General features: G+C 39.6%; 2 protein-coding genes and 6 non-coding genes across 8 annotated transcripts in view; 2 read left to right on the top strand and 6 right to left on the bottom strand.

Moving 5' to 3' along the window:
• The window catches only part of LOC103096992 (E3 ubiquitin-protein ligase TRIM58-like), a 7166-nt gene extending 1937 nt beyond the window's left edge, over positions 1-5229 (bottom strand). Inside the window, exons 1-3 of the mRNA XM_007499117.2 lie at positions 5182-5229; positions 1943-2242; positions 1-97 (exon numbers count right to left, since the gene is read on the bottom strand). The exon at positions 1-97 is cut by the window's left edge and continues 1937 nt beyond it. Coding sequence (XP_007499179.1) covers positions 1-97; positions 1943-2242; positions 5182-5212 — 428 coding nt within the window. The 5' untranslated portion in view covers positions 5213-5229. The remainder of the gene's footprint in view (positions 98-1942; positions 2243-5181) is intronic.
• Positions 5230-18442: 13213 nt separating this feature from the next.
• Positions 18443-19299, bottom strand: LOC130455533 (E3 ubiquitin-protein ligase TRIM39-like). The gene has a single exon (XM_056805800.1). The coding sequence runs from the start codon at positions 19246-19248 to the stop codon at positions 18691-18693; it is 558 nt and encodes a 185-aa protein (XP_056661778.1). The 5' UTR covers positions 19249-19299; the 3' UTR covers positions 18443-18690.
• Positions 19300-28078: 8779 nt separating this feature from the next.
• TRNAA-AGC (transfer RNA alanine (anticodon AGC)) lies at positions 28079-28151 on the top strand. Its single transcript has one exon. It is a non-coding gene; the product is annotated as a tRNA-Ala (tRNA).
• A 6242-nt stretch (positions 28152-34393) lies between these two features.
• On the top strand, positions 34394-34466 carry TRNAF-GAA (transfer RNA phenylalanine (anticodon GAA)). Its single transcript has one exon. It is a non-coding gene; the product is annotated as a tRNA-Phe (tRNA).
• A 2754-nt stretch (positions 34467-37220) lies between these two features.
• TRNAF-GAA (transfer RNA phenylalanine (anticodon GAA)) lies at positions 37221-37293 on the bottom strand. Its single transcript has one exon. It is a non-coding gene; the product is annotated as a tRNA-Phe (tRNA).
• Positions 37294-48165: 10872 nt separating this feature from the next.
• TRNAA-AGC (transfer RNA alanine (anticodon AGC)) lies at positions 48166-48238 on the bottom strand. The gene has a single exon. It is a non-coding gene; the product is annotated as a tRNA-Ala (tRNA).
• A 4942-nt stretch (positions 48239-53180) lies between these two features.
• TRNAN-GUU (transfer RNA asparagine (anticodon GUU)) lies at positions 53181-53254 on the bottom strand. The gene has a single exon. It is a non-coding gene; the product is annotated as a tRNA-Asn (tRNA).
• A 1594-nt stretch (positions 53255-54848) lies between these two features.
• Positions 54849-54921, bottom strand: TRNAR-CCG (transfer RNA arginine (anticodon CCG)). The gene has a single exon. It is a non-coding gene; the product is annotated as a tRNA-Arg (tRNA).
• Between the last annotated feature and the right edge of the window lie 17168 nt (positions 54922-72089).

Here is a 72089-nt window from a genome sequence, read left to right as displayed (position 1 = left end):
TGCAACTTCTTCCATGACTCACTTCCTTTCATTGTTTTCATATCTTCGGACAAGATGATTCCAGGATGGGCAGTTTCAGGATCCAGACAGATTTCCTCTAAAGAAACAGGAACATCAACAGTTCTAAGGCTTTAGCATATAAAGGTCCCCAACTTGAGCACCAGGGAACAATAAGAGAATGGCTAAGATCTTGATGGATACTGAAAAGGTTATTGAGTAGAAGAAACCCAAATCCTCAGTTGCCTTTTGGGACTCAAGGGTTCCTTATTCATGCACAGCCCTATTTAGGAGGGTCACTGTAATCCCAAAGTATACTCGAAGGTTCAGAGGTCTATCAAGTAAGATGGAGGTAGGTCCATATTCCACCACAAGAATTTAATTAGATTCCATGGAGTTTTATTCTAATATTTTAGGACATTCAAGCTTATCTCCATAAAGGTTCTTTCTGTTGGCTAATTGCCAAGATTAGAAATTATAATAATGTCTGAGATGCAAATTTCATGTGTTTTACCACTGTTAGTGTTGTCCAAATCTAAACAACCAGTACCATCACCTTTGTCTGGATTCTAGATACTAGAGAACTGGAAGGTGGGATAGGATGGGATTGGAGTCCTGGACAAAACTAAGAGAGACAGACACCATTCTTGCCCTGAAGAGAGGATCAAGAAATAAAGCTATTTCTCTAAGTTTCAGGTTACTCAGTTCATGTCACTTAAGAGATTGGAAGGATTCAAGTCACCTCCCTCATCTGTCATTTTAGGCCAGATGCTTTTATTCTCGGTACTCTATTGGTACTCAAGATTCAAATCCAAGACAACATACTGTAAATCAGGACTATATCTTCACCCTTACCTTCACCCTTCCTTAAAACAACCTCTATATGTATCTTTCTTTCCCCAAAGAGTCTGGGTTTCCAGTATAAAGAAAAATACATTCTCTCATATGAAAAAAAGATTCTATTCCTTCCCATCTCTTTCAGCAGATTTCCCCTTCTCTGCAATCTGGCTTCTGATCTCAACCAACTGAAGTTGTTCTCTCAAAGTTACCAATGACTTCTTGTCAGATCCAAAGACTTTTCTCCTGCTCTCATCCTTTCTGACCTTTCTGCCTTCTTTGACCCTGACTGCCCTCTTCTCCTGGATAATCTCTTTTAAGTTTTTGTGAAATGGTATAGTCTCCAGGTTTTCCTTTTATGTGTCTGTTCACTCCTCAGCCTCCTTTACTGGATCTTCATTCAGGTCATGCCCACTAAACATAGATGGCCTTCCATGCCATCATACTCAGACATACTTCAGCTATTTTCACTGGCTATTTCACATGCCTGAAATTTTTTCCATCCTCATCTCATCTCTGCTTCCTGGCTTCCTTTGAGTTTCACTTACAAAATTCCCTTCTCTAGTGCCTTCATTTGGTTGCTTATCTCCAATTTATCTTCTATGTATCTTGTTTGTTCAAATGTCTTCATATGTTGTCTCCCATATTAACCTGTGAGCAACTTGAAAATGACTTTTTGTCTTTCTTTATAATTCCTGTGTTTACATGTGATACCCAGTGGAATCACTCGTCAGCTATGGGGGTGGGGGGGGGGGAAGGAAAAGAAAATGATCTTTGTCTCCAGTGAATAATGTTTGGAAATGCTCAAACAAAAAAAAGGAAAAAAATAATTCCTGTGTTTAACACAGTGCCTGACCCTAAACGATGTTTTATTTGGGTAGGAAAGCTCAAAACTTCATCAAGGGAATATGTCTTGTTTATGGGCAATCTCCAAAAAAAGGCAAAATAATATTCTGGGAGGATTCCCAAGGAAATATCTAAAAAATAACATTCCATTCTCTGGAATAGCCTGAAAAGTCAGCAAAGGGGAGTATTAAATGGCTTGTATTTCTAGATAATCAGATATAAACTCCTTCTCTAAGTAATCAGTGTCACATAGGTCACTTACCTTGAAATTTTCTCTTGATCACATGTCTCAACTGTAAGTTCCTCCCCATGTGAAGTCTGAGCAATCTGAAGGACTGAGCCACTGCCTCCAGTGGTTGATTAGGCCGGAAAGTCTTCCTGCACTTCTTAAGGCACTTAGGGCATGAAAATTTGGACTTTGAAGTCTTCATAATCAATTCGTAGAGACATCCTGTGCAGAAAGTGTGACCACATTCTATTGATGTGGTACAGGTGAAGAAATCTAGGCAGATGGGGCACTTCAGCCCTTCGTAAAGATTTGAAATGAGGTATGAAGCCATGACTTTTTAAAAAATAAGAGAAGTATTGGTCACTTCATAGTATTAACTTTAATACAACACCAGTCTCTAGGAAAATTCATTTCATGGGTAAAAATAAAACTAGATATCTACCTACAGGGTCGTTGTGAGGATAAACAAATTATTTTGTAAACCTTGAATATTATATAAATGCAAAATATTTTTTATCATTCCCTTTGTTCATATCCCAAGGTGATATATGAAAGCCCTAAATACCTGGTTTATTAGTGTGTCTGAAAAGAAGACTAAATTAGGAATAACTGAAAGTGACTTGTTATTTCTAGATAAGCTCAAAAACTTCTCAGAAATTCTAAGACCATTGAAACTTTCAAATAGTTAATATAATCTGCAGGATTTCATTGAAACCTTTCCAAAGAGGTCTTTTGGGCCGATGATCAACAAGAGGTATGATTAAACTTTTCTCCAGGCCTCAACAATTCCCAAACCTTCAAATAAGAGTTATATGCAAGAGGTAAAGCAATTGAAAATATCTGCACAGGTGGAAACATCAAGAACTTGAACAGGTTATCATAATGAATTAACAACAAATAAAGTTAATCCCAAATCCCCAATGCTATTCCCCAAGAGTCTTCAAGCCCTGACAGTGGAAAAACTGGGTAAAAAAAAAGAATTATGCTCTGGGATGAATTCAAAAAATTTTTTGTGGGGCTGCTGTTATATACTCCCACCCCTACTCTTATTTCACCAGCACTTGCCATCAGCCCACCATTAGGTGGTAAGCAATAGAACTTAATTCTGCCTCATACTTAGTTGAAAGGGGGTAGATACAAGAAACCTAAAGCCTGAGGGGGCAGACTTAAGATGGCGGAATAGAGGAAGCATTCAAGCCAAAGTTTTCCAACATCCCTCTCTAACCAACTTTAAAAGAATGCAAATGAAATTCTGAAGCAGAGAAGCCAACAAAAGTTGAGGCAAGACGGTTTTCAACAAAGAATCACTCCTCTTCCTTGAATTCTGAAGAAGAAGAACCAGATTTAAGGGATTCTTTGTGCAATGTCTAGCAAGAACAGCCATACCTCAGAGGTCCAGACAACTACAATAAGGCAAAAATCACAATAAATGCCCCATGATTTTTATGATTTTCCTGTGTATATAAAAGTTATGTCTATACTATGCTACAATCTATTAAGGTTACAATAGTATTATGTCTTTAAAATGTACATCTATTCATTAAAAATACTTTATTGCTAAAAAAATGGAAGTCATCTTTTTATTGGTGGAGAGTCTCACCTCAATGTAGATGACTGCTGAAGGTGGGGTGGCTGTGGTAATTTCTTAAAATAAAACAAGGCAATAATGAAGTTTGCTGACGTATTTAACACTTAAAAGCCATTGTAAAGTTATTAATTGACAATTTCAACATTGTTGTGTCTCAGAATAAATAGGGAGTTCTATGGGGGCAGCTTAGAATCAGGAAAACATCTTCCTGAGTTCAAATTTGACCTCAGATGCTTATTAGCTGTGTGACAGACGCTGGGTAAGTCACTTAGCACAGTTTGCCTCAGTTCCTCTCTGTAAGATGAGCTAAAGAAGGAAATGGAAAACCATTCTAGTATCTTGGCCAAAATAACCCCAAATGGAGAATAATGATTAAATTCTCCATCTTATATGGGTGTGGCTTGTGCCCCCCCACAAACAATTACAATAGTAACATCAAAAGATCACTGTTCACAGATCACCATGAGAAATATGATCATGAAAATGTTTGAAATATTGCAAGAATTGCCAAAATGTGACACAGAGACATCTGTGCACTTGCTACTAAAAAAAGGGCTGAGGGGGCAACTAGGTGGCTCAGTGGATTGAGAGCCAGGCCAAGAGATGGGAGGATGCCTAGCCATTATAGTTCATTGGTTCTAAGACTGAAGGTAAGGGTTATAAAAAAAAAAGAGAGAGAAATGCCTGCTATAGACTAACTTGACCCAAGATCACCATGAACCTTCAATTTAAATTAAAAATAAAAAAGCAATCAGTGAAGCCCAGGAAAGATAAACTCCATAAAATGAGGTTTATTGTATGGTATAGTGGAGAGAGTGCTGGACTTGGGAGTCAGGAAAAGTCATTTATCTACTCTAAGCCTCAGTTTCCTTGCCTATGAAATGAAGTCTTTGGACTTGATGTCCTCCAAGTTCCTTTCTAACTATAAATCTAGGATCCTAAGAGTTAGCCTGTTGACTGTTGAGAGAAATAAATTCCAGCAGGAAAAGTCTGAAGCTTCAACAGAAATTCTTTTGTTCTTTTTTTAAAGCCTTACGGCAGAAAAGTGGTCAGTCAGGGCTAGGCAAGGGGGGTTAAGTGACTTGCCCAGGGTCACACAGCTGGGAAGTGTCTGAGGCCACATTTGAACCTAGGACCTCTCCTCTTGTTTCTAGGCCGGGCTCTCAATCCACTGAGTCACCCAGCTGCTCCCTTTTGTTCTTAATTAAAAGGAATCCCTTTCTCTTACTGAAGAGTCTCTCAAATTCTTTCATATCCTGCCTAACGTCACAGAGCATTTCCTTGGATCCTCAGGTCCCCACTTGACAAGTGATGTGATCATAACAGCATTTCCATTAACTCTCACAAAATACATTCTTCAGAAAAACAAACAAACAACCTATTAAGTAGACAGTACAAGTATTTTAACCTAGCAGCTGCGTGGTGCACGGATGGAGTTTTGGGTCTGGAGTCAGCAAGACTCGAGTTCAAATAAAGTCTCAAGACACTAACTGAATGACCTAAATGACAAGTCACCTAACCCTGTTCATCTCAGTTCCCTCATCTGTAAAATGAGAAGGAAATGGCGAAGCACTCCAGTATCTTTGCCAGGAAAAGCCCAGAGGGGATCAAGAAGAGTCTGCCTCAACAGAGGCGCCATGACTTGTTCCACTAAAAAGCCAGCATTCCCCGAAATAACACTCACCTCTCGGTGCCTCCCAGGCAGGCTCCTGCATACATTCAGTTGCCTTGAACGCTGGTGGTGCCTTCTTATTTAAGTCCTAGCGTAGCTCCACCCCCACTTACCTAAGTGCTAACACTCACGGAATCTCGGAGCTACGGAGGCGTTTCCAGACTGACAAAGGCAAATCTGAAGTCGCACCAGGCAGTTTGCTTTGAGCCTGAGATAATGAAACGCGTTTCATACCAGAATGATGCTTAGCACTGGGTATGCTGAAGGGGGAAAAAAGGCAAGTTCCTGCCCTCTCGGATGCTTCCATTTGTCAGCATGGCATCTAAGAGGACCCCAAGTTTAATTAGACCCCAATTTGACCTTGGCCCCGGGGGTGAGGTCTCCCAGACCGAAGTCCCAACTTCACAGTTTCACACTAACAATAGACCTTAAAGTACTTTAGGTGGAGCTAGAGGACTTAATCAGGTGTGAGGTACCCTTCTGTTGTCGGGGTAGTTTCTCCCTTTGGGTCAAGGTCCTTTCTTTCTAAGGTGGCCCAGCCCTTGGCTGGATCTTTCCCCTTTGTGTGTTGTAAAGCATCCACCTCTCCCTGATAATCCCATCTAGAAGTCCTCAATTTCTTTGTAGCCATTGTAAAGTCAATCCACATACTGTCCAGTCCTCAGGTCTCTAAGAGGTATACAAGTTCCCCAATTTTCAGGGTTCCTCCAATCTATCAATCTAGCCCGTTGGTGCTCCCAGGGGTCAGTAGCCAGAGTCTGGGGGCTCCATGTGGGTTTGGGGAGCATGACTCTGTGGAGACCTGAGGAAATTGTACCGCATCCCTCTCCTGAATAAAGACGTGGTTTTTCTATTGAATAATTCTGTGTTTTTGCCAATTTAACACATTCTTCCAGTAGTTGTAGACATCTAGTGGAAGAGAATTCCCAGTCCTTAAAGATCCGTCCTGGCTACAGCTCCCCTAAGCCATTTCCTCTACAAGAGTGTGGGTCTCAAATTTAAGGTTCCTGAAGTCTGGGACTAGTTCACTTCTTTTGTTTTCCCTTACTTAACATTCTTCTTGTTCAATCCCATTTGGGATTTTGCTGGCAAAGAGACTTGTATGGTTTGACATTCCCCTCTCCAGCTCATTTGACAAATAATGAAACAGAAACAAGGTTAAGTGACTTGTCCAGTCACACAGCTAAGTATCAGAGGAAGGATTTGAACTTAGGTCTTCCTGACTCTGGGTCCAGTTGCACTATCCACTGTACCACCAATATACATTCAGTAAGCATTTTAAAATTATTTTCAATCATTCAATAATAAGGTCTCACATGGAGCAGATAAAGGAAAAGAGGATAGCACTGGGTCTGGAGTCAGGAAGATGAATCTTTCTGAGTTCAAGTCTGGTTTCAGACACTTATTGGCTATATGACCCTGGCCAAGTCATTTAACTCTGTCCCAGTTTCCTCATTTGGCAAACCTTTCCAGTATCTTCTGCCAAGAAGAGAGCAAATGAGTTGGACAGGACTGAACAAAGGGGCTCACACCTAAGTTGTGATTTGAAGGAAGCTAGTGTTAAATGTAGTTATCACAAGGTGTTACCTCGACCTCATGGTTGTAAGCAGGTCTAATGATGTCCCTGGAAACTTAGCACTCCAGATTGATTTGATCAGCCATTAATCACTTTGATCTCATCAAATGTTAGTCACTCCTCCCAGCTGCCAATTAATCACTTTGTTACGATTTAATCAATTAAGTCAATTAATCATATCTAGAGCCCTTGAACTCATCAAACATTAGTCACTCCTGTCACTCTTCCTAGTTGTTGCTTATTTTGTTTGACCCTTAACTATCTTACCTTTTGGCTTAGAATCAATACTGTGTTTTGGCATTAAGTGACAACTTAGAAGTGACTTAACTAAGAACTGTATGAGGCCAGATTTGAACCAAGGACCTCTTATCTCTAGAGCTGGTTCTCCATCTACAGAGCCACCTCCATGACCCTAGTTGAAGTTTATTTAAACCCATTCTTCAAGTTAGCTTTGGTGCTCGCCTACTCCCTTCAGGATTGGAGCATCAGGCAAACCCTTATCAACTGGGAATAGCTAGGAAAGTCTAAAGTTTAAGTCTATATTCTTTTTTCCCCTTTTTAAAAATTTAGAATATTTTTCCATGGTTACATGATTCATGATCCCCACCCCCTTTCCTCCTCTCTCCTGAAGCCAACAAGCAGTTCCACTGGGTTATACATGTATCATTGTTCAAAACCTATTTCCATGTTATTCATATCTACAATAGAGTGATCTTTTAACATCAAAACCCCAATCATATCCCCATCGACTCATGTGATCAAGCAGTTTTTCTTCTGTGTTTCTACTCCCACAGTTCTTTCTCTGGATGTGGATAGTGTTCTTTCTCATAAATCCCTCTGAGTTGTTCAGGATCACTGCATTGCCACTAATGGAGAAGTCCATTATGTTAGATTGTGTCATAATGTATCAGTCTCTGTGTATAAGGTTCTCCTGGTTCTGTTCCTTTTACTCTGCATCAGTTTCTGGAGGTCCTTCCAGTTCACATGGAATTTCTCCAGTTTATTGTTTCTTTGAGCACAATTCCATCACCAACAGATACCATAATTTGGTCAGCCAATCCTCTCATTTTCCAATTTTTTTCCACCACAAAGAGCACAGCTATAAATATTTTTGTACAAGTATTTTTTCTTTTTGTCTCTTTGAGTAGGATGGAAGAGTTATAAATGTGTAATTATCCTCAAGTCCAAAGTCTAAGATCTTTTAAAGTAATTTTAGGAAGAGTTAATCACCAACATTCTTGACCAGGAAAGCAAATCTGGAATAGATGCTGTAAGGATGCTTGAAGAAATCCAACTCTATATCAGGAGATTCAGAATGAACTTTTGGATATAACAAACTGAACTGCGGAGAAATTGAGACTTCCATTTATTCTGATTGTATACACTTGTCCCAAAGGGGGAGTGCCCCCTAAGTGGCTCTTTGTCAGTGTACCTATCAATCATTTTCATCATATCAATCATTTTTCTTTCTCTCCTCTTTCTTTTATTCCCAAAATTGTAGCAACTCTCTCTATGAAATGTATATCTTTTATACCCCCTAGTGAGAAAATCCTAAATGTATAAACTCCATATGTGGAATGATTCATTGCAGAGACCAACATGTTAATCTCCTAGAGAAGCAAGAGTGGGGAGACTTGACTTGCTAGTCTCCCGAAGAATCAGAGGGAGGTATGGTGTGAAGTAAAATATCTAAGGGACCTCCATTTTACCTTTGATCCTAAATACCTTAGTGTTGGGACATAGGAGTCACAGAGTCACACATCATATTTGGTGTCTCCTGGAGCTTCCTGAGTGTCAACATGCCAGGACAAAGCCACCAGAGGGAGAAGGTAATGAGATTTAAATAGCAAGCCAGGAAAGGAGAGCAATCTTTTTACTTCCACTCAACTTCTGTACCCCATCTCTGGGTTTCTGAACTTTCATTTGGCTATCTCTGGCAAGTGATAGGCTTGACCATCCAGCTAAATTGAGAATCATATCTTCCCATAAAGTTAGAAAGGCTGGGATTTCTCTGTCTCCGTCTCTGTCTTTGTCTGTCTCTCTCTCTCCCCCTTATCTATTCCTCTCTTTACTAATAAGCTTATAAATCTGGTAATAAGTCTCTAGACTAATTTTTATTTATAACAGAAGGCAGACTCTAGGGGGCCAGACACTGTGAATGGTGCTATGCATGGAACAGGGCAAAGGTGCCTTCTCTTGGTGCTAGAGGTCTCAAGTTAAGCCCCCAACTAGAGGTGACAGTGACAGTCCCTCTGCTTGTCAGTTCTCTTTCTTTCATTTTGAGAGGTTTTGGGGGTGGGGCAAGGTGGGAGGCCAGAGAGTGCCAAGTCAAGGAGCAGAGAGAGAGCACAGTACTGTAAAGTTAACATAGATTTCTTTTTTGAATGGGGATTTCTTTCATTTCATTCACATCTTAAATTTGCTGATGTGAATTTATGTGAGAACTGTCTCTATTCAATTGGGAATCTACCCGGGGGGTTGCATGATGCCTTGACATAAAATTTAGCAACAAAACTCTTGTTAATGTGTGTTTCTGTATTTATACATATAATTTTCAGAAAAAGTAAATCCCTACTTTCAGTCATTATGGCTGTGTAAACCTTAAAATTTCTTAGACTTATGAATGTTGGAAATTTCCCCATTGGGAAATTTCATACTTGAAAAAATCTCCTACTGATAGTAAGAACTCTATTGGAATATGAAACTCCTTGGCATGGGAGGATCCTTCTCCTCCCTACTTAAGACTACTTTAGGACAGAAACCTTTTGCTAAACAATGGAAAGGGCTTTGATCTATGCTTAAGCATAGAACAGGAAGTTCTTTGAGTCATGATTGATTTTAGAATTGATACAATAGAGATACTTGGAATGACAGAACCAGGTCTTGGAAACTACAATCTCTACCATACTCAGAGTAACAGGATTTAGGAAGGGCTGCAGCAAAGATCAAGATTTAATTATTTGAGAATATGACCTTCAACAGACATGTGCAAAAGGGGCAGACCTCTGGGCGGTCCTGGGTTAAGCTAGAGCCACCATTGGCACAGGGGAGACACCTACAGTGATTGGTAGATGTGAGAACTGAGGAGAGGGAACTTAGATTGTTGGCTTAAAGATATCGAGGTCTGAGGACTGAGAGGAGTTTGATGCTCTGGAGGGGGGGGGGTTTGCTCTGAAGGTCTGAGAGGAGAGAGGTCCTGGAGGGAGAACTCCTGGAGAGGTCTTGAAGGAGGCTGTGGAAGGAGAACTCAGGAGGAGTCAGGAGGAGAATTCTCTGAAAACATTTCTTGAAAGGAGGCTCTCTTGAAGGTGGAGCCTGAGGTTGGCATGAGAAACCTTACCTAGAGAGATCTTGGGTGAGTGATAAAACCAACTGACTGATTTATCTCTTAGGACTGAGGTCTAGGCCTTATTGGTTCATTCTTATTCCTTTCTTACTTTCTCTCTTTTTCTATTGATTAATCAGTGTATTATAAATTAAATTTCTCTATAAAACCCAGTTGGCTTGGGCATATTCATAAATTGGGAATATATTCCCTGGCGACCATCTTATATTTATATAGAACCAAGACACAGTAGAAAACATTTCAGCGGTCATAATTGTTATATATTTCCCTTGCTCCCAAACATTTTAATTATCACATTTTATGGCTCCCACTCTCTTATCTACAACTATTTAACGCTCAAAACTATTTTAAATCTAACAGCTGCCATATTCCTTTTGTTCATCTTATTTGCATAATTCATAGGATTAAAATTTTTGTTGAGATTTCATTCTTACATTTAGATTATTCCTACTTTTTGAAAGGTCTTTGTAACTAGGGTAATATAATTAAAGTAAAATGAATACTGTGTTATCACCTGATACTACATGCAACACTTCTCAATACCTCCCTGTCACCATTTTTTTAAAACCCTTACCTTAGAATAGTACTGGGCAGGCCAGGAGTTTGGAGGACTCTGGTTAAAAATCTGGCCTCAGACAACCCCTAGCTGCATGACTCTGGACAAATCACTTACCTCCAGCTCCTATCCCTACTTCGGGATTGGAAGACCACCATTTCCTGAGGATTTTCCTGTCATATCCAATGCCCACAGCTACTGTTTACTGATCCTGTCTCTCTGGGAATTCAAGACCTGTGTGGAGTAATGGAACATTCAGCTGCCTGAGAGGGTTGTCAACGTGGAATCTAGAAGTCCCCAACCTTATAGCCTAGATAGATTAAATGAACCCCAGTTTACTTAGCTCAAAGGTGAAAGCCTCAGGTTTGACTGTTCTTGTGAGAATCTGTCCTGAGGGGAATCTCAGGCTTAACAATTCCACACTTCAGATGAGGACCAAACCAAGTGACTTCTAGTGTCCAGAAAACTCTCCCAGCACATCACACTCTCCTTCCAAGGATAGAACTCGGGACCTTCAGCTTCCAAGACTGACACGCTATCTACTGCCCCAAAGAGTCACTGGGCTTCCGCTTGGGCTTAGTCCCAATCCTTGTTCCTTCTTCCAGTGTTGTAACTGGGAATTCATGATTTGATTAGTTTTTTTGTAGCCTCTTCCATTGCTTTCTTTCTCCTCAGCTAGCGTTGTTGGAATTTACTGGCCAAATAAACTAGCTCAGAGGTGGGCCTTAGATTCCAGGCCACCTTCCTCTCTTTAGGTGATTAAAGTATCTGGGCTATCTGGGGAAAGCCCAGAGGTCAACCTGAAGATAATTAGGAATCTATTCTAAAAATCAAATACAGACTCTCCAACATTCTGAGTGGAATCTTGAATTTTTCCCTAATTTACAGACGTTGGAAAAGCCTTTGGAATTGCTTCTAGCAAAGATTCTCCAATTTTCTTTGCCTCCTGGAGGGGAACTTCAGGTCCTTCCTTTCTGGCCATTAACTGATTAATATTCTAAAGGGTTTTTCCAACTAGCAGTTTAAACCAGTGATTGGCATCTCCTGCGCCTACCAATATTGGGGCCAGCTGGTAAAGGTCTGATAGGCCAGGTCGATACGTAGAAAGAGTCAACTCAAACTCCTTGGCAAATACTATGGGGTTCTCCCTAGCTTTCAGAAATTCCTTAGCCATAGCTCTGAGCTCAGTTTTCGTCCATGAAGTAAAGGACGCCTGCATTGCTTTGGTTCCTTCTTTTCCCTTGATTTTAAAGGGGAACTGAGGCATAGGGCTTCAGGGGTTTGGGTATGCTGTTTAAAAGGTTGCTGGGTTGCTAGAGCTTTTTAGAAGCTCCTTAAGGTCCTTCCCTTCCTTCTATAATTTTGTTATCTGCTCTTCAGTAGTCTCCTTACCATGTTCCACTTGGTTCTACTCCTCCCTTACCTTTCTTTTACTCTTACTCTTCTCCTGGTTCACAAATTGTTCTGACCTGGATTTTCTTGGGGCACCTTTCCTCGAGCCATTGGTTGAAGGCTTTTCTTCCATCTTTTTCAATTTCTCAACCTTAAAACAGACTGTAGAAATAATATCTTTTTGTCATTAAATGAGCCCCACCTTGGCCAATTTACCTTGGGATTGGACTTTGTCATCGCTTGCCATTTATCTAAATACTTTGCATGCATCAGATCCAAACCATGTGGCCGTATTGCTAGGTGGTTCCTTGGGCTGCCTGCTGCCCTCACCTCCTTTTGGGATCACAGACATGTTGTTCCTCATTTCCAGCAGCACCAGGGTAGCTCTGGACTCTGCAATTCTCTGTGCAATCTACAGACCATAGATCAAATCCACTTTATGCCCCCTTAATTAAAGAGTGGGTCACACTCCCAAATACACGAGACCTAGTCCTTTCACCAAGAGCCACTTACCTGGCCCCTCTGCTAACCGGACTCCTGACTCAACCCCAAATGGGCTGTATGGGTACCTCATATCTTGGAGTCCTCATTAGCAGGGCGGCTCAGGCAGCTGGGACTTCAGATCTTGGTGGAACCTCCAAAATGTTGACTTAGAAAAAACACAGAACCATTAGTCAGAAAAACCACTCTTTACTCAAGGAAACAGGGTTCACTGTGATAGTAGGCCTCTAGACAGAGCTTCGTGCCACAGGCCTATGCAGAGTCTGAGGATTAAACTCTGGTTGCTCTGGACACTGACCCCTGGGAAAGCCAACCAAGCTAGATTGGACAATTCCAATGCAGCCTCTGTATCAAGCTAGATCGGACAATTCCAAGGAGTCATTAAAATTGGGGAGCTTAAATAACTTTCTAGGTGAAACATGGGGGCTGAGGATGAGAGGGACAGTTGATTGACTTTACAATGGTAAGAAAGGAAAATGAGGAGTTCCAGACAGGAATAACAGTGAGGGGCTGATGCTTCGCAATGGACACAAAAGGGAAGAACCCAGCCAAGGGCAGGGCCATCTTGGTAAAGGACTTTGGCCTAAAGGGGAGAAACCATTGGGACAAAAGAGATACTTTAATCCCATAAGATGGGGGATTAGCTATTCCTACCCAAACTAATTTAAGGTCTATCTAGTCTAAGAGGCCATGAAGTAGGACTTTCCTTCAGGGAAGAACCCCTGTGACAAGGTCAAACCTGGGGCTTTCACCCTTAAGCTAAGTAAATGGGGGTTCATTTACTCTTTCTAGGCTACAAGTTTGGGGGCTTCTAGATTCCACTTTGACAGGGTTTTACCCTAAAGGGCAGGCTGGGTCAGTCTTGAAGCCAGAACTTTCTTCACCTGTGCCAGCTATACCTAAAGACATCTGCCACTTCTTTAGTTTAGCTTAGGTTAGCTAGCATAGGAGAATCAAGAAGACAGAGAGGCCAGTCCTGGCTGTTAGCCCCTGGAAGCCCATCTGTGCTTTTAGTCTAGGGGACCCTTGTTTGACCCTCTTCCCTAGCCTCCCCCTTGTTGTCCCACCCTGAAATAAATATCCATGCTCTTCTATAACCAGCAGTCAGATCAATAAAAGCAAGAAGGCAGGTTGGTGGCTGGAGGTTTTATATCGGGGAGGCAGAGCTTAAACTACTGGAGCAACTGTCCCTGCGGCTCTCACTCTCAGGCAGCTTTTCTGGGCAGAAAGGGATGTCGTGGGAGAGGCCAGGGCCAGCCAGCTATCCCCTTCTCCCCAGGGGTTAACTTCTATCTTGCCACAGAGCCTGGGACAGCTCACCCACCAAAGTGCTCTGGCCCGAGGCAGAGAGTAGTGGGGGGGGGGGTGCCCCAACAGGTCAGGTGACTCAAAGTACCAGATCACCGTCTGTATCATCACCCCAGGGTCATGACTTTACCCCTACTCAGCTTTTGATTCGACAGTCTGGGTCAGGCACATCATCACAGGTGCCACAGGGATCAGAGGCTTCTGGCCCATTCCAGATGTCAGAAACTGCTCTGGCACTTTGTGTCCTACCTTAATGTGCCTGTGCCAACTATGAGTTTTATATATATATATATATATATATTTTTTTTTTTTAACCCTTACCTTCTATCTTGGAGTCAATACTGTGTATTGGCTCCAAGGCAGAAGAGTGGGAAGGGCTAAGCAATGGGGGTTAAGTGACTTGCCCAGGGTCACACAGCTGGAAAGTGTCTGAGGCCAAATTTCAACCTAGGACCTCCCATCTCTAGGCCTGACTCTCATCTATTAAGCTACCCAGTTGTCCCCTTATAAGTTCTATTTTTATGTTAATTTTACACACAAGAAAGAAATGATATATTTTTTAAAAATATATTTTATTTGATCATTTCCAAGCATTATTCGTTAAAGACATAGATCATTTTCTTTTCCTCCCCCCCACCCCCCATAGCCGACGCGTAAGTCCACTGGGCATTAGATGTTTTCTTGATTTGAACCCATTGCTTTGTTGATAGTATTTGCATTAGAGTGTTCATTTAGAGTCTATCCTCTGTCATGTCCCCTCAACCTCTGTATTCAGGCAGTTGCTTTTCCTCGGTGTTTCCACTCCCATAGTTTATCCTTTGCTTATGAATGGTGTTTTTTTCTCCTGGATCCCTGCAAGTTGTTCAGGGACATTACACCGCCACTAATGGAGAAGTCCATTACGTTCGATTACACCACAGTGTATCAGTCTCTGTGTACAATGTTCTCCTGGTTCTGCTCCTCTCGCTCTGCATCACTTCCTGGAGGTTGTTCCAGTCTCCATGGAACTCCTCCACTTTGTTATTCCTTTTAGCACAATAGTATTCCATCACCAACATATACCACAGTTTGTTCAGCCATTCCCCAATTGATGGGCATCCCCTCGTTTTCCAGTTTTTGGCCACCACAAAGAGCGCAGCTATGAATATTTTTGTACAAGTCTTTGTGTCCATTATCTCTTTGGGGTACAAACCCAGCAGTGCTATGGCTGGGTCAAAGGGTAGATATTCTTTTGTCGCCCTTTGGGCATAGTTCCAAATTGCCCTCCAGAATGGTTGGATCAGTTCACAGCTCCACCAGCAATGAATTAATGTCCCTACTTTGCCACATCCCCTCCAGCATTCATTACTTTCCTTTGCTGTCATGTTAGCCAATCTGCTAGGTGTGAGGTGATACCTCAGAGTTGTTTTGATTTGCATCTCTCTGATTATAAGAGATTTAGAACACTTCTTCATGTGCTTGTTAATAGTTTTGATTTCTTTATCTGAAAACTGCCTATCCATTTCCCTTGCCCATTTATCAATTGGAGAATGGCTTGATTTTTTGTACAATTGATTTAGCTCATTATAAATATGAGTAATTAAACCTTTGTCAGAGGTTTCTATGAAGATTTTTTCCCAATTTGTTGTTTCCCTTCTGATTTTAGTTATATTGGTTTTGTTTGTACAAAAGCTTTTTAGTTTGATGTAGTCAAAATTATTTATTTTACATTTTGTGATTCTTTCTATGTCTTGCTTGGTTTTAAAGTCTTTCCCCTCCCAAAGCTCTGACATGTATACTATTCTGTTTACCCAATTTACTTATGGTTTCCTTCTTTATGTTTAAGTCACTCACCCATTTTGAATTTATCTTGGTGTAGGGTGTGAGGTGTTGATCTATTCCTAGTCTCTCCCACACTGTCTTCCAATTTTCCCAGCAGTTTTTATCGAATAGTGGATTTTTGTCCCAAAAGCTGGGATCTTTGGGTTTATCGTATACTGTCTTGCTGAGGTCGCTTTCCCCCAGTCTATTCCATTGATCTTCCTTTCTGTTTCTTAGCCAGTACCAAATTGTTTTGATGACTGCTGCTTTGTAATATAGTTTTAGGTCTGGGACTGCAAGGCCCCCATCATATGTGTTTTTTTTTCATTATTTCCCTGGATATCCTTGATCTTTTGTTCTTCCAAATGAACTTTGTTATGGTTTTTTCTAAATCAGTGAAGAAGTATTTTGGTAGTTCAATGGGTATGGCACTAAATAGATAAGTAAGTTTGGGTAGGATGGTCATTTTTATTATATTGGCTCGTCCTATCCATGAGCAGTTAATGTTTTTCCATTTGTTCAAGTCTAGTTTTAGTTGTGTGGCGAGTGTTTTGTAGTTGTGTTCATATAGTTCCTGTGTTTGTCTTGGGAGGTAGATTCCTAGGTATTTTATTTTGTCTAAGGTGATTTTGAATGGGATTTCTCTTTCTAGTTCTTGCTGCTGAGCTGTGTTGGAGATATATAGAAAAGCTGATGATTTATGTGGGTTTATTTTGTATCCTGCAACTTTGCTAAAGTTGTTGATTATTTCAATTAGCTTTTTGGTTGAATCTCTAGGATTCTTTAAGTAGACCATCATGTCATCCGCAAAGAGTGATAACTTGGTCTCCTCCTTGCCTATTTTGATGCCTTCAATTCCTTTATCTTCTCTAATTGCTACTGCTAGTGTTTCTAGTACAATGTCAAATAGTAGAGGTGATAACGGGCATCCTTGTTTCACTCCTGATCTTATTGGGAATGCATCTAGTTTATCCCCATTGCAGATGATATTAGCTGTTGGTTTTAGATATATACTGTTTATTATTTTTAGGAATGACCCTTCTATTCCTATGCTTTCTAGTGTTTTTAATAGGAATGGGTGTTGTATTTTATCAAAGGCTTTTTCTGCATCTATTGAGATAATCATGTGGTTCTTGCTAGTTTGCTTGTTGATGTGGTCAATTATGTGGATGGTTTTCCTAATGTTGAACCAGCCCTGCATCCCTGGTATGAATCCTACTTGATCATGGTGAATGATCCTTCTGATCACTTGCTGGAGTCTTTTTGCTAGTATCCTATTTAAGATTTTTGCGTCTATATTCATTAGGGAGATTGGCCTATAGTTTTCTTTCTCTGTTTTTGACCTGCCTGGTTTTGGAATCAGTACCATGTTTGTGTCATAAAAGGAGTTTGGTAGAACTCCCTCTTTGCTTATTATGTCAAATAGTTTGTATAGTATTGGGATTAACTGTTCTCTGAATGTTTGATAGAATTCACAGGTGAATCCATCAGGCCCTGGGGATTTTTTCTTAGGAAGTTCTTTGATGGCTTGTTGGATTTCAATTTCTGATATGGGATTATTTAGGAATTCTATTTCCTCTTCTGTTAGTCTAGGCAGTTTGTATTTTTGTATATATTCATCCATTTCTCCTAAATTGGTGTATTTATTGCCATATAATTGGGCAAAGTAATTTTTAATGATTGCCTTAATTTCCTCTTCATCTGAGGTGCTGTCCCCCTTTTCATCTTTAATGCTGTGAATTTGCTTTTCTTCCTTCCTTTTTTTAATTAGATTGACCAGTACCTTGTCTATTTTGTTAAGAAAGAAATGATATTGAATATTAGTTCCAAGGCAGAAGACCACAAAGGACTGGGTATTTTGGGTTACATGACTTGCTCAGGGTCCTAGAACTAGGAAGTATTTGAGGCCAGATTTGAGCCCAAGATCTCTCATGTTTAGATCTGGTTTTCTATCTGCTCCCCCATTACTATTTTTAAAAAATTAACAGATCAATTTTCTTACTCTTGTCCTCCACTGAATTATAGGAAAAATTTTGTAACAAATGTGCGTAATAAAATTCTAATTCCCACAATGTTTGTATCTTCTAAAATGTATGTCTCATTTTGTACCCCAAGTTTGTCACACCCCTATATTGGATAGTGTGTTTCACCATCAGACCTTTGGAATCAGAAAGTCATTATATTGATAATAGTGCATTCAACTTTCAAAGTTACTTAAGGTTTTTTTTTCCTTACAGTGTTCCTATTATATAAGTCATTTACCTGGTTCTGTTAATTTCATTTTAATGAGTTACAGTATTCAAAATTGTTCATTTTTAGAATATTGATAAACAAAACACTTTTTTTTGTTCTGTTTAATTCACTCTGCATGAATTCAAGCAAGTCTTTCCATTAAAAAAATTTTTATTGAGGTTTTCTGTTTCTTACATCATTAGTATCCTATATGTGCCCCCCCCCCTTACCTCCATCGAGAGCCATCCCATAAGACAAATAGTAGATTGTTTTGTTTTTAAAGAAGAATTTTAAAAATAACTGAAGAAAAATTGAGAAAGCCTAAAAAGAGAGTAACAACTGTGGACCTCCCACTTCCATTAAGGAAGGCATGGATTGGGATGTCTTCTCATATCTCTTCATTCAGGGAAATTTGAACTTTATAATTTTGTTAATTTATTTATTTAGAATATTTTCAATGGTTACATGATTCATGTGCTTTCCCTCCTCTCTTCCCTCCCTCCTCCCTGAGCTGACAAGCCATTCCATTGGGCTATACATGTTGAGCTTTATAATTTTGTTACATTTATTTTTGGTTCTTTGATAGGTCATTGTTTTTTCCACACATCTTTTACAAATCAACTTTTATTCTTGCATTTTCTAAACTCACATAGTTTATTGAACACATTTCATCAGTCTTCAGTGGACCATCAATATATCTTACGCAGATCTCCCCCTAATAATATGCAGTATATTGCTTGACTATTTCAAAATAAGACAAATTTATCCTTACTCCCAAAGTAGGGTAATACCTAATAAAGCAAAAAGATCTTACATGGGAGTCACAGACTGGGGTTCCCCAGTGGAGGAAATCTCCAAGCAAGAGTCATGATCACGCTCTGGGGTCTCTTCAGCTTCATCTGATATTGGGTCAATAGTCAGAAGATTTTCATCCTTGGAATACAGGCCAATGGAAAATATAGGCCAGAGAGGCTCTAAAAAGGAACCGGTGAATGTATAGATTTGGCATCTGTTGTCTACATCATAAAACACTATTTCTTCTGCCTCATAATCCAAAAAGATCCCCACTTTGTTGAGCTTCTCTTTTAAGGGAATGATGATCCTAGGCTCAGTGCAGACTATATAATTATTTTGTCTTCGACTCAAAAGCCAGAATCCAGTGGAAGGACATGGTGAAACCTGTCCAGTTTTACTTATAGAGGTCTTGCAAAGACCAACATCCCACGCAGAACTTTTCCCTACTGTCACCTCCCAATAATGTCTTCCAGATGTAAAGCTCTGAGTTGCTAGAACAGTGCCACATTGAGTGGGCCTCTCCATAGCACAATGCAACTTCTTCCATGACTCACTTCCTTTCATTGTTTTCATATCTTCGGACAAGATGATTCCAGGATGGGCAGTTTCAGGATCCAGACTGATTTCCTCTAAAGAAACAGGAACATCAATAGTTCTAAGGCCTTAGTATAAAGGTCCCCAACTTGAGCACCCAGGGGTTAATAAGAAGAGAATGGCTAAGACTGCCTAGCCCTTACTTAGTATTAACTCCATTTTTTAAAAAGTAACATATATAGTATTATCTTCATCCTTGGGGAATTAAAAGTTGATACCCCATTTTATTTTGTTTTCAATTTATTATGCATTAATGATCAATCCATTGTATATTAGTTGGTCCTCTCAACTATGACTTTGAGCTCCCTGAAGCCTGTAATTTCAGTTGCCTATTGTTAAATTTGAAAATTGGTATTCCATAACTAATTATTGATTGAAGATATCTAATCAGAATCAATATTTGAGAATCAAATTTGGAATTTTATAGGTCTTATTATTTTATTTTTATGCATACTTTATGCATACTTTAACTTCCCTGTTCTTGAGCTAATGCCCAACTACAAAAATTCTAATCTGTGAGCTGACCATGAAGGGATATGAATTAATCTGGTAATAGGCAATAGTTTGTCTACCAAAGGACTTTCCAAAGGATCAGGGGATGTTGGGTCTCCCTGGTGAGGTACTGATATAAGCTCCAGCCAATCAAGAGTGAAATACATCTGGATACTCACTATGTAAAATGCCATAAAAGAAATGCTCTATCAGATGTATCCTTGACTACACTAAGGGGTCTTGGATCCAATTTATTGTTATTTTCAGACCATACTAATAAACTGATCAGGCTTTGTGTTTCCATTTCTCTTTGTCATGATCCTCTTACCTATAAAATCTCCACATGTATGTTCCCCTCCCTACTAAGAGACTCTGATCTTTTAGTATAAACAAAACATCATTCTCTCATGAGAAAAAAAGATCCCATTCCATCCTGTCTTCTCCAGCAGATTTCTTTCTCTATAATTCCCACTCTCACACTAATCTTCAATTTCTATCTACTGATTGATTCCTTGATTCCTATAAACATGTCCATGACTACACCATCCTCAAAAATTCCCAACTTTTATCTTCTTTCCCTGCCAGATTGCATTCTGTATTTCTTCCTTTTTATAGCTAAAATACTTTAGAAATTTGTTTGTTGGCTCTGTTAAAATTTCTAGATATTTCCCTCCCTCTCTGCAGCATAGAAGGCATTGGCCAATAAAAAAATATGTATATATGTTATATTTTTCATGTTTCTTTTTATCAGTTGTTTCTCCAGAGGAGAACATTCAAATATTAATTCTGTAGCTATGTAGAATGTTCTATTGGTTCTACTCATTTCATTTTTCATTATTTCATGTTGTTCTTTCCAAGTTTTTTTTTTTAAATTAACCTCTTTACCATTTCTTATAGTTCAGTAGTATTCCATCACAATTATAATATCACAACTGGTTCAGTCAGCTAAACTCCTTCTGAAGCCTGGGTACAATCAATAGCTTCACTGCCTTTCCTTTCATTCTCTTAATTCTCTAACATTCTCTTCATTCTCTTAACTCTCTAAATCAGTATGACTTCTGATTTCATTGTTCAACTGGAACTGTTCCAAAAATACCAATGATTGATTGATTCCTTCCTTCTCTTCCCTTCTATCTCTCCCTCCTTCCCTCCCTCTTTCTTTCCTTCCTTTTACCTTGGAATTGATACTAAGGAAGGAAAAAGATTAGAAAGGCCAAGGCAAGTGGGATTAAGTGACTTGCCCAGAAACAGAGAAGTGTCTGAGGCCAGATTTCAACCCAGAAACTCTACCTCCAGGCCTAGATCCCTATCCATTGAGCCATGTCACTGCCTCCCTCCCCCCACCCAAAGGATTTCTTAATTGTCAAATCTAAATATTTTCCCTCTATTCTCATCTTTCCTGACCTGTTTGCCTCCTTTGACATTGTTGATTGCCTTGTTCTCCTGGATAATCTCTAGATTTTTGTGACATTGTGCACTCTCCTTTTCTCTAAACTGTCTAACCACTATACCTACTTGTCCTGGAGTCTCTTCCTTCCTAATACTTTGTTTGTTTGTTTGCCTTCAGATTGTCTCCTCCATGAGACTATGAGTTCCTTAAGAGTAAGGACTAGGTTTTCACCTTTCTTTATATCCTCAGTAATTCACACTATTCCAGAACCATTACAAATGGTTGTCTACTTAACTTGATCTGGACAGAATAACTCAAAATATCTCCTGCCTAAAGGGAGTCTCAATAAAGGAGCAAGAAAAAATGGTGGCAGGAGTCCTGAAGCAGTACCTAAAAAATACCTCTTCTTTATCTGGAATAGCTTGGGAAATCCTGGAGTCGGGGAAATATTGATGGGTTATATTTACAGATAATGAGACATAAAAACAACTTAATTCTCCAAGTAATCTGTTTCACACAGTTCACTACACTTACCATGGAATTTTGTCTTGATTGCTTTTCTCTGATTCATGCTGTCCAAGTGAGGCATGAGCAATTTGAAGGAGTATGCCACAATAGTCAGTTGTTTATTGGACCAGAGATCCTTCATATAAGAAATTCCCCTGCAAACTGGACATTTAAAACTGTCCTCTTTGTTGTCTTGAATGTGCTGAAGGATACATTTTTCACAGAAATTGTGACCACATTCTAAAGATGTGGCTAATGTGAAAAAATCTAGGCAGATGGGGCACATCAGTTCTTCTGAAATACTTGAAGACAAGTATTGAGATGAGGCCATGATTCTTAGAAAGAGAAGAAAAAGAGGATTGTTTATTTCATAATATTAAATTAATACAGTATCACAGTCTATAAGGGGCTGTCTGACCCAGAAAGGAAGCCATGAGCAAATCTCATGGAGAGACACTGCTGTTCTCAGCCAGGAGTCACCTGCAAAGAAAGCTGGGCTGTTATGGCTAGTTGCAAGCTTATCTGGGACATATGCAAGGCTCCCAAGTTTCTAGAGATGTTTTTGTTCGGTCCCTGGAGAAACCCTCCACAAAACAAAAAATCTTTGTCATCTCACAGGCAGATGTCTCAGCAGTATACATATATCTTGATATATGGATCTAATTGCCCAATAGAACTTTCTCATTATAAAAGTTTGCCCTTTGTCATGATAAATGGAGTTTATGCATAATCACTGTCCTGCCCTACTTTTGTACCTCTCTCTCCCTCCCCCCAGAACCCCAACATATGCCCCCCAGAGCTGGCCTATGGCCAGGGCATCAATGAAAATCTCTTGAGCAAAACAAACCCATTCCAGGGATATAGATGAGAAAGATAAACCTAAGACTTTTCTCAGAGCAGCTGAAAATTCAAGGAAAGAAATGACCCCTGATTTGTATCACAGGCAGGAGTAAAACCAGGCAAACTGATTGATTTAATAGAGTGTTGGATGGGGAGTTGAGAAGACCTAATTCAGAAAAATGTTCCAAATCACTATTATTTTGAGAAATGCAGATTAAAATAACTCTGAGGTACCACCTTACACCTATGAGACTGGCTAATATGACAAAAGAAAATCATAAATGTTTCAGGGAGTGTGGGGAAATTGGGACTCTAATACCCTGTTGGTGGAACAGTGAACTGATACAACCATTCTGGAAAGCAATTTGGAACCATGTCAAAAGGATCATAAAAGTGGCTATACCCTTTGACTAAGAGTTTTTTTGTTTTGACCAGTCATTATTAGATGACAAAGAATTAGAAAATATAAGGCATTAAATGAAGGGTTTAACTAAATATGTGAGGATTCTAAAATAATCTTGTGGTTTCTGATTTAAAATATTATAGCTTAAGTCAAAATGACTTTTAATAGCTCTTATTTACAAAAGGGGTGGAAAGAGTGAAAGTAGAGAAATACCAAAAAAGGGTAGAGAAGACATCTACCCTATCACACTAAATATTGCCCTGGTGCTGGGCTCAGCCCAGCAGGGCTTGTTAACCCTCAACCCTCAACCCTCAACCCTCAACCCTCAACCCTCAACCCTCAACCCTCAACCCTCAACCCTCAACCCTCAACCCTCAACCCTCAACCCTCAACCCTCAACCCTCAACCCTCAACCCTCAACCGAGGTCGTTGAGTTCTACCCACCTAGCCTCCTCCAAGAAGGGAAGGCCGCTCCACAACTAATCTCTCTCCAGACACCAGGAAAGGAAAATCAGCTACTCACTTACCCAAGAGGCAGTCCAAGTCCCAAGTTACCTCTAAGAGGCAGGTAGATCAGTACTTATAGTCTTTTTTTGACCCTTCCCTTCTTCACAGGGGCCAATCACAGCTTCCACATTGCCTAGCACTTTGGGGTAGGGGGGTGGTGGGGAGTGGGGGGGACAGTGTCTTATCATAGGCCTCTGAAGGTGTCAACTCTTTTCATAGGATTCACAAGTTTCTGATTGATTGGGTTAAAAGGGTGGAGCTCCCCAAGTAAGTGACTTGTGAATTCCCTTACTTGATGGCTTACAAAGTGTTAAGTGGGGGTGTTTTCAGTTTTGGTTGATCAATTTAAAAATTGCTGATGCTAGACAAAGAAAGTCTGATTCACACTTCACAAAACTGAAGGGATGTCCATCACTTGGGGAACAAGTTATGGTATATGATTGTAATAAAATACTATTGTGCTATAAGAAATGACAAACATCACACACACACACACACACACACACACACACAAACCCTGAAAAGATTTCTATGAAGTGATACAAAGTGAAATGAGCAAAAATCAACTGTGAATGATTAACTATTAACATGAGGAATATGCAAATATATATTGCTTGAAAGCACTTGTACAACTTATGTCATATTATTTACTTTCTTGGGAAAATAACTTCTAATAATTGCTTTAATTTCCTTTTCATTTGGTGGAGATTTCACCTTTTTCATTTTAATAGTGCTAATCTGGTTTTCTTCTTTTTAAAGAAATCAAATTAAATGATGGTTTATCTATTTTATTGTGTTTTTTTTTAACAAAACCACCTCCTGGTTTCATTTATTAGTTCAATGATTTTCTTACTTACAATTATATTAATCTCTCCTTTGATTTTCAGGATTTCTAATTTAGTATTTAATTAGGGAGAGCTGGATCTTCTTAAATTGGAAGTGTGTTTCTCAACAAAGGTCTATGAGCGTAAGAGGGAAAGTTTCTTAGAGAAATGATTGACACCTAAAACATTCACAGGATTGGCCCTGAAAAGTACCATGGGAACTTGAGAAAAGTTTGACCATTAAACTATAGACCATTAGAGCAGGAAGGACATTGGAGATTATGGAACCCAATCCCATTCCTCTTCCTGGATTCTGAACTCAAGAGAAGCCAAGTTTAAGAGAACCAATTCTCCATGCATTGTCTGATAAGTATGGGGCAGTGGAGAGAGTGCTGAAGGTCATGAGAAAGTCATTTATTCTCTCCAAGTCTCAGTTCCTTATCTATGAAATGAGGGGGTAGAACTTGATGACCTCTAAGGTTCCTTCCTGCTGTAAATCTAGGATTCCATGAGCTAGCTTGTTGACTGACTAACTTGGGAGAAATGGATTCTAAGAGACTCCACCTAGGAAAGACTGGGCCTTGAGCAGAAGTGCTTTTGTTCATAAATAAAAGGAATCTTTTCTCATTACCAAGGATGCCCTCAAAATCCTTTCATATCCCCATATGAAATGTCACAGAACATCTCCTTGGATCCCCAAGTCCGTACCTAAAAAAAGAGGCATGACAATAACATTTCCCTATAGTACATTAAGGTTCACAAATACTGTCTTCAGAAAAACCCTGTTTGGTAGATAGTACAAGCATTTTGACCCACTAAAAAGCCAACATTCCTAAAAGTAACACTCACCTTTGGAGTTAGGCCTTTCCCTGCGTTTGAACCTCCAGCTCCAGCCCAGCTTCCAAGAAGAAAGATTCTGTCCTTGTACTTACTTATAAAGACCTTGTGTAGCTCCCACCCTACTCACTTAGCCCCTTTAGCTAATGTTAACACCCTCTCAGAAGAATGGATTGTCCCTTTTCATCCAGATTGATTACATCTCCAAGCTCTGGGAGGTGTCTCTTGATTGACGCTGACACGCTTAAAGTCCCACAAGGCAGTTTTCTTTGAGACGATGAGCAGTGCTTAGCATTCAGTGAGCACTTAATAAATGCTTTTCAAATATTTAGTGAGATCTCAGGGAAGGAATTCATACCTGCATTGTGATTTGAAGGAAGCCAGACTTATAATAAATGGGCATTCATTAAGGGCAATTTAAAGAATGGACAAATAAGGTCAAGAGAAGATTCAGGAGATAAAGAATCAATTGTAGAACTCAAGTTTCTCTTTTGAGGGCCAAGATCTTCTAGGAGACATCAACTAGCCTCTCCCTTTTGTGTTCTACAAGAATCACACATCAAGGGGACCACCAAATGACTTGAAAGCCAGGCCCGGAGGTGGGAGGTCCAGGGTTCAAATTTGACCTCAGATACTTAGAATTGATTCTAAGAAGAAAGTGAGGATTTTTTAAAAAAGGAATTACATGCCAAATTCCATATTCTGCAGGATTTTCAGGTTCCCATCTTCTACTCACTCCCTTTCTTTGAAATTATTTCAATTTATACTTTATCTATCTTGTATATACTTAGTCACATTTGACCCTAGGATCTCCTCTCTCCAGGCCTGGCTCTCTATCTACTAAGCCACCTAGCTGTCCCATAATAATGTCTTAATAATGGCCTGTTGACTGACTGCCAATTGGAAGCAGATGACATAGTATCCAGAAAATCAAGGACACATCCTGCCATTCTGATAAGTAATTTGGAACTATTTCCCAAAGTTACTAAATTTCTTTGATCCAATTATAACTCAATGAGGCCCATACCCCAAAGAGATCAAAGATTGAAGAAAAGAATCCATGTATACAAAAATATTGATTGAAATTCTTTTCATAGTAGCAAAAATAAAAGTAAAAACAAGCCTGGAGATTGTGAGAAATAATGTGATCCCTACTCTATGTAAGTAGACCCCTGCCCATCTTAAAATCATTCATTTTATCCCTATGTTAATTTCCATTCAGTATTATTCAGTTTAATGGGATTCCATAGAAGTAGTGATTAATTCTCTTATATTAACAGACATTGAAATACATTTGTCGAGTTAAGGATAATCAAATAACCCTGATTTCACAATATACTTATAGGTAATTATCTTAAGGTAGACAGCTAAATAAGTTTTCTTCATGATTATGAAGTTTCCTAGGATCTGCCCCTTGATTGACCACAATTAAAGGGTTCCCACCTTGGTCTTGACCATCCAAATGGCACAGGATATCATAAGGGCAGATAGAAACTTCTTGGCTCTTTTTTGGAGTCCTCAGTCCCTAGCCCCTTTCACCTGATTGATCAGGAAGAACATGACTTTCTCAGTTCTTCAACAAGGGTCTTTTGCTACGTGTTCCCACCCTGGGGACCCTTTGGTCACTCCTGCTATTGTCTAATTTTATCCTATCAATGAAAATGTGTATCTTGAGTTGTGCCAGTCGAGAATGTTGTACCTTGGAATAAGGATGTGTCTTAGACTGTGAGGAAGGTTTGGGATCCTATTTGTTGAAGGGCACTGTTGGTTTAGAAGTCTACCTCAGTTGTTTTATTACAGATTGGATAAATTTCTGGTGTTACAAAACTAAGGAACCTGTTGTGGGATGGCTAAGCACACTGTGGTATCTGAATGTAATGAAATATTATTTTAGCATTAAAAAATGACAAAGTGGGTGATTTCAGAGGAAATTGGGAAGATGTCTATGAAGCAGAATGAAGTGAATATAACTAGAAGAACAATTTACACAATAGCAACTTTGTAGAGAAAAACAAATTTGGAAGATCTTGAACTATGAATAATACAGTGATAAATCAGGTTCCCAAGAGGACCAATCATACCACCACCACCCCTCTCAGGCAAGAGAGGTTATTGACTTGAAATCCTGAATGAGACATACAATTGTGGATATAAACAATATAGCTGTTTGCTTTGCTATTTTAGGCATATTTACTGTGAGAGGCATAAAAAATAGCTCTGGTGGGTGAAAAAAAAAAGAAAAAAATTTTCCCCCCAAATTTTAAAAGAGAATAAAACATGTAGCTCCTTAGAAGCCACTAGTGTGGAGATTTCAAGCATAATCTCAATTTTTCTTTTAAAAATGGCCACCCAGGACATACTTCATGCATCTGTTAACTTTATTTCAAGTCAGTTAAGTTCAATAAATAAATACAGTAAACATTAACCACATACAAAGTACTGCAAACACAAAACCCAAAAATACATTCTCCTGACTCTGAGTAGTTTCATACCAGGAGCAAAGTGGATGGGTACTTACAGTAATTCACTTACTGTGAGACCTATTCACCTAGTGATCCCATGTGCCACATGGAGCTCTTTGCCCTGAAGTAGGCTGTTTCTAAAAAGGCTTCTGAGTAACAGAGTTCAATTTCATATTGCAGAATGGCCTGCTCAAAGCGATCCAGATTCAGAGAAGTGCCTATTTTTGGTGAGAACCTCCCAAGAAACTGATTCCTGTTGGAGACTGTTCTCTTGTGCAGGTCGATGGGATCCTTCCCATAAATCCTATTAAGAACCGGAACCCTTCGCTGGGTGCCCACTTCCTATTTTACCAGTGACCTCTGGTCATACCTTCCCTCTGCCTCTCTAGCCCGCTTCTTCCCTTTCCCTAGTACTACTATTCAGTAATTCTTAGTTATTCTCTCTTGTTGCATTCTCTATTAAAACTTAAATTTCACCAAGAGACCTCCAGTGCTAGCCACCTACAAATTTCGTAACAGGAACAAGACACCTATCTCTCTCGTCGTCGGGGGATTAGCTCAAATGGTAGAGCGCTCGCTTAGCATGCGAGAGGTAGCGGGATCGATGCCCGCATCCTCCAGGAGGTTTTTGTCCCTCGATACAGTCTTATAGTTTCAGATAAATTCTCGTCTAAATGTGTCTAAAAAGAAATAATACAGGGCATCATATTCACCTTCTGTACCTCAAGTTGAAAGAGAGGCCAAGAGTTCCTCGTTCCGTTTAATGGGCAGTGGCTGTCGAAGGTACACATCATTCATTCTAGGATTCGAGTCCGGAATCTAGGAGCCCCGGTTTTGCTACTTCAGTCGAGCTAGACAAAGCCCAAGGGGACGCTAAGACTGTGTACCTAATTCTCGGGTTGGAAACTTTTTCTACAGGTCTAGAGATCTTGGAGCCGCACTTTCACTTCTAATTCCAGTCAAAGAAACTAATCTTTCAACATTCTGCCGTTCTTTGGGTCTCAAGATACTGTGAGAGTGCCATGAGCAGCTGGCTACTTGCGCCCAGGCTGAAGGGAAGGGAGCTAGACTTAAAACAAAACAAATTATCTCTGTCTCTGTCTGTCTCTGTCTCTGTCTGTCTCTGTCTGTCTCTGTCTCTCTCTCTCTCAATAGCGGGAACAATCTACCCAAATCCGGGTGTGCCTTCAAGGGATGAAGCAGTTACTCCTGTGCCAACAGAAGGAGATTTCACCTGTGGGATTCACCCCAAAGCGTCTTATCTCTGGCCCAATAAAGGAAAACCTCAAGTTGTCAGACCGACCCCGCTCGGACTTTTCAGTTTGGAGAAGAATGAAGTTGAAATACACAAGAGATTTTTTTTTTTTTTTCACTACGTACTCCCAAGAGTATCCAAGGCACAGACTGGCACTGCTTGTAAATACATAGAGATGGCACTGGGGACCAGGAACGTCCTCGGATTTCTCTATGGATCTCGAAAGTAATTTCTGGCTCTAAATCTCTTATCTTATGATCCGTGTCATTCCTCTACACCCTCCTCTTTAAAGTGGGAACAACTTTCTCTTACCTCGATCAGGGAAACTTCTAAATAAACTAAAAGTTTTGCTTTGAGGGCTTCTCAAGAAGTTTGTTTGTATTTAGACTCGTTATTGGGTTGTTTGAACCCACTCGCCGATACTTTAGCACTAGAGCACTTTACATAATGGTCCTTGTCTTTGGTCTACCCACAAAGAGTTCCTAATCCCTTTTCCTTTAGACGTTTTTCTTAGGATCTACAAATCAATGTTTGTTCAACCCCATACTCAGGCGTCCTCAACAAAGGAGACTCTTCCCAGATACCTCGAACAGGAAGTCCTATCTGAAGAAAACTGTGAATGAGGAGGGAAAATCTTCTCACCGAAACCTTTGTTCTTTGTCAGCTATGCCACTCCTTTCCCTAAGACTTTCTCCATTGCTCGGAGGAGGACTGGGAGGTAGTCTGAAATAGGTTCTGGTCTCCCAAGTCTAGGTTGGTTCAATTAATTGTTTGTCCTCTTAGTAGAAGACTTAACACACCCAGGACAAATTCTGCCTCTCTTCTTTCATCTCCTCCTTGTATTACAAGATCTTCTAATAGGAATAGCTTATCAAAACTCTCTTCTCCCTAGTCTTTGAATACACTTTAAAAAATTGTCTAAAGGATCAGTCCTCTTGGTTATATGTATATATCCCCAGGTTATCTGTGAGAATTATTGAGAGATACGATTGGAATGGGGTGAGGAGGCTGGAAAGTTTGTTTTAAATTGTTCTGGGAATTCAGGATGACAGAATACCCATCAGAGAGCAGATAGAGAGAATGAGACACATGGGTTAAAATCCTAAATTGACTTCTTTATTATGTTATACCCACTACAATCCCATTTTCTTATTGCTCCAATAACTCCCAGATAACAGGACCTACTTAGGAAAAAGGGTGCAAACATATTTTGCAGAACTAGATTTGAATCTCTGCAGAAACCCTTCACTGAAATCCTGCTCAGAAAAAAATGTAAGCTCTTGAAGGCAGGGCTATCTTTGGCCTTCCTTTGTCCATGCATCCCTTAGCACAGTACCCACATGTCATAAACTCTTAATTTAATGTCTGTTGACTCAGGGAGAAAAAGAAAGAAATATTGACTGATAGTTACTGCGGCTGTGACCTTGAATAAGTCATTTTAATTCTCTGGATCTTGGTTTCCTCATTAAAAAAAAAAAAGGAATCTCCTACCTTTAAATATATATAACTAATTGATAGGATATATATAATATACATATATATATATATATAATTCTGTTCATTATACGTTAACTATAAGACATACTATGTTGCATGATAAATACTTGAAGGGTGGGGCAAAACAAAGTATATGTAAGGTCTCAGTATATAAAAAAAATTGAGGCTGGCATCCTGGAGGAGGTGGCAGTTTTGTGTTATAAGGGCCAAATAGGAATCCAACTAGAAAGGAGTAAAAAAAAAGATATAAGCGTAGAAAAATTCATGTGAACAGCCAACAACTCCACATCTCCTACTCCACTCTGTAAACTTCAAAATTTCTTAGACTTATAAATGTTGGAAATTTCACCATTGGGAAATTTCATACTTGAAAAATTCCCTATTGATAGTGGGTCTTGGCTATTGGAATGTGAACCCCTTTGGCATGAGAGTTTCCCCCTCCTCCCTTCTTAAGATTACTTTAGGACAGAAACCTTTTGCTGAACAATGGAAAGGACTTTGACCTATGCTTAAGCATAGAACAGGAATTTCTTTGAGTCATGATTGATTTTAGAATTGATACAATGGAGATACTTGGAATCAATCTCCACCCTACTCAGTCCTAACAGGATTGAGGAAGGGCTGCAGCATAGATCAAAATTTAATTATTCCAATCTCTACCCTACTCAGGTTAACAGGATTTAGAAAGGGCTGTAGCAAAGGATCAAAGATTTAATTATTTGAAAATATGACCTTCAACAGACATGTGCAAAGCCAGAGACCTCTGGGCGGTCCTGGGTTAAGCTAGAGCCTCCATTGGCACAGGGAAATTGATGGACAGTGATTGGTAGATGTGAGAACTGAGGGGAGGCAACTTGGAGGGTTTTCTTAAAGAGAGAGGGGTCTGAAGACTCAGGGGGGTGGTTTTAGGAGTTGGTCGGAGTGGTTGCAGTGTGCTCTGAGAAGCTTGCTCTGAAGGAAGCTGAAGGTGGAGGCTCTGAGACTGTTTCTCCATTTTGGTCACGTGAGTAATAGGGACTGATCTCCTTTCTTTGCCCCAGCTATCTAAGGGCTTGGGCCTTTTGGCCCAGCCTAAACAGAAGGGGTATTTAAGCCCTATTCCCTTCTCTCCCCTTTCTCTCTACCTCTATCTCTCTATCTCTAATTCCTTTCTTCCTCCTGTTTGTAATTAAAACTCCATAAAAGGTTGACGGCTGATTTGAGTTTTCATTTAGGAATTACATAGCTGAATTCCTTGGTGACCTTAAATTAATATATATCAGTCTTTTAAAAGTTATTTCCTTGTTACAACTCTTCTTCCTTTCTGCTTCATTTCCCTTGCTGTTCCCTCTTGGCCATCTTCCCTTTTGCTTTATCCTTTACTGAATTACCCTACACCCCAGCACCATTCTTTATGAAAATCTGGGAAGTCCACTTAAAAAGTGCCCATTTTCTGTTTATTTTTTTAATGTTTTGATGTTACTTTTTTTAAAAAAAGCATTATTTCTTGTCAGTGACTCCCTATATAGTCACAGAACATTCATCAACAATAAAATTCATAGAATCAAGCAAGCAAAATAATCCATTGGCCATGTCTAAAACTGTATGCTTCATTATATTCCTCCTCTCTGCTGAGGGATACAGAAGGTAAGCTTCACCTTCAAGCATCCAAAGTCACTTTTGCTCACTGCATTGGTCAAAGTTCTAAATTCTTTCAATTTTTAAAAATTATTACCATAGTGACATATCACTTATTCCCTTGAATCTATTTACTTTAAGTAAATTCAAACAATTTTTCCTATTGTTTCCCTGAGATCTTCATAATCATGCGTTGTGTCTCATTAATACTCCATTATATTAGGGCAGCTGAGTAGCACAGTGAATAATATGGGAGGTCTGGAGCCGGGAAGTCTTGTATCCAAATCTGCCCTCACATATATCCTAGCAGTGTGACCCTGGGCAAGTCACAACTTGTTCCCTAATCCATAGGTACAAACTTTTCTTTCAGTTATTTGCTCTCAGACATACTCCTATAAGTTTCTTCTTTTTAAAAATAAATTTTATGGATATATTTGTTTTTACATCACTTACTTTTCTCCATTGGTTCTTCCCTTCTTCCCTTCCAGAGAGCCATTTTTTTAAATAACAAAGAACTTTCTTAAAAGAAGAGGAGAAAATTTTTTTTAGCAAAACAAACCCATACACGGAAAAAATCTGATGACAAATACAGTGCTCCACACTTATGGACCCACATTTCTGCAAAGGGTGATGGGAAATGATATCTTCTTTTGGACCTACTTTGATTATTATAATTTCCTAACATTCAGTTTCAATTGTTTTGTGATTGTTCTTTCCGGTTATATTAAAAACAACAACAACAACAACAAAACAAAACAAAATAAAACAAAAAAAAAACCCTTTACCTCCTATCTTAAACTCAGTTTCAAGGCAGAAAAGCTGTAAGTGGGCCTTAATTGATTTGCCCAGGGTCACATAGCTCCCTTTCTCCAGGCCTGGCTCCCAAACTACTAATACAGCCACCTGCAGGCAACTTCTCCATCTCCCCCATTCATACTGTTGTCATTATGTATATATTTTTCCTGTCTCTGCTTATTTCATTTTGCACTACCTTATTCATCATAGTCTTCCTTTTTTATAACATAGTAACATTCTAAAATCAATGGACATCCACTTTGTTAAATATGTTTAAAGGTAGGAGATTCCGTCATTTTTCTTAAATGAGGAAACCAAGACCCAGAGAATTAAAATGACTTGTCCAAGGTCATCCAAAAAGTGTTGCTACAAATATGTTGGTTTACATGGAACATTTCTTCAATGACCTCCTCCCTCCTTTGCAGAAGTGGTGAATTGAGTGTATAGAACATTGTATGTCAGTCTTGATTGATATAAGTTAGTTTTGCTGAAATTCCTCCTCCTTCATCTCCACCACTTTCTTTTTTATTCCTCTTTAAAAAGGAACAGGGGAAAGAATAGATCGAAAATTATGGAAATGTTCAAATAAAATATATCAATAAAACTTTTGTAAATGCTTCTAATAAATATTGTGGGAAACATTTTATTTTTTCTTTGACTTTTTGAATGGTATGCTTCAATATTGAATCAATTTGCAGTCACTAAAAATGTAGGGTGTTTTCCACTTCAGTTGCTCATTCTAGCCACATCTATCTTATTTTATAACAGTGCAGGTGATTTAAAAACAAAACAAAACCCTAGTTAAGAGTAAGAGTTCCTAGCTATAGAAGCTTCTCTTATTAGTTTTAGCCATGGTTCAGCTGATGGAGAAATTCAGGATTCCCAACACTGCCTTTCAACATCCTTTCCAGGACCCTATCATTGCAATTTTACAAATAAGACATCAGTAGTTTCTTTCAAGTCATTGAAAAACTGTTTACCAAGGCCACACTACTAAGGAATTCACCGCCAAGTGATGTGGACCAAGAAATCCGAACTGTCGATTCAGTATTTGAGCCAGTCGCGATTACTTTCCTCCAGCCATTGCTGTACCTGGATCAGAAGAATACCTGAAAGATTTGGTCCGAGAGGAAGATCTATTTTATGATTCCATCGCCACTACAACCACTCAAAGAGGAGAAAAAGCAGCTTTCCCCCTCTGATGCAGATATGGAACCAGTTATCTGATGGTTGGTTTTGCGGAATCTCTTCTCCCCACTCTTCTGTTTTGTTTTGTTTTGTTTTGTTTTTTCTTCTTTCCCCTAATTGCAAAGGAAGGCAGCGAGCCTTCAGGATATGGTTGGGTCATAGGTATATAGAAATGAAAGGAGCAAAAACCAAGCTGAACAATTAAAAAATATATATCCTAACTGACAGATGGCTTCGTTTCCTGTTCACCATTAGGCGCCTGATTAAAGAAGTGGAGAATCTCCTTAGAAGACCAGTATTGTTTGGGACTCCACAATAGGAGGAAATTTTTCTTTCATTCAAAGGAGAGCAGCCCGAGATGAATTACTGTATTCAGAATTCCGAGCCCTACATCTCCCACTGGGGAGAGAGACGTTAGCTCACATTTTCACCGAACAATTCTTTAAACTTGAAGCAACAATAAATTTGAAGTGCTGGGAGGACAAATAATTAAAAAGGCGTACACAGGTCGCCGAAATAGCTCAGTTGGGAGAGCGTTAGACTGAAGATCTAAAGGTCCCTGGTTCGATCCCGGGTTTCGGCAACTTGGGTGGCAGTAATTTTCTAAGCTTCCCCCATTAGGTTAATACCGTTGTTTTACACAAGTATTTAAGTTCTTTTCTCGAAGTATTTCGGGAAGGCTGTAGAACTGCGACTCCATTTGCCATCAAGGACTGAAGTTGAAGGAGCAAAGGTCCCTTTTGGAAAGGTGTGTGGAGGAACACAAACTTAAACCAAACTGCCATCCCACACCTCAGTCCCTTCAAACAGGGACTCTTTGAGCCTGGTCTTTGATGCATTTTATCCCGAGAACTCTCGTTTAAGGTGCTTTCCCTGGCGCCTAACCTTCCCTCCACCAGTCAGCACGATTTTACTGCTTTCTCTAAGAATCCTGGGAAGTTGCTGGAAGATTGGAAATTGACTTTAGCCTCCCTCTAGGCCATCGAATCAATCATTAATCAACATTTATTAAGCGGCTGTGCTAAGTGGGGGCAATATAGACAAAGAGGCAAAAGACAGTTCCTTCCCTCAAGGAATTTACAGTCTAATGGGGAGACAACACGAAAACAAATATAAACAAAGTAAGCTATATACAGAATACATAGGGAATAATTCACAAGAGGGGTTGGAAAGGCTTTCTGGGGAAGGTTAGGCTTTAATTAATACTTAAAGGAGGCCGGGGAGGCCTAATAGCCAGAGTTTGGTAGGCAGAGAAAATATTGCCTGAGCAGAGAGTGCCTTATTCCTAGAAGAGTCTGGAGGTTAGGGTCGCTGGCTTGAAGTTCCTATTAAGGAGGTGTAAGAAGACTGGAAAGGTAGGAAGAGACTAGGTAATGAAAGGCTTTGAATGCTGAAGTATTTTGTATTTGGTTCTGAAGAACATAGGAAACCATTGGAATTTATAGAATAGAGACAGTGATGTGATGGGACTTGCATTTAGGGAAATCACTTTGGAGGATGAATTGGACTTGGATAGAGATTTGAGACAGGCAGACATAAGGAAGGCACTAATTAATTAAGGCATGAGGTGATGAGGGTCTGCACTATAGTGGCAGCAATGTCAGAGGAGAGAAGAGGGTGCATGAGAAGTATGGCCTGCCGAGGTGAGATCAGCAGACCTTGGCAACAGATTGGACAAAAGGCGGTGAGCAGTTAAGAGATAGTGAGATGTCTGGGTTGACTCACAGGTTTTAATCAAGAGTATGAACAGAGACTATATTTGTCTTTGTGTGTATTTACATGTGTGTATATATGCCAAATGTATACACATATATACGTATATTTGAGAGACATTATGCAGGTTAAAAAACAAAGATTTAGCAATTAATTGAATATGTGGCATGATTGAGAAGTTAAGAATGACATCAAAGTTGTAAACCTGTGTGCTAGAAAGATGGTTGTAATACTTGGAAACTTTCCAGCCAAAGAAAGTAGGAGATACTGGAAGTGCTCTGGATAATTTCCCTCTGTTTCTCTTGAGCCCTAAGGGTAGAGATAGCAGCTTTCCTTCTTTTTTCTGACATCTAGTCAAGCTGGCCCACAGTCCAGAAATCTTCTTCATGCTCAACCTCATCCATCCATGGTTCCTTTTGAGTACTTGAAGCTATTATGGCCTATGATTCCCCCATTCGTAACCTAGAGCCACCGATACTTCTTTCTCACCACCAAAACATCCAAGAGTAGACTTCTTTATTTATTTCTCTTTCCCTTCTCCTATATCCCACTCCAGCTTGTCATTAGGAATCCAGAGGACTCCAGAGAGTCTAGGCCCCAGAAAACTAGTGGTCCCAAGGGCAGAGTCTATATTTCTAGCCTCCAGCTGGAAGTCCCTCCTCATATTTCAGTTTCTTTCTCTAGATAAGAAATCTGAGACCCTTAAATTAGACTAATGAGTAATAAAGAAATGAATGAAAGTCAACCTGAGGTTCCACCTCAGACTCATTAGATTTATTGGCAAATATGACAAAAACAGAAAATGTCAGAGACTAGATTTGAACTCTATACCCACCACTCTGTCCACTCTGCCATCTAGCTGCCCTTTACATGTAAATGTAATGGAATATTATCAGGGATATGCTGATAAATATTTAAGGACTGACTGGCTTTCTGAAAACAAACAAACAAACAAACAAACTTGAGCATGACACCTCAATATAAAGAGTCACAATACCAAAGGACTCATAATGAAAAATGCTGGTCACCTCCAGAGAGAGAAAATTGATGGGCTCTGAGTGCAGACTGAAGCATATTTATCTTACTTTTTAAAAATTTACAATGAAGCTAACGTTTTTCACGATTTCATAATGGGCAATATTTTCCTTGCCTTCTCAGTGTGTGTAGGGGAGGTGGTAGAGGGAGGAAGGGAATTGAGAAATGAGAACTGACAATTAAAAAAAAAAAAGGAATTCTGATGAACCAAAATTCTAGAACCACTGTGATGAAAGTGAAGGGATGAACTTAAATTTCAGAATGAGGTATTTTAAAATGTGGATAATGTAGGGGCTTGTTTTGCTTCACCAAGTATATTTAATATAAGGTTTTATCTTTAATTTAGTTGCTTGTTTGTTTTCTCTTTTGGGGTGGGATAGAAGGGGGAAGAAATAATTTTAGTTGAAAAAATGCAAACTGACCGGGTGTCAATTTCCATCTCATTACTTCCTGGTTAGTTGAGAAAACAAAAGACACCTATTTCTAGAGACTGGAAGTAGGGAAACAAGGAGGAGGTTGGTATGGAATGAGACTGTGAGCGAGCCTTATAACACTAGTGGAGAATCTAATCGTCTAAAACATCATCCATTGCCGAAACCCGGGATCGAACCAGGGACCTTTAGATCTTCAGTCTAACGCTCTCCCAACTGAGCTATTTCGGCTCTGACGAGGGTGAGCACATGTATAGAGAAAGGATTTTCTTCTTAAGCATTTCTAAAGTACAGTGGTGTTCTGTATGTAAAGAATTCAAAAAGGAAATTCGGCTGAGTACAGAGAAATCTGTAGCGAAGGCTCAAGTCAAGCTCAATGTTCCTGGGAACTGTCTTTGGTACTGTTCTGTTCAACATTTTGAAGGAAGCTTGAATGATTCTATCTGGATTGCACAAGGTTTTCAAAACTTCAAATGAGGGGAATATGTGAGGAATAATGAACAAACCTACTGTTGCCAAAGGTCTGGAACCTTGGTATGCATGTAAAAATATGAACTTTATGTAAAAGTTTTACATACAATTAAAAAAAAAAACTTGATCTTAAGTTCGGAACCTGAATTCAAATGTGAACTCAGAAACTTACTACCTGAGACTCCAAGCAAGTCACTTAATTACTTTCAACCTCAGTTTCTTCATTTGTAAAATGAGGATAATAACATCTATATCCCATGATTGTTGGGAAGATAAAATGAGATAATATTTGTAAAGGGCTGTGCAAATCTCAAACCACAGCATAATTCTGGCTATTGAGAAGGAAACAAGCATTTATTAAGCTATTACTATATGCCACTTTACAATTTTTTTTACTTTACATATGTTATCTGTCTGATTCTCACAACAACACTGGAAGATTGGTGCTACTACTTATTCCCATTTAACAACAGAGGAAATTGAGACAGACAGACAGACGTTGTGACTTTCCCAGAATCACATAGCTGGTAAGTATCTGAACACTGGATTTGAAGTCCAATCTTCCTTACTCTAAGTTCATTACTCTATCCATTGGGGTTTTTAAGGACTATTTTTAATTACTCTTATATCATTATTTGATGAATAAAAAAACAAAAAAATACACAAATTAAAGTAACAGGAGAGAGAGGATTAGAAATGAAGGAGAATGGTGGTAGAAAAGAAATGAGCTTCTGCTTAGTTGGCATTATATTAATAAAGAAATCATGCTTCTACCAACCCACCTACCTTTAGGAGGAAGGCAACAGTCAGTTTTATTTTCTTGATATCCATTTTTTTTTAACTTTTCATTACACCAGAGGTTTCTTTGAGTTGGCATCTGGTTGTGACTTGGTCATTTCCTACCTTGTAGCTCTAACATGGTTCCCATGTGATCTTAGAACACTTGACCATGTTCTCAAGATTACTGTGTAGCATTTGGGGTAATTATAATTATACAAATATTTTTGAACCCCCCATCCAGTACATACTCTTTATGAAGACAAGAACCATAAACCAAATAGCAAAGCTTTTACTTATGATAGAAATGGATCATGGAATAGTAAATAAAAGGGGAAAGTCTCCTTATAAAAAGGTTTACAGATTCTTAAATCATAGATGGGAGACAAAAGCTACCTTATTTCTCTGCTTCTAAAACTACTGTTTGTTTTTTCTCAGTTCAACTGCTGCTGCTATCTGTTGCTTCTTCTTTGAGCACCAGCTATTTTCAGCAAGGACTTCACTTATTGTGCCTTCTTTTTCTTCAAAGAAATTGTTCTTTTATGAGACTGCCCTGGGCAAAACATGGCCTAGGTTAATTAATATACTTTCAGCTCTTTGATTAATCAGTCTTACAACAGTATATCCAGTTGCTGTGGTCATGGTCCAGCCTCACTCAGGACTCCAGTGTTCCTGACTGGTGGTGAATCATCAATCAAAATAAATAACAAATGGAAGACAGCTTAATCATTATGGCCATGGGACTGCTTTGCATCTTGACAACTGCTCTGCCATTCCCAGGCTTGATTTTTATTTTTATACCCATTTTCTTGGCATGCAGATTGCATTACCTAACACACATGTTCAAAGAGAGATAATTAGAAAAGTGATACATTAACTTTTAACAAATCACTTGATTAACATTCTATATTTTGTATTGTGATTACAGACAGCATACAAGATAAATGATTTTGTCACTGGTAGCTTAATAGGGAGTTTCTGAGTTACTGATTTGTGTAATTAAGTCACTGAGGCATAAGGACTTATGGCTTAGTGTACCTGTACTGTACCTGTACTGTACCTGTACATATTGTATGGGCCTCTATGATTGATTTGTGTGCTGGCTTCATGAGAAAGTTTTGGGCTTTGCCTGTAGCTGCGGTTTTTCTAGGAATTATGTACCTAAATAAAAGTTAACCCATGATAGTCTTATAGATATTATTGGGTTTAAGGGTCTGATTCTTTGGTGATGTTTTGGGGAATAAGGGTACATGTGTTTTGCTCTTGCATTATTTCTTTTGAGACTAGGGGGGATAATAATCATGTCAATTCATAGGTAATGGGCATTGATGAAAGAGGTCATGTAAAGGGGGACTGGGTGGGCAGTCACATCTCGCCAAGGACCACTCTGTGGTCTCCCCAGCTACCACGTGTGACTCTGTCAAGGCGTCGTGGTCTGATGGCCCCCAGAATCCAGTCAGTAAGAATTTGAGGTCAGATTTGGACTCAGATATTCCTGACTCCAGACCCAGTGCTTGATACACTATGTCACCTAGATGCCCAGCTAGCACCTGGTGTAGTAAAATTTAATTCAGAGTCATTAAAGATTCAATAAGTCTCAAAGAAGCCCTTAGGAGGTTCCTGGCAAAGGTGACAATATTTGCCCAGTTAGTCTGCAACTCTATACAAGTTGCTGTCCCCTCTTGTGTAAGATATATATGCTATAGTTGAAAGAACGCTGAAAGTGCTATCTGATGGTCTGTGCTCCATCATCTCTTACTATTGTTACATGATTGGTCCATATTCTTTTCTAATGTACTTTTACTGTTTTTTGTGATGCTTATTATATGAAAATTATTAGTAGTAAAATACTGTAGCCTATTTACACTCATCATAAACAAACTTCTCCATTGCCACTTGGGGAAAATAACATTTTGAAAATTTGGTTGATAAATTGGAGGTTGACCACATTCACACCAGGATTCCACAAATCCTTGCCTTGACCACCAGAAAGAATAAGGGGCTTATTTTTATTTATTGTATTTTTTTTTCCTCTTTTCTTTTCTGTCAGTCCTATAACTTCGAATATGTGGTGTGTCTATGAAATTCTACCTGTCCCATTCTCATGACCCTGTCAAGTACACCTTTAAGGAATACAAAGAAATTCTTATAAATGTTGTCTAGAGATGAGAAAGTAGATGTCTAGGTTGTGTGAGCTTGGTCACCAATTGTTTTCACATTTTTAATAAAACTACTAAAGCTACTAATAGCCTCATAATTTAATTTTAATTATTATAATTTGGTGCCCTCTTAACTATTACAATTTGGTTGACCATGAAGTTGGAGAAGGACTTTTGTTTTCTTCACTTTCTTCACTTTTTACTCTACCTAAACTATCCTTAAGTCAATTGGTTAGTAGCTAAGTCTGAGTTTGTAGAGAAATTTGAAATAGACAAAAGGGCAGGTTAGCCTCATGGCCACAGTAATTGGTCTGATACTGTAAAGCCATTTGGAAGCCCCTTTGCTTCTATGGATATGGATAAGCTGCACTGCTGTTGCCTCCTGATCACTGCTAATTCCCTGAGAGTTCTGTGTGGGCAGGTGAGAAATATTGCCTTTTCCCTTAAACTGAAAACAGCTGAGTAGAGCCTGGACCCATCATCTCACTGCTGCCAGTTAATCCAGGTTTTTAGCAATAATCAGTCTGCCCTCATAGGGCTCTACCTTGTGAGAAGGTGTTGATCAAAAACTACTACCTCAAATACTAGAATGCTGTGTTGGTTAGAAGGTGTTAAGTATTGAGGGAGATTAACAAGTTTAGCTTTTAGCTTTCATTTTTATTAGAGGGAATTAAGTATTGGGGGAAGTTAAGTTTAGCTTTTAGATTTCTTTTTATTAGAAGGTGTTAAGTATTGGGAAAAGTTAACAAGTTTAGCTTTTAGCTTTCTTATTTATTAGAAGGTGTTAAGTATTAGGGGAAGTTAACAAATTTAGCTTTTAGCTTTCTTTTTATTAGAAGGTGTTAAGTATTGGGGGAAGTTAACAAGTTTAGCTTTTAGCTTTCTTTTTTTTTTCACCCAAAAGAGCCAGGATCCTCTTAAGGAACTATGATTGGTTCCTGAGATGTGACATGGAAAAGCTAATGAGTGGAGAAAACTGTTTATAAAGATGTGGATTGCTGGAGACTCTTACTGAAGAGACTTTCTTGGACTTCTGGCTGGAGAATGGAACCCTGTCAGTAGTGAGCTGGATTCCATAAGAACAGCAATTAGGGTATTTAGCTAGTGTGAATTTCAAAACTACTCCACCCTATTCAGACCATTCTTTAGAAGATGGGATTGAGCTATTTCCTGATCAATAACAATAGAAATACTTGGAATAACAGAATCAGGTCTTGGAAACTACAATCTCCACCCTACTCAGGGTAACAAGATTAGGAAGGGCTGCAGCAAAACTCAAGATTTAATTATTTAAGAATATGGTCTTCAACAGACATGTGCAAAAAGGACAGACCTCTGGGCAGTCCTAGGTCAAGCTACAGCCACCATTGGCACATGTGAGATGCAGGAAGTGAGGTAGAGAACAGCCTCTGGAATTCTCGTGACTTCCTGTGAGGAGGGCTAGAGGCTGTGGGAGGCTGGTGCTTGGAGTTGGAGGCCCATGGACTGTTTTTCTCCAGATTGGTCACATGAGTGATAAGGACTGATCTCTTTCCTTGCCTTGGCTATCCAGGGCCTTAAAGCCTGCTTTGGCTCAGCCTGAGCAGAGTGGGTATTTAAACCTCTTTCCTTCTCTCTCTCCCTCTAATACTTTCTTCCTCCTGTTTGTAATTAAAACATCATAAAAAAAGTTGGCAGCTGACTTGAGTGTTTCATTTAGGAATTACATAGCTGAATTCCTTGGTGAACTTAAATTAATATATATACCAGCCTTTAAAAGTGATTTCACTATCACACTAGGCAACTCTCTACCTCTTTCCTACATTTCCCTCTCATTACTATCTCTACTTTAATGTCATAAAGCTACTAAAGCTACTCATGATTTAATTTAAGTATTACAATTTGGTGACCAGAAAGGTTTGACCAGTACTCTCATTTTCTTCAGTTTCTTCACTTTTTATTCCCTCTAAACTATCCTTAAATAAGTTTGTTAGTAGCTAATTAGATTGGCTAAAAAAAAGCCAAGACACCTACCAGACCCAGTAATCAGGACTACCTTGTGGCCCAGAATTCCAGACTGGTGAGAAGGGGTTGAGTAGTGGGGGAAGTTAACAAGCTTAGCTTTTAACTTTCTTTTTTTCACTCCCAGATAGAGCCAGGTTTGGGGAATTAAGTTTTGATTTCCTGACCCCAAAACCAGGTGTAACCCAAATCTCCTTTTAAAGGAGAGTATCTTGCTCCTTGGAATATGTTCTTTCTTTCTTTCTTTCTTTCTTTCTTTCTTTCTTTCTTTCTTTCTTTCTTTCTTTCTTTCTTTCTTTCTTTCTTTCTTTCTTTCTTTCTTTCTTTCTTTCTTTCTTTCTTTCTTTCTTTCTTTCGGAAGCCCTTTCTGAGCCCCCAGGTGACTCCAGCATTAACTTAAGTGGGAGGTGGGGCATTGGGGAGAGCAGTAGAAAGATCTCAAAGTTGCTCCCTTAATCCTGAGAAGCATTTTAGGGCCTAATACGGGAAAAATTCCCATTAGGGCACCCTGCCCACAGCCTGTGCTTTGCAAAACTCATACTGCTTAGCTACCCATGAAGGTACTGGAGAGCATAGCCCACTTTGTGAAAGCTGCACTTCCCCCCCATCTCAATGGCTCCCCCAAGAGTATTACTGCATTCAAATAGCTCACAGTTTCAGAATAGCTTCATTTAGTACCTTCCCTGGGTATACTTACCCTGCTAGGATACCTTGAAGTTCTTCCATTCCTCCCCAAGAAAAAAACAACAGAAAGATAGCTTGATTAATCTCAAGGTTTAGAAGGAAAATCCACCTCTCTACCCACAATTACCATCTAAGCATACCCAGTCTCACCCTAACCCTGCCCACCCTTGCTCTTGCCCTGGCTCAACTTCTCCCCTTGCCTCCCCTGCCATAGTCCCCGCTTCCCCTACTGGACTCATTTCTCCCCCTGCCCCTACCACTCTTCCTCTTTCCCCTACCCACTCCACTACAACACCAAGTCGCCAGCCAAGAGTATCCATTATTCCTGAAAATATTTTGTATCCAAAAACTGGGATCACAGTTCCAAAGAATAATGATAATCTTATATGTGAAAGCCAGCTAGGATGTTGCAACCCTTCCCAAGTCAAGTCAAATTGTCAACCCCTCCCTCCAATGCCTTTCTATCCACTTCAGCTACTCCCTTCAGTTACTAGTGTTAAGCTGGCAGGACCATTCAATCATTGTATTGATTCCTCAGTTATTGGGATTCAAAGATTTCAGAATACTCTAAAAGCACCATATAGGCTAGAATTTTAAAATGAACCAGGGAGATCAGATTTAAAGCACATTATTATAGATGGGAGCAATGTTGCAATTGCTCATGGTCTCAAGTTATTTTCTTGTTGGGGCATTGCAATAGCCATTGAATACTTTTGGAAACTTGGCAACAGAAACATTACATTATTCGTTCCGCAATGGAGAAGAAGACATGATCTTGACATCACAGAACAGCACTTCTTGACCCAGCACTAGGACCTTGGAATATTATCTTTAACCCTAGGTCTGATTGGTCTTTGGAGAAAGAATTACCTGTCATGATGACAGATTTCTGTTGCACCTAGCTGACAAAACTGGTGGCATAATTGTAACCAATGATAACTTCAGAGAATTTGTGACTGAATCAGTATCTTGGAGAGAAATTATTTTAAAAAGGTTGCTTCAGTATACATTTGTTGGGGACATATGTATGGTTCCTGATGATTCTCTGGGAAGAAGTGGACCTAGATCAGAGTTTCTTCCATAAAGAAGTCTTCCTTGGGGATTTTCTACCTCCACAGGAGCTCTGCCAAGTGGAGGACTATGTAAAACTGCCTTCAGGGTCCCCAACACCAAGGTACCAGCACCAGCTAACAACCCATACCCCTGTATAATTATCCTAAAATCCAAAGTTTAAAATCATTTGGAGAAGTTTTAGTAAAAGAAACTCACCAATACCCCAAATCAGGAAAGCAGATCATTAGGAGAAGATGCCATAAGGATGCCTGAGGAAACCATGCACTGCATTGAAAGATCCAGAGTGAACTTTAGGATATAATGACCTGAACTAAAGGGGGTTGAACATATCGTCTATTCTGAATGTAAACTCTTATGCCAAAGGGAAATGCCCCCTAATTGGCATTTTGTCAATGTGCCTATCAATCATTTTTGTTTTCTTTCTCTTTTCTTTCCCTCTTATCCCCAAATTATTGTAATTCTCCTTAGGTAAAGTGCAATATTCTATACACCTCTAGTAAGAAAATCTTTAGAGGTATAAGCTGATTATTTGAAATAATTCACTGGGGAGACTAGGCATGTTAATCTCCCCAAACCCTCAATTGGGGAGATTTCAACATGCTCATCTCCCAGTAGAATCACAGGGGGGTTGTTGTGAGAAGGGAATTCCCTTTTCCATTATGTAGCTTTGTTTGATGTTATCAACCAGGGACCTGAAGATCCATTACCATTGAGATGTGCAAGTACAGACAAACCCTCAGAGAAAGGAAGTTGAAACCAATGAGACAGGAAACTGATCCCACAGGCACTGCCCTCCCTGGGTGGTGCCAGGCAAATTAAGGAACTATGGTTGGTTCCTGAGATATGACATGAGAGAGCTAGTGGGTGGAGAAAACTGCTTATAAGGTGAAACCAACTTCTCTGGCTTCTTTCCCTCTTTCCTTTCCCTCTCTCCCTCTCTCCTGGCTGGAGTTTGGAACCTGAAGCTGCCCAAGTTAGTGGTAAGCTTCAATCTATCAGAACAACAAATAGGGTATTAAGCTCTCTACTTCTTTCCTACATTTCCCTCTTTACTATCACTACTTTGATTAAATTAAATTGTTAAAACTACTAACAACCTCGTGATTTAATTTTAACTATTGCAGAATCAATACTGTGGTTCTAGGAAGAGGTTTGAGATCTGAAGTCTTTTGTTCAGTTGTGTCCAAACCCCTCATGACTCCATTTGGAGTTTGCCTGGTAAAGATACTGGAGTAGTTTACCATTTCCTTCTCCAGTTTTTTTTTTACATATGACAAACAGGTAAAAGTTTACAGAGGTAAAACTTGCTCAGAGACACAAAGCTAGTAGGCTTCAGAGGGCAGATTTGAACTGAGGAATGTTAGTCTTCTTGACTTCAGATGGCACACTATCAGCTATACCACTTAGCAGAATTATTTAGTAAGATGCCAAAAAATAAGCTATAGGAAGGGGTAGGGGAAGCTAGTATGTGTGATGTGGGAAAGGGAAGGAAAGGGGAACTGCAGCAAGAAGAAAAAGCATATGGTCTGGGTCTTGACTTAACTTACTTTTTTTTTTTTTGCTCTACTGGAAATTTCCTTTTACTTTTTTCCAGTTGAATGTCTGCCAATCTCTTATAGCTCAACTCAAAACCATGTCCTCCAAGAAGCTTTATTTTAGTCATGCCTTTCCTCTTCAGTTCTCACATAACAGTGTTTTGCATCACCATCCCCTTCATTCATCCAGTAAGTGCATATTGTAATTAACAAAATGTGGGTCCTACTCCCAAGAAGCATCTAGTTGTATTAAGGAAGGTGTACTGCATGTATGTAATCTGTATCAAATTGCTTGCCTTCTCAAGGAGGTCAGAAGGAAGGAGAGAATTTGAAACTCATAAAAAATTTAAGTGAATGTTAAAAATTGTTTTTACCTGTAATTTGGACAAAATACATATTTTTCCAAAAAAAGAAAGAAAAGAAGAATGGCAGCAACAAAGAAAGGGTCATATGGTGAATATAACACCATCAATAAGGAAAAGAAAGAGTCAGCTTAGGACTGAAACTTGTGTCTCTGGTCTATATAGTCTTGGTGATCTACCAGTTTAACTATCAAAATACTTGGAAGGATCAGAGGATCCTTCCTTCAACTACCCCTTATTTCAATAAGCCAGGCTACAACAGAACTATCCTCCCACCCTCAGTATATCTAAAGTCAACGTCACTCCCAATCCATTCTCACTCGGCATTTTGTCAATAGCAAAGGGAGAGGGAGGGAGTGATGACAGCACCATAGCGCCTGTGTCACACACACACACACACAAGACAATTGAGTAGTGACAGCTGTGGTAGTTCAAGAAAGGCTTCCTCAAGAAGATAAATTTTGTCTGGGAAGAAATCAGCGATTCCGAGAAGCAGAGGTGAAGGAGGAGACATTATTGGCATGAATGAATGACAAGAGCAAAGTATCCACAAAGTGCTGGTTCCACTGTCACCTAGATTGCTTTTTCTCTTAGTTTCTTTTCTTTTAAATTAAAAAAAAAAAGATGCCTTTTGGGATCTTTTGTTTTAACATCCCAGTTATTTGCTACCTACCCCCAGAATGGATCCTTACTCCTGACAAAGAAAAACAAGCAAAAATATCCTAAACAGAAACTTTGTCTGATAATGTATACAGTGTTCTGGTCTAAAGTCCCCTTCTTCTCTGCCAAGAAGGATTCGATTGCGTTATCTCTTTGCCAGGATCTTAATTTCTTCTCCTTTGGCTCGTTTTTCCTTGGAGACACGTCGGGCTGTGTATTGAGCTGGATCTTAGCAAAAGCATTTTCTTGTGTTGGAATTCATTTTGCAGACAATTTTGTTTTGCTTTGCTTTGTTTTTCCCAGGAAAGACTCTTGGTGGGATTAGCAAGCCTGGTCCCATCCGGTTAGGCTTCGATCTAGTCGCGGTCCCTTCTCATATGCCCGCCACATTTTCCCCCTAGTGGCCCTTCTCTTTGGGGACAGTCGAACATCAGTAACGACGCAGCGGAACTGACACTGTATGACAGTGCTGGGTAAAGGATCCCATAGCACCCTATAGACAGCTGTAGATAATTCTATTTCTTAAGAAATTATTAATTTCTTTATTAATTAATTAATAAAGAGTGAAGATGAGAACAGGGAGTGTGTTCGCGAAAGATGCCGAATTCAGCTAGCCAAACTAGAGAAACTTTCTATCACTGGAACAAAGTGTTCAGCTCACCTACTTGTACTCTTGTGCTTCCTCCTCCTCAGCTGTCTATATTGGTAGACCTGCATTGGTCCCCATGCCCATCTCTTTTCCTCATCTCTTTACCTTACCCAATAAACAAACAGAAGGGTAAGGGTGACTGGGAGCCTGTGGGTTCCACTCTTTTGCCCTCAAGCTTCCAGGGACTTCCGACCCCTCAAAAAACCCGATAGATTTCTAGGATGACTAGAGAATCGCCAATTGCAGAAGATACAAATGTAAGAAGGAAAGATAGTCCTCGCCTTCCTTGAACTTGCTTTCTTTTCTTTCTTTCTTTTTTAAGCCCTTACCTGTCTTAGAATCAATACTGTATATTGGTTCCAAGGCAGAAGAACAGTAAGGGTTAGGCAATGGGAGTTATGTGACTTGCCCAGGATCACAGCTAGGAAGTGTCTGAGGCCACATTTGAACCTAGGACCTCCCACCTCTAACCTGGACTCCTGGAGGGATCAAACTACCAAAAGACTTTATTAAGGGCTTCATCCGGGGCTTAAAAAGAAAAAAAAATTATAAAACTCTTTAGAAAACCTTAAAAAGCACTTAAAAAGCACATATCAGTTGCTATTCTTGTTCACGGCCTTCCGGACCTGGAAGATGAAGGTAAGGGATCTGTCCCATACACTTTAAGAAGCTTTCTACACTCTCTCCGCCCTCCCACCCGGCAGCTGTGGCATTTACGAGCAAAAGGGAACTGGAGGATGCGGGCATCGATCCCGCTACCTCTCGCATGCTAAGCGAGCGCTCTACCATTTGAGCTAATCCCCCACGGAAATGAGAGTTTTATTTCGACTCTTTCGTAGGAGTTGAGAGGTAAAACGTGCAGCCCGTTTTATTTAATTGTAATTTTCGAAGGAAAGGGCGGTCAAGTAGTGGAGATCAGGAACTCGGAAAATAGATTCTCGAAAGAGGACAACAAATAGGTAGAGCAAGAGGAAGGCTTTGAAGGGAGTTCTTCTTTAGAGGATGGGGCAACCAGTCTTCCCCGCTGAGAATCCGTTCCCCTGCCTTTGCTTTCCAAAGATCAGAAAGATCTTTTTCAGCATCTGGATCCGTGGGCCAGGCCTCATTCTCCAAGACGAGGAAGACACTGGGCGGGCATTTGCAGAGAAAATACTTACAGTTCTGCCTCTTGACAGAGAGCAACCGGAGAAACTGAGAACGAGCAACTGGGAGGTGGTGGGACAGAAGAGTGGCCATCCAGAGGGTGTGAGTATAGCAATAAGGATCAGTAGCAAATAATTTTCGGGTCCAACTCACAGAGCTAAGAATAAGAATGAGAATAGCCAGTGGCCACCGACGGGGCTGGACAGGCTTGTGGAAAGAGCTTCTGATGTCCCTAATTCAGTGAGATGGTATGTATGAGATGCTTAGTACAATGGCTGATACACAATAATAATAATAAGTGTATGTTCCTTGCCCCTTCTTTCTCCCCACCCAAGGAACAACATAGAGCCTTCTTGTCCTTTGGAAAGTTGAGCCCTTGCCCTTCTGTTCAATGTGATCATTCGGAGGCTGGACAATCGGCCCCCAGATTGTAAAAAGAAGTGCACCTGTCCTGCTGTGTCCAGAGTGAGATTGCAATGTAGGGGAAGGCAGTGAGTGATTGGAATCCAGGATGTCTTATTTGGGGGTATAAAAGATGGGATCAACTAAGCCACAAAGCATTATTACCAAAAATCTTGGGGATCAGGCTGGAAAAGATAGTGTGCTTTATCAATTCAGGTGTGCCAGGCATAGGTAAAGTGTGAGGCAGGGAAAAAAGATTCCCTTTAAGGTCCCTCAAACACTGTTGATCCTTCTCCAATTGGGGCTCCCCAAACTGGAGATCAGGGAATCAGGAAACTGGATAATAAAACAAATAGATTTTCCTAATTCTGCCCAAGTGTTCTCCTTAAAGAAGCAAAGCAATAGTATGTAGCTGCTAGCATGATGGAGGAGTCTGATTGCACATGCTAAGACTCCAGTTTCTACAAACAGCTAATTTTTGTCTTGTGAAGGTATTAAAAATTGTTCTGGGGCATCCCAGGCAGAAAACACTGGAAAATAGAACACTGGCCATAGAGAAGGTGGGTACAAGTCCAAGTGGAGGTTTGTTTTGGGGTCATAGGTTAACTGAAGGACACCAAAAAGGGAATAAGGGACATGCACAAGTTTGAAGGATTCTCTGCACTGCTAGAGCCATTAGTGTGCATGTCCCATTGTCCCACCTGCCATCATTTGTCAGCAGAGGAGAAATATATCTTCTAGAACATAGGGAAAGTACAGTACAGAATAAGACCATTATGGGTGATTAATAATGTTCTGGAGTACAGAACTTAATGTAAATACAGAACAATACAAGACCATTATGAGTCATTAATAATACAGAACAGTTAAATGATTAATGATACAGATTTTCAACCTAGTTTGCTTAACTAGTTACATGAAAAATATAAGATTTCAGAACCTGAGGGTCCCACTTCTATTTAGAATATTTTTCCATGGTTACATGATTCATGATCCCCACCCCCTTTCCTCCCACTCCTGAATCCAACAAGCAGTTCCTCTGGGTTATACATGTATCATTGTTCAAAACCTATTTCCATGTTATTAATATCTGCAGTAGTATGATCCTTTAACATCAAACTCCCAATCATATCCCTATCCTATTACGTGATCACTCACATATTTTTCTAATGCATTTCCATTTCCACAGTTCTTTCTCTGGATGCTGTAAATGGAAGGGGAGTTTGGGGATGTAAAGAGATGAATTGTATTGGGCCATTATCAGAAGATTTTCTGTGGTTTGGGAAGGCCAACAAAACCCAGCCAGGCAGAGCCTGGTCTGAGACTACACACACAGAGACCACTTAGTGAAGTGGGAAAGTAGTTTTAATTAAAGAGAACAGGGTAGAAGGGTATGGGATAACCTAAAACTAATTTTCTAACTAATACCCCAGGATCTAATGTCTCTTCACTGAGATTTCTTCAGAATGATTTTCCTACACTAATCCTCTCCTCACTGCCTAAAATTCCAGTCCCTGTTCTTGGCTAAACTACAACTAACCCCCCCCCCCCTTAGCTGGTTTTAAGGAAAGGGTCTGTGTGAGCCTGATAGGGCCCAGGTGAGGTCCTAGATCCAAAAAGGACCCAGGCCTGGTCTCATAATCACTGCAGATGGTTGGTCAGGATCACCAGGTTCTACTTTGATGAAATACAGCAACCAAGACAGCAAGCAGGACAGGAACAAGGATAGGATCAGCCACTAAGGAAATGCAGCTACCACCTCTAGATATCTCCAGAGAGAGAGAGAGAGACAGCTAACAGCCTCAAAGTTCCAGAATCTTCTCTGCTGGTCTCATGCCACTTCTCTCTGCAAACTTACACACTTTCCTCTTTAACTTATATTTTCCTTATAACAACGTGGACAACATTCTTTCTCACAAGTTCCTCTGAATTGTCCTGGGTCATTGCATTGCTGCTAGTAGAGAAGTTCATTACATCTTATTGTACCACAGTATATTAGTCTCTGTGTATAATGTTCTCCTGGTTCTACTCCTTTCACTCTGCATCAATTCCTGGAGGTCTTTCCAGTTCACATGGAATTCCTCCAGTTCATTATTCCTTTGAGCACAATAGTATTCCATCACCATCATATACCACAATTTGTTCAGCCATTCCCCAATTGAAGGGCATCCCCTCATTTTCCAATTTTTTGCTACCACAAAGAGCACAGCTATGAATATTCTTGTACAAGTTTTTTTCCCCCTTATTATCTCTTTGGGGTACAAGGAAGTTCCCACTTCTATCACTGCCCACCTGTATCATTACCATTCTCTCCTCAAATTTTCTGCTAGCTGTTAGTCTACACATGTTTGCTTACATTACTTTCTACCTTTAATGATACTGATCAGGATATGACAAGAGACCAAGAGAAACACTTCTAGCACAACAAGTAGACCACCACTCTCAGGAGAATGTTTTATGGAAGACCATGGACAAGAGCTCTACAGGATGAGAAAGCATGGATGATTCTTGATCTGTCCATTTGGGAGGATGATCTACAAGGATGAGTTCCCGTACAGAATCCATTGAATTCTAATATTTCATTTTTTGTTATATAACTCCCAGCAGACTAAACTTCTTGAGAACAAGTACCATATCATTTGTCATCATTGTTTCCTCAATATAAATCATAATACGTTGTACATAGTAGCTGCTTAATAAGCATTTTTTAATGAAATCATGGAGAGAGGAAAGAATCAAACTTCATATGTGTTCTAGATGCTGTTCTCCAGGAAGTTGCTTTTCAGAATCCACCACAAAAGCAATTCCTTTAAATTCCCTCTTGTGGGCCTAGTTGTTTCCTCAGCCCTAGTAACCTCATTTTTTCCATTTCATCTTTCCAGTCTTAATCTGAAATAGGACTCAGTCCTCTAGAAAAGACACAGGTTAACAAATTTCCATGGGCCCATCTAAGTTATGAAGTTCTAGAGCAGGCGTCTTTTTACAGAGTTGTGTTAAAAGAAACAGCTTTAGTGCTCAAAAGAAGTTACCCTTGAAAGGACTTAAGATTCCTTTTCTAGGCCCAGATTATTAGGAGGCCAAATATAAAAAGAAATGATCTACAAACACAAAAATATTTATAACAACTATTTTTTTTATAGCAAAGAACTGAAAGTAAATCAGATGCCCATTGATTAGAGAATGGCTAAATAAGTCATGGCACATTAATTTAATGGAATATTACCACGTGGTAAGGTAACAATGACAATACATAGGGAGATAGGAAATATCAACTGGTACAAAATGAAATAAGTAGAACCACACATATAATACCAGTTGATATTTCCTATCTCCCTAGGTATTGTTATTGTTACCTTATCACATGGTAATAATACACATATTGATTCCAATAATATAAATGGAAAGAACAGCAACAATAAAATAATTACATCTGGATGCTGTGAAATTACACTTACTTTTTTCTTTTTTTATTATTAGTTATAAGGGATGGTTAAGAAGCACCGAGGGACATATTGAGAAATATAGGTAATATAAAACCAAAAGACATTAATACAATTATATTTTTTTAGAAAGAAATGTGAGAGTGGGAGTGGGAAAGACAAAAGGCTTGATGAAACATTTTTACAAAAGAAAGAAATCTGCACAACTGGGAGAAGTGAGCAACCTGGGATACTGTCCACAAGATCCAACTTCCTTGGACCTCATTGATATAGGAATGTGGTCTGTTGAATGGTGAGTTCAACTAATTTCTTTATCAGAGAGAAATCTCCAGTAGAAGAATGATGGCAGATGGGGTCAGGATGAAGGAAATCCAGGTTCTCTGATTAAGTGATGAGCTGGGGTTCCTAGAAAGGGGATGAGAATGAGAAAGGTGGGAAGCAAGTAGTCCTTGAGTCCCTACCTTTTCAATACCCACCATTACCCCACTTCTTTCCACCGATCCACCGCCCCCTCCAAAAAGAGAGGCCAATCCATTGGTTCAGGAAATGTTACTTGTAAATTTTTTCGCGGGTAAGTACTCTCAGGAACTTTATCGAACCTGCCCCTATGGGATCTTTGGTTCTTATTTCACCCTCCCTCCTTCTACCTTGGCAACCAGACGAACCTTGAGTTTCTACAAACTAGCTCGTGGACGCACACCTCTGTAAGGCAAAGGACAGAACTGTAAGATTATCTTTTTTTCATAGGAATTGAGGAAAAACGTCCCTGGGTGGGCTCGAACCACCAACCTTTCGGTTAACAGCCGAACGCGCTAACCGATTGCGCCACAGAGACGGCCGTTTCAAGTGTTTTGGAAAATTTCCTATATCTGATATAAAACATGGTTCTCTTCCCTGCCACGAAGTGTAATAAATGTGAGCATCTGCAGAAATGAAAGAGAGTGTGAGGAAAATTTTGCCATGTTAAATTTCTCACTGTACAGATTCAAGGCCTCAAGCAAAGGAAGAACAGGGAATATAAATACCCATTTGTCTGTGCGAGCAGTTTCTGGACTGGGATCTTCCATTTACTTCACTCTTCTCCTATAAAGAAAGAAGCGTTCATCCGCATTCACATGCCTCACTCTTAGGTAGGTCTTAGCACTTGCAACTAGCTTTATAACTCTGGGTGCTGAAGACTTAACATTTCATTCCTCCAGGCTACACTCAAACTATATAAAAGCTGCGCGTGAATTGCCGACTGGAATTAGCTACGTCTACACGGAGGAAATCACAGGTCCACATCAAAGAGGGATGGTCCGGGTGGGATGGGGATGAGGGTGGGGGTGGGAAGATAGTTTCATATGCAAGGAAAACTCTCATAATATTGACTTGGGCTGTCATATAAGGCTTCATGAAGAAGGTGGCACCTGAAGTGAATCTTGAAGCAAGACAAGATTTCCGAGAGGCGAAGAAGGGAAGGAAGCGGGAGTGGAGTGGAGAAGGAATTGACATTTTGAGCAGCTAAATCAAGGAGACGGGAGATAGAATGTTGAATTCGGAGGAGGACCTAAATGTCCATATGTATTTCGTCTTACAGACACTGACGAGCCAGCCCCTTCATTTGATAGAACAAGCTGAGGCCTTGGAGAGGGGCTCAATTCCCTTCCGTTCATTCAGTGAGTTCGTGCCAGGAACACGTAGAATGCAAAGAAAAGTCTGACCCGACCCCTGCTCTAAAGGAAGGATGATCCCTGCATTATTCGGAGGTCATTTCTGAAGTCTCTGGGCATTCTAGTGGATCGATTATCTGACATTTTCCCGGCTTTTTCCTTTTGCGGGGGGAGGGGGAAGGAGGGGAGGGCGGCTTTCATACTTTGGAAATAATGGGTCTTGGGCCCTTCCCGTCCAGGAGTTGGAAATTCACTAGGAGTCTCTATGGGCATCTCCAGGGCACAGGACAATGAGATAACTTAGGCCTGGGGCATCCGTTTAGGGAGCACAGCTGCGGTCTAAGAGTGCAAGGGAAATAACAGAGGGAGGTGAGGGTCTGATTCGGGGTGGGGGTGACGGGAAAGTGATGCTTAATTTATGCTTCAATAAGAGGTCTTTCAAGCTGCCTTCTGCAGTCGTAGTCTTCCTTACATATGAACATCGGCTCTTCACCCGCTTAGACTTGGCAGTTTGACTTCCAACCCAAATGGAAGGCGCGGTGCCAGTGTCTCATGCGTTACGTTTTTTTCCCCTCTGTTTGGAAATTCCTTCCTGGGTCCATCTTCTCATTGATAAGCACCTCAGGAATCGCTCGATCTTGAAAATTCCTGCTAGAATTTAAAGTACTTTGTCTAATTTTTTCTCTACACTCGGGGCATTTCTAGAGGAATAGAGGAAAGGGGTTGCGATCACACTGAGCATGGAAGAAAAATAACGGAGAAAACAAAAAGAGAAACCGACCACGAAGGGACTCGAACCCTCAATCTTCTGATCCGGAATCAGACGCCTTATCCATTAGGCCACGCGGCCTCTTTCGTGCGTTTCTTTCAGCTTTCCCTATAGAAAAGAGGGAGGGCGGAGCATTTCTTCTGTACTCGATTTCACCGGAGTAATTTCCTGTGTCTGCTGGTCGATTGTTTATCTGAACTTCCCTTGGAAAGGAACTACAGTTAATTAACCCCTTTTGGAAAACTGGAAGGCGGAAGGCTCAAATCCAGGTCTGTCCCAGGATTCCTTCGTCTTTTTAGTGAAACGGAGAGTACAGGATGCAGCCACCCACCCGCCCCGAGCTACCAAAACCAAGGCTTTGGGGCGCTTTGTAGCAGGGGACCGTAGTCTCATCACCCAGTTCTTCAGCCACATGGAACCATATTTTCTCGGTGGGAAGGTGAAACAGCCTCATACTGACTGGGTTCGGACTCGGACGCAGCATCTCAGCAGAAGAGCACATTTGGGGAGTGTCCCGAAATGCTGGGCTGAAGGAGGTTCAAGTTCAAGCCGCCAAATGGCCCATAATGCTAAATACACATGGCTGGGGCGAGAGGATTTTAGGATGCTAGGACAGAGGTGTTCACAGTCCGTCTCTGGATTCCGGACCCTTTTTCTGACTATCCAGTATGCCTAGAATTCCTTCCCCATTTGTCTCGGCTTCCTGGCTTTCCTGGCTTCCTTCAAGTCTTAGATAAATTCTATCTTCTCGATCTCCCTTAATACCTGCCTTCCCTCTACTGATCATCTCTAATTTATCCTTCAGACAGCTTGTTTATATAGAGTTGTTTGTATATTGTCTCCAATAGATTGTGAGTTCCTCCGGGGAGAAGCTGTTTTTGTCTTCTTTTTATTACCCGTGCTTAGTACAGTGCCTGGCAAATAGCAGGCATTTAATAAATGATAGCTGATTGGTTGGTTCTACAACGACTTCATCACTAAATACATGGCTGGAATGGAAGGGGGTTGGGAAGTTAGGTTCAAGGCTCCAGGTTCTAGGTTATACCATCTGGCATTTTCCAGTAGGAGCAATGCACATTATGCGTTCTAAAATACAGCTACCAAATCTTTGGGTTTCCCGATTTGGCTGCTGACGCTTCTGCTGGGGAATCAGCTCAATCATTTGCCAGCAATCTCAAGGAGCAAAAGGGTCTCACCTAGTATGCCCAGCTTCAACAGCGTTTGCCATCCAGAGGTCAGATCCCAGAGGAAGCCTGGCTAGTTAGGCTGGGGAATCAAGTCAAGGAGACTCTGTGTCATTTGCCCTTTGGATGCCTTGCTCTCCCCTCCCAGAGCTTTCAGTTCATGTCACCGAATGAGTTCTGGAAGCTCCTGGAAATTGAGACATAGAACGGGGGAATCACCAAAATTCATCCCTCTGATTTCATAGAAACAGATCAGGAGATCATCACTAGCTCATTGACTTTTACAATCTTCAGTTAAAATAGTAGTTCTTAACCTTTTTTGTGTCATAGGCCTTTTGGCAGTTTGGTGAAGCCAATGGACTCCTTCTCAGAATAATGTTCTTAAATGCATAAAAGAAAACAAAAGGATTAGACACCAATTTCATAGACCTCAGGTTAAGAACTCCTCAGTTAAAAGGAAGGCAGCTCAAAAATCTACCCACGACCCTGAGTGAGGAAATCTAAGACCAAATCAAGGGTGGATCAGACTATCTCTTGAGAAGCAGAAATCTTCAAGTATAAACTGGATTGTGAAAGGTGTTGTAGATAGGATTCCTGTTCAAGGTGTGGATTAGGATAGTTTCTGAGGTCCCTTCCTACTCAGATCCTATGATGCCTTGATATCTGGCCTTGGCTACTTATAGGCCTGAATCCTTGGGTAAATCTCTTGCTTCATCACAGAGGAGCAGAGGTAGTCTGAATTCCTGAAGGTTATGCCTACTGAATATAAGCTTTTCCAAGGCCATGTTAGAAAGGCTTCCAGGGTCTAGTTGGCAAAAGATTTTGCCTTCAACGGAGCCTCAGTTAAGTTTGGGAAAACTAGAGGACAAAGGGTCCCCCAGTGATGATTTTTTCAATCATAGTAACTCCTGAAGACTAAGGCAAAGATCCTTGAAATAGGGATAAGGTTATTGAAAATGACAATCATTTCTGCTGTGCTATGTGCCTCGCAAAGTTGTTCTAAGAACCAAATTAAATAATGTGTCTAAAACTGGACTTGGAATCTGATAGACTTGTGTCCAAAACCTGACATTTATCCTCCATGTTCCTCATTTTCCCCATCTGTAAAATGGGAATAATTATAGTTTATATGTCACAGAATTATTGTGAGGCTCAAAGGAGATGATATATATGTAACCTCAAAGGCAGGGCAGATTGGATGGTCTCCTAAAGGGGCAGTTGTTATTATTTATCCTTTGTTTACATAGGGAACCTGATTTTGACTTGTGCATGAATTGGATTTAAGTAAGGCAGAGTTATACAAAGTCATCAAGTTCACTCTTTATTTAAGAGACACCAAAGTCCAGTGGCAAAACAAAACAAAAGTCAGGACAAGTAGCAATGACCCAGAATGCAGTAGAGGACCTTGGTAGCTTTTAGATTTGCCCAACCACTAAGAGTCTTACCAAATTCTAAAAGCTCCATAGTACCTGCTTCAGTTGCCTCCATAGTCCTCAGAATAATTACAAGGCAAAGGCTTGGCCTTTAGGCAAATTCCTCTGGAATGTAGCTGAGGGAGGGTAGTTAGCCTGTGCCAACTTAATTTAAGTTTTAAAAATAGAATTAAACTCAATCAATTTTACAACTGCCCCTAAAAAAATCATATCCCTAGATCCATGGTGGTGAATCTATGGCACACATGCCAGAGGGGGCACTCAGAGTCCTCTCTGTGGGCACACCTGTGCCCCAGCAGTGTTCCTAGAGTTCCCACTGTTCATTAATAGAAAACCAGAGGGACAGAGATACTCCCTTTCCCTCTCTACATGCACCTGAGGTCATCACCTACCCCACTAAAAGGTTCACCATGACTGTCCTTGACTGAAATATCTGATAGAAATAGATAAATCCATTATATGATTCAAGAGGCAGGTGACTGAGTAGATAGAGCACTGGGTCTTGAGTTAATATCTAGCCTCAGACACTGTTTGACCCTGGGCAATTCATGTAACTTCTATTTGTCCTAATGCAGCAGAGAAGGAAATGACAAACCACTCCAATATCTTTGTCAAGAAAACTCCTGGGATATTATTGGTATGCTGTAATCCACAGGATCACAAAGAATCTGACACAACTGAACTACTGAACAATGACATGAGATAGATATAATTCCAATCCTGGATAGAATCAAGATGGCAAAGTGAAATAAAACGTTTTTTGCCTAGCTCACCCAGTATACTTCTTTTAGAACAACCTAAAATTTCCATAAGACAAAATTCTGATTGGGAAAGCCAATAAAAATTCACACCGAGTCACATTGAGTTTTTTTCTAGCCCAAGGCACCTCAGAGAATTCTGCTAACTCAGGGTGGAGGCTATACAGGAGCCTGTGGGCAGTGGCTATGTGGCAGCAGCTGCAGGAAACATTTCAGCAACCAGAGATGGAAAGAAGTCTAAGATAGAGCACCAGGTCAAGAAGCAGGGAACAGAAAGAGATTCTAGAGAATCCCTGAACTATCACTGGGATTAGGAATGGATGCAATTCTAGGTTACAACAACCCTGGAGCAGAACAATGATTCAGATCTATCCTTTAGCCCAGCTCATAAACCTGCACTAGAATGATCTGGAGCCAATAGTTCAGTGATTCTGAGTCTACAGTTCCTCCCAGTGAGCTAATGATGGCTGAGACCAGCAACAATCTACTGAAACTCAACCAAACACAATTCAACAGGCCCAAACCTAGCTAAGGTACTTATAGAATCCAGACAAGAAAAATAGTGCATAGATCTAATCCCAGATATAGCACTCTGGGATCAATGAAAACTTGAAGACACCCCAACTGGAGCTGTGAAAGCAGCAGAAGGATATAAAAGAAGGATATCCACTGCCATACAAGGAACTAATAATCTGAAGGCAAATAGAAGCATACCATTCTTCACTTTATATCTTCCATCAATTTTTCTCTAGTGTAAGTGATATGTATCTTCTTTCACAACATGATCAACATGGAAATATGTATTGTTTGATAACACACATAGAGCCTATATAATTTTGGCTGCTGTCTTGGGGAGTGGGAAGGAATGGGAGGGAGAAAGAACATGGTATACAAAATATTAGAAAACGATTATTTAAAATTATATCAATATTTAATTATTTTTTTATTTTAAGGGGTATAAAAGGAAATCTCAGGCCAGACATCCACTCCCAGAAGTTCACCAAGCCCCAAACTTATCCAAATTTAAAAGTCAGGAAGTGAGCTGGAATAATGAGCAAAATAAAAATAAATAAAATTCGAACCAAAAAGAACTACTATGTTGACAGGGAAACTCAAGACACAAACACAGAAAAAAGATAATAACTTGAAAACATTTACAAGCCATGCATAAAAGGAAAAGATGCAGATTGGACATGGGCCCAACAAGAATTCCTAAAAGAGTTAAAGAAAGATTTTTTTTTAATGTCAAAAACTATTTCAAAAAGCAAATGAAAGTGGTAGAGGGAAAATGGGAAAAGAAATGAGAACTATGTAAGAAAGATATAAAAGGGGAATCCACAACTTGGTGAAAGAGGTATCAAAACCTTACATAAGAAAAAAAAATTTTCTATCTGTGTGACCCTGGGCAAGTCACTTAACCCCCATTGCCTAGCCCTTACTTCTCTTCTGCCTTAGAACCAATTCACAATATTGATTCTAAGATGGAAGGTAAGAGTTTTTATTTTAAAATAATAGTAATAATTCCTTGAAAATTAGGATTGGCTAAATGGGCATTATGACCTCATGAAGAATGAAGAAATAATAAAACAAAGCCAAGAGATGGGAAAAAAAATAGAGGAAAATGTAAAATACTTCAGAGGAAAAACAACTAACCTGGAAAAAAGATTGAGGAGAGATAATAGGAATCATTAGACGACCTCAAAGTCATAAATCTTTAAAAGGAAGAAAATTTCCTCAATATTATAGAAACAGAAGGCAAAGTAAAACTTGAAAGAATCTTCTGGTAATTTTTTGAAGGAAATTACAAAATGAAAAGTTTCAGAATATTACAGCAAAACTCAGAGCTCCCAAGTCAATAATAAAATTTACTTCAATTAGTCAGAAAAAAAAATTATTCAAGTACTGCAGAGCTACAGTCAAGATCACATGAAATGTGTGATCATCTTATATGAGGGGAGAGCTTGGAATATTGTATTCCAGAAGACAAAGGACTTACAGTCACAAGAAGAATAACCTATCTATCAAAACAATGAGTATTAATATATCAAAATAGTATAGGAATATAATCCTACAAGGAAAAAGATAAATTAAAAAAACAACAAGAAAGAACTTTCAAACATTCCTGATGAAAAAGCCAGAGTTGAGTAAAAATCTGACATTCAAATAAAGCAATGAACAAGATACAAAAGCAATGATTAGGTAGTATTTTGCCTAATAATATGCCAATAAAATTGACAATCTGTGATATTTTCGAAAATATGAATTACCTAGTTTAATAGTATGGAAAAGAAGGTATTTAAATTATATTATTATATTGAACAAGTGATAAATGAATTCCCAACATGAAAAAAACCCCAGAACCCAATAGATTTATAAGTTAATTCTAACAAAAAATTTAAGAGAAATTAATTTAATACTACATAAACTATTTGAAAAAATAAGTAAAGAAGAAAACTTTCCTAATTCCTTTTCTAATATAAATATGGTCTTAATATCTAAACCAAAAAGAATAAAAACAGAAAAAAATATAGACCAATTTCCCTAATAAATATTGATATAAAAATTAAATTAAATATTAGAAAAGAGATCTCAGCAATATGTCACAAAGTTAATGCCTTATTATTGGGCCAAATTTATGTCAGGGATACAGAGTTTTCCAATGTTAGGAAAATTATAAATATAACTAACCTTATTAGCAACAAAAACAACAAAAATATGCTTATTTCAATAGATGTAGAAAAAACTCTTGATGAAATACAATACCCATTTCCTACTTTAAATCCACCCACCATTAGAAAGCCAAGGATTAAATGGAGCTTTCCTTAAAATGATTAGTATTATCTATCTAAAACCAATAACTGTATTATATGTAATGGGGATAAGCCAAAAGCTTTTCCAATTAATTTCAAGTGTAAAGCAAGAATGTCCATTATCCCCATTCCTATTCAATACTGTACTAGTGTTTGATAAACCCAAGGATCGCAGCTATTGAGGTAAGAATACATTATTCTATGAAAAACTTGGGAAAATTGGAAATCAGCATGGCAGAAACTAGGAATGGACCAACACCACATATCATATACCAAAATAAGTAAAAAATGGGTGCATGATTTAGACATAAAGGGTGGCATCATAAGCAGTGGAGCTGGGAAGAAATTGCCTGTCAGATTTACACATAGAGGAAGGAGGAGTCCATCACCAAATGAGACATAGTGAGTTTTACTGGAGGTAAAATGAATAGTTATAGTACATAAAACTTAAAAGATTTTGCACAAACAAAACCAATGTGTTAAAATTAAAAGAAAAGTTGAAAAGGAGCGGAGGATCTGCAGGAAGTTTCTCTAAACAAAGTACTATTTCTAAGAAAATTAGGGACTAAATCAAGTTTACAATAAAAGAACATTCTCCAAATAATAAATGGTCAAAACATTGACAATGGACAACTTTAGAGGAAGAAATCCAAGCAATCACAAGTGTGAATCATAAACTGAGCACAACATTTCCATTTTGGTGAACTGAGCACAACTCCCTCCATATTGCATTAAGCATTAATTTACCAATTAAAGAACCTCCTTGCCATGATCCCCTCCCCCCACAAATGAACCTCAATAAGAACATCCTAACTGTCAATATCTGTTCTGGGAGACTTGAAAGGTTTCCTGATTTCAGGAATCAGCTTAGTCACTCTGATTAAGGTATCTTATTTAATCAGCCAGCTTTTGCAACATTCCCTTCCAATCTCCTTTTGCCTGATGGCTTCTCCCTCCTTTGCGGTTAAAGCATATATAACCCTTAATTAAACTCTCTTTGGAGGGTCTCTGCCCATGAGGGTGGGGTTCCTTTGCTAGAGAACTCTATAAACCCCAAGACAAGTTTGATACTCTAGGGCAGGGATGGCAAACCTTTTAGAGACCGAGTGCCCAAATTGCACCATCACACCACATGTGAGCTGCCCCCTTACCCCAGATAGGGAAGGAAGGAAGTGCTCCAACTGGGCTGCTGGGCAAAGAAGCAGAAAATGTGAAAAAAAATGTCCTCAGGCATGGTGAAGAAGAGAAAGGAAACAGCCTTTTCCAGCATGTATGTTCCAGTTTGCCAACCAACACATGGTTCTGGTTTGCCAACATGACTCTAGGGTCTCATTATTCCATCATCACCTATAATTGGTAGAAATAGTGGGATGTGAGGTGGATGGAGCCTTAAAATTGCTCAAGCTGCTAATGGAAATCAAGAATTTGGTTGAGTAGAATTTATTTCTATTCAATTTTCTTTGAGCAGATGGGATTCCTGATCAAGTGGGTTAGAATTGGCCAAGTTGCCCTGGTCCATAAATGACAATGACCTCAGCCTAATCAGCTGAGGAAGAGATTTGAGCTAAGCTTAGAAAGTACTTTCATTTTGTTAATTGACTTCACCAGCAAGTATTTATTTGTCTGCTTTGGGTTTCTTCAAAGTCTCTAAGTGTGTGAATTCGTCTCCTACAGAAGAATTCCTGACCCTTGTCCTGTGAATCCCTTATCATACCATTAACATTCCTTAGGAATAAATTGACCATTCATTCTGGCACTAAAACTGAATAGCAACTGTGCCAACACTATTTTGTGTAATGGTGTTGGCACACCAGTCTCAATAGCAAAAGCAATCATTTGGAACTCCATAAACCACCAGGAGGGACTCCCTGCTAGGGTTTCCTGGACTTTATTTAGATCCAGGAATTGAGGGCTGGGTCTGTGACTAATTCCCAAAGGCAGTCAAATCCACTGGGCCAGTTTGACTGAACTTCATTGGAAAGCAAGAACAGAGGGAGTCAGCCAAACCACCTGAGACCTTGGACGATGAACGCCAAAGAAGGATTAGAGATAAGGTTTCTGGTATTCTCTGAAATCTCTAACTAGTCAGGGGCTTGAATTCTGCTCTCCTGACTGCAGAGCAACCCTGGACTCTGTGTCTTGTCTGGCTTGTTTCTGTGTATAGTCTGTCTAATGTTATAGAATGGGCTCAGACCAATCTAAGCCATTCAAAGGCAAGCCATATCTATACAAGTCTGTGATTGGCTGGTAACCACTCAGATATTTTGGTGAATGGGGCATTAGTTCTACACTCATTCACTTAGGATGACCCTAGGTTAGTGAGGGAAATTTGTGTTTGGAAGGCAGTGAGGTGAACTTAATGGGGCTTCCAATTCACGAGTACTGTAACATGGGCAAAGTCTTGTTTACCTAGGAAAACTTTGAAGTGGAACACCTTGTCTCTCATAAAAATCTGTTGTGAGATAGCACAGAAAGGGAGCTTAGAAAGGTGGGGAAGGCTAATGAAATCTCATCTAGGCATATCTCACTTTATTGTTCTTTGCAGATATCATATCTTTTACAAATTGAAGGTTTATGACAACCCTACATTCGGCAACTCTATTGGTGTCATTTTTCCAATAGCATGTGCTCACCAGCTTTCTCTGACACATTTTAGTCATTCTTAAAATATTTCAAACTTTTTCATCATTACTATATATATTAGGATGATCTGTGATTAATGATCTTACTATTGTAATGACTTCAAAGTGCCATGAACTGTGCCCATGTAAATTCTTTAAAATCCTTGCCTTCCTTAGAATCAATACTGTGTTCTGGTTCCAAGGCAGAAGCATGGTAGGCCTGGTGCTCTATCTGTTGTGCCACCTGGGGGCTCCAATCCCTTCACTTTTTGAAAATCCCAAACCCTTAGTCTTAATCCAGAACCTTGACTGGTTTCCTCCTGAATCCCAGGTTCTTGCTGTTCCTGATTTCATCCTGTATTGATTGGTCTAACCTATGCTAAATCCAGAAGTCATGGAGATGTATTCAGTTTCTGTGGTCTTGGAGAACCATCAGGTTGCTTGAGAAGACCATCAGGGATTCCATTTCTGACAGCAAATTATTAGTTGAAAACAAACTCCAAACCTAAAAATGTTTTTTAGAAAGATTTTATTGTCATTTTGTTTGTTAAGTTCTGCTACATTATGTCACTTTAAGTTACTGTGTTTTGACAATTAGCTATATGTGCTATTACATTGTCTTTATTTGTACCTCCCCATAAGACTGGACAGGAGAAGTTACCATTATGGAAGTACCTTTGAATTGCTTGTAACAAGAGGTAAGGATCCATTTATTTTTTTTTTTTTAAACCCTTACCTTCCGTCTTGGAGTCAATACTGTGTATTGGCTCCAAGGCAGAAGAGTGGTAAGGGCTAGGCAATGGGGGTCAAGTGACTTGCCCAGGGTCACACAGCTAGGAAGTGGCTGAGGCCAGATTTGAACCTAGGACCTCCCGTCTCTAGGCCTGGTTCTCAATCCACTGAGCTACCCAGCTGCCCCCATAAGGATCCATTTAGTAGCTGAAGTGAAGTGCTATAGCACAATTCCACACCTCCGAATTTATAAAAATGTAATGGATGAACATATAAAAACATGCCTTTTATGACTGTTACAATCTCATACCAGAAGAGCTGGGAAGGTTTTCCTAGGAGGGTATGGTACCCCTGGATGGCTCTCAAGAGGGATCATTTCCTCTGAAGCCTTGTAGCTTCTGGATGGTTTTTAATTCTTCAGCTTAATCTACCTCCCTCAGCACGATCTAGATTCTTGGTGACATTTTAGACCCAAAAGGTTTTCTTGAATTAGCCGCTATTCTACTGTTTTTTATAAAGCTGTTTTCTTAGTGAAAATTAATGTATCCTGAGTTGATCCATGTGTTTGTCAACACCCTACTCAGGGGGGATTGTATAATTGTCATACAATTCCAGTTTTATAAAAGTTAAGAAACTTGCTACCTCCCAGAATCCAGGAAATGAACTGCTTGGAGAAGGCACCATGGAGATGCCTGCAGAAACCACATACTGCACCAAAAGATCCAGAATGAACTTTGGGATGTAGTGAAATTGAACTGTGGGGGGTTGAATGCATTTGTTTTGAATGTACACTTTTATGCCAAAGGGGACTGCCCCCAATTGGCTTTTTGTCAATGCACCTAGCAATCATTGTCAGAAGTTGAGAACTTGGAGCTCATCTAAGATATAGATCTGAGTGCCCTCTGACAAGAGGTCAAAATTCAAAGTCTGTCTGAGAGCAAGCCCAAGTGCCCTCTCCCTCCCCTTCTTTAGGCCTCTCATAGTAATACATATCTATTGCTGGCAAAGACATACTGTTGCTATCCATTCCATGATCCTTGTTTGATGTTTAAGTCATAATCTTACTATCTACATTTCTTGAAAATATTTTCTCACCCTAATTCCTGGAATCCTTATCCTGCACCAGGTGTCATATCTACCACCCTTGTTGCACTTTCCCAAAAACTGTCTCATCCCTTTGCCAAGGACTGTCTCAACCCTTTCCCAAGGACCTGTCTCAATGATATGATTTCATTCTTTATGATCTGTACCTTTAAAAACCTTTAGTTGCCTGCAATAAACCATATTTTGTCCCCTATCAGTGGGCAAAAACCCTTCCAACTCCACACTATGTATGTTATTATTATTATTATTATCTTTTCCCTTGCCCTTACCTACAGGCAAGGTCTCTATAATTTCCACCTTTGTTATTCCTCTATTATTTTCTTCATTCCTTACCTGTGGAACCCTGAACCCTGGTCTCAGTCATGCCCCGGGTGGGGGGGGGGGGGCTTTAACAAATCATTGGTTTTGTTCTCTTTCCCTTTTATCCCCAAATTATTACAATATTATGTTTACATGATCCATTGGGGAGTCTAGTCTCCCAAAGGATCCCAGGGAGATTGTATAATTAGAATCTGTTACCCTAAAAAAACCCTATGATTCCCAGCAAAACGATGATTCCCAGTACCCCACTCCCTTCCTGTCATCACATGCTGACACAGACAGGATATAAATTCTGTAGAGTTCTGTCTCTCTCTCTCTCTCTCTTGTCTTCCTGCTTCCTGTCACAGATTTGGTGGACCAGCCTTTTTGAGCAAGTAGAAAAACTTAGTCACATGTTCTTTTTTTTTTTAAGTAATGTGGTTCTATTTTGTTAGATAATAAACTTTATAATATATAATACTTGAAGTTTTGGACATTAATTTAAATCCTACAAAAGCTGGCCATTATTAATGAGCAATCTGATCATAGAGCTTTAATCCAAATAGTCAGCTGGAACTGTTAACCTCTGTATCATTTAATTATGATAAGAAAAATGTAAATTCCAGACTTACAAAAAGGTTCAGAATTTGACTCACAAATATCTACCAGTGAAGTTAAAGCTAAAAATTTGGAAATTTAAGAACACCATTGATTAGGACTAGGCAATAAGAAATCTGCAGGGTTCTCTGCCTCACCAAGCTCCAAGATGCAGTGGAAAACTTACTGGTTGTGGAGACAAGAGAATTCAAATGTGACCTCTTGGCTAACGACTTGTGTAACTCTTGGCAAGTAATTTAACTTTTCTGGACCTTATTTTCTTTGTCCATGAAATGAGGTTCTTGGATGAGATGACCTCGAGGGTGCTTTCCATCTCTCTATGATTCTATAAATCTCCCTTTGATTTTTAACTTGATTTGCCCATATCTTCTATACTTATAACTAGAGGACCTGTTCTTAGCTATCTGAGCTAGAAATAGTAGGTACTATATACTACTACTTATACTATAGTTAATTGGGAAGTAGGACAGAATAAGTTTACAACATGGCTGCTATTCTTAAAGTGTTAGTGGTGTGTGAAGGGAATCTTCTCCCAGGATCATGCAACCCTATGATCCTGGAGCTAGGTCACTTAGATCATCTAGCTCAAGTTATGTGATTCTGAGTTTGATCTGGAGGTGAATGAATTTTACCTGGAAGGGAGAAGGAGGTTAAAAGGTTTGAGACAAGGAAGTATGGGCTCTATCTCTGGTGACCATGCAAGAAAGTGGCGGCAGGAGCCCACAGTGGGAGCATCCATGTGGGGACTTAGATTAGCCTTAAATCTCCTAAACTTCTCTCTCTCTGTCTCTCTCTGTCTCTCTCAATCTAGTCAAGTAATTCTAATAAACTTCATAAAATTCTAATTCTAATAAACTATAAAATTCTAAGGATCCAAGTCCTAATTTTAATTATTACAACAATCTAGTTGTAGAAAGCAAGCATACACACACAGGAAACAGAATCAATTACTAAATTGTGTAGTAAGGACTATATATGGCAGTAGTGGAGAACAATGATTCAAGATACTCTTGACCAACTAATTTCTACCAGCCTATTTGAAAACATAAAAGAATTGAGGCAGTGATGGGGATCAGTGGATAGAGAGTTAGGCCTGGAGACAGGAGGTCTTGGGTTTAAATTTGGTCTGACACTTCCTAGCTGTATGACACTGGACAAGTCACTTAACTCTAATTGCCTATCCCTTGCCACTCTACCTTAAAACCAACATTTCATATGGATTCTAAGACAAAAGGTAAAGTTTTAAAAATTATATAACAATATAAAAGGCAAGGAACAGAGATAGAAAGGTGCCAAGATCTTAAGTAAAGTGTAAAGAAGTATTTATACTATGTTATCTCTTTTGTGATATGAAAATTTTCCATCAAACTTGATGGAATTAGAGGAAAGGGTATAAATAAGTTCTTTAATCACACTTAATCACTGCTAGGTTGAAGGATTCATCACACCCCTCCAAACTTTAAAAAACCAAGACATACTCTCGTAGTCAAGTTAGAGCTCTGATAGTTGAGAACTGGGAGAGGAAGAAAACTTGGATATTGAAAGGGAATTTCTTCTTAAGGGATTAGGCTTTCTCTCTGTCCCTCCCCAGCCTTCAGAGAAAGAGCATGGCCCAGCCACACAGAGCTATATGCATAGTAGGAGACATCACTCCTAGAAGGAAACAAGTCATGTAAGTCAAAGCACAAGACCTTTGTGAGTTACTGGAGAGATGATCCTACCTATTGGGAGTTAAGCTGCAGAGAGGAACAGGTCCAGGGATTCCTGCCTGCCCCGCAGAGACACTGTATTTATGGAGAACATAATAAGAAAAAACATGAGAAGGGCAATAACATTGAGGCCGTATAGTGCCAGGGCATATGTATTCCATTTGTGCCTTTCTAATAGTAAATTCTTTGTGTGGGTCTACTCTTCCCACTGATACTATGTCTATCTATGAAAGAACGTGTCTCCAATTTCTGAGGCCAATATTTTGTAGCTACTATTCTTATGATGTCATCTCAGTAAATGCCTTTGCTCTGAACCAATAAGAACTACTGCTCATTTTAAAAGGTAAACACACCTATGGGAGCTCAGAACTATAGTTTTAGGACAGTAGATCCTTGAATCTTTTATAGTTGTCCACTAGGGGATTCAAGTAATAAGTGTGAATTGGGGAGATAGTTGAGGGGAAAGGAGTTTGGAAAGAGGGAAATCAATTAAGAGCTATGGTAGTTAGAAAGATTGGGATAGGTATAAAGAAAGCATTCCAGACAAAAAGAACATAAATTAAGAGGGTGAATAAACTTGGTGTGTTTGTGGAGATGGTGAGGAGGCCAACTGGAGTCTTACTCATCTTATTATCTTCTCTGAGATCTATTACTTCCCACAGTCTTAATACGTGTTGGATAGATGTCGATGGATTGCTTTACTAATATTTGTTTTATAACTTGTATTTCAGGAAAACAGTAGCTAAGAAGTCTTTTACAGAATAAAATTCTTTCAATGATACATGTATAGTCCAGTAGAATTGCTTGTCAACTCTGGGAATGGAGAGGGAAGAGGAGTAGGAAAAATCATGAACCATGTAACCATCGAAAAGTATTCTAAATAAATAAAAGTTTTAAAATGCAGATTAAATGTTTTTAAAAGAATTAAGCTCTTTCTTATACTTTTGTAATCTAGGTCAAAATCTATTTGAAGACCAATTGGATTTGGATATAACTGAAGAAGGGATTTCTTTCCTCTCTTACTGATGGAGAGGGGTGAACAGGGTTTAACTCACTGGATGAGAGGTTGAAGGGAAATATGGGGGCAAAAGGATGTGAAGAAAGCTGAAAGTCTGTGGAGAGATGGCTGTGTTTCTCTTTCCCCAAGGTTAGCTGACCTCAGGGCTAAGGATCATACAGAGAGAAAGAGAAAGAATCTACTTCTCTTCCCTTGAATGTGGGCTTAAACTTCTGGGAGGATGTAATATCCCAGACAGTCCCTTTCAGGGGTGAGGGTCTTTGTTGTGAGACTCTGCCCTATAACCCCAGTGACAAGCTGGCTCTTTGCTTGTCCCAGATGAAACAAAGGTTTCACTTTTTGATCTTGTGCCCACACATCCAACCTCTATCTTTCAAGAAAACTCTTAACTAATCTCTGACAGTAACTGAAATTTATTTTGAAAGAGATGGGGAATCAATGTAGAAGGGATCAAGAAGTAGGATAGAAAGGAAAAGCCCTAAAAATTAAATTCAACAGATGTTTGAAATCCAAGGTCCTTGGCTGAAGGCTTGGTGCCTCAAAGCCTTTGCCCAAACACCCTGTTCCTTATCTCCTAACCTTACTCTAACTTAAGCAAATATCTTTGTTATCTAATCAGAGAAAGGTGAAAAGGAGAAGAGACCCAAATGAGAGGGCAGATTGGCCCCTGCCTCAGAGTCCAACTGTCTAGAGTAGCAGGAGTCTAATGGTAAGGGGATTTGTGGAGGATTTTCTAGCTGGAGACAGATATATAGCAAGGTGGAAACCAGGATCTTGTCCTCCTGGTGTCAGGAGGCATCTCTCTAACCCTCAGGAAGTGCTCCTGGCTGTATCCTTCCCAGGCTGGAAGTGTCGGTCTGTTTGTTCAGAATTCTCTCAGCTCCTGTTCTCCCAGCATCCTCAGCTCCTCTTCCCTGACCCCCAGGTCAGTCTCTCCATCAGACTGCAAAATTCTATTTCAGGGTCTCTACTCAATTCTTACACTCTGAACCAACATCCTCCTCACCCTAAAGGTTTTCCTTCCTTTATATATGTATATATATTTCCTTCCCTCTTGCTTAGAGCTACTACTTCATGAAGAATCCAAATCACAAATGCTTACTTTATTCCAATGCTACTCCTGACTCTTCAGAATTTTCTACCTTTTTCCTTTCAACCACCTTGCTTTCTAGCTCTCTTCTTGTATGGATGGTTTTTAACCATTAGAATGCATGAACCTTAAGGATAGGAACTGTCAGTCTTTTTGCTTATAGTCGTATTCACAGCATTTAGCGTTAGTGTCTGGCAAATAGTAAGTGCCTAATAAATACTCTATCTATCCTTCCTATATGCTTCTCTGATATTGGAAGTCCTGATGAATTAGAGTCCACTGATGATGCCTGACCCAGAGCAGTCAGCCACCCACAGGCCACGAACTGGAGTGCAGACTAGAGGATTCCTGCATTCTCATAGAGGATGTCTGTATCGTGTTCAGAAGTGGCAACAAATCACCAAGAGGTATCTTAGTTATCAGGCTAGGTTGATGTCTGCTGCCCTAAGGAAGATGAATAAAGATGTTATTTTCAGGCCATCCGTGTTTATTGAATCAGAATATGGGGGGCTCTGGGAGGAATCCTTCTATAAAGAAATATTGTTTTAAGTTCAGAATTTTTAAAAAATGAAGTAAACAGAACAAGGAAGACATATACATAATAACTCTAGCAATGTAAACAGTAAGAGCAATAATAGACATTCCTTAAGTATTGTGTAATTATAAGAACTAAGTTTGTCCCCAAAGAAAAGTTGAAAAAATGCATACGCTTCTTTTGCAGAAGTAAGGGGCTGTTGAGTGTAGAATTTTGCACATATTGTAGTGTAAGATTGGTTGATGTGTTCATTAGTTGTTGATTTGTTACTGAGCTTCTTTCTCCCCTTTACTTTGTTTAAAGGGACGGCTCCATAGGAGGGGGATGAGAGAAAAATATCTTTGGAGATGAAGATGATATAAAAATAAAAGTTGCATTAAGCTTAAAAAGACAGTGAAAAGATATGGAAAAAACTTCAGGAAAAAAGGTTCACGGAAAAGTGTCAGAGCCCAAGAGTCATCAGCTGAGACAAACTCAGAATGGAAGAACTTTTAGGAATTACTCAAGAGTGAAAACATAAGAGTTTCCACATGAGGAGAAAAGTTTTACAAATATAAGAAAGCCTCTAGTTAAATGTTCCTGCTAATTGTATATCAATGTATATCAAATACTTAAGGAAAGAATTCCTTAAGTAAATGTGAGAAAGCCTGTGTTTATGTCTCAAATCTTCTTGTGAACTAAAGGTGTCACATGGATATAAAAGAGAAAAATGTGAATGAAGAAAATGTTTTGTTAGAATTCAACCTTAGTCTTTTACCTGAAGGCAATCCAGAAAAGATGGCTTATCAGTGCAAGGAGTATTAAAAAAAAGGGTTCAGCTAAGAACTAGCAGTACATAATGTTAAGGGGTTTATATCAGAGAGAAGCCTATAATTGATTGAGAAAAGCCTCAGCTACCTAATCCAATCAACATTTATTGAGCACCTTTTACATACTAGGCCCTCTGCTAAGTCCTAAGGATACAATTAATAATAAAAAAAAAAAATAGACTGCTCTCAATGAGATTGCAATCTAAAAGAGGAGACAACACACAAAAAGGTAGGGGGGGGGGGAGGAGTCAGGTGATTCCCACCCATGAGGGTGTTTTTGCTCCAAAGAAATTGAAATCAGGAAAGAGAGCAGATGCAAGATATAGTGTTCTGAGAATTCAGTTTCTGCCTTCTATAAAGGAAGGCATTAGGAGGAGTTTGATACCTCAAACTCCAGCCCTCTAAATAGAGGAGAGGAGGCTGAAGGATGGAATCAACCAAGGTTTCAGTTAACAGCATAATGGTGAGTTTAGTACCATATCTAGTTGGACTATAAATATATCTTCCACATCATGACTTTTCCCCTTG

This window comes from Monodelphis domestica, chromosome 7 (genome assembly GCF_027887165.1).
Source record: "Monodelphis domestica isolate mMonDom1 chromosome 7, mMonDom1.pri, whole genome shotgun sequence".
Lineage (NCBI taxonomy): Eukaryota > Metazoa > Chordata > Mammalia > Didelphimorphia > Didelphidae > Monodelphis > Monodelphis domestica.
The sequence above is the reverse complement of the archived record's forward strand: the minus strand, read 5'-3'. Positions and strand labels throughout refer to the sequence as shown.

What these genes read in the sequence shown, in the direction of transcription:
- LOC130455533 (XM_056805800.1), bottom strand. Translation starts at nt 19,248, where the DNA reads ATGAAAACAATGAAAGGAAGTGAGTCATGGAAGAAGTTGCATTGTGCT.